The 71,378-nt window shown below is 45.2% G+C and overlaps 4 protein-coding genes and 1 pseudogene across 4 annotated transcripts; 2 read left to right on the top strand and 3 right to left on the bottom strand.

Moving 5' to 3' along the window:
* Positions 1-789: 789 nt before the first annotated feature.
* LOC106739753 (olfactory receptor 10A7-like) lies at positions 790-1,728 on the bottom strand. The gene has a single exon (XM_014604984.1). It carries the CDS (start codon positions 1,726-1,728, stop codon positions 790-792), a length of 939 nt encoding a protein of 312 aa, XP_014460470.1.
* Positions 1,729-13,385: 11,657 nt separating this feature from the next.
* On the top strand, positions 13,386-14,445 carry LOC106739754 (olfactory receptor 11A1-like). Its single transcript, XM_014604985.2, has one exon. It carries the CDS (start codon positions 13,386-13,388, stop codon positions 14,358-14,360), a length of 975 nt encoding a protein of 324 aa, XP_014460471.1. The 3' UTR covers positions 14,361-14,445.
* A 14,048-nt stretch (positions 14,446-28,493) lies between these two features.
* On the top strand, positions 28,494-36,108 carry LOC132251599 (olfactory receptor 6B1-like). Its single transcript, XM_059731535.1, has 3 exons — positions 28,494-28,587; positions 30,296-30,339; positions 33,705-36,108. Exon 3 carries the CDS (start codon positions 33,737-33,739, stop codon positions 34,682-34,684), a length of 948 nt encoding a protein of 315 aa, XP_059587518.1. The 5' UTR covers positions 28,494-28,587; positions 30,296-30,339; positions 33,705-33,736; the 3' UTR covers positions 34,685-36,108.
* A 13,478-nt stretch (positions 36,109-49,586) lies between these two features.
* LOC106739755 (olfactory receptor 14I1-like) lies at positions 49,587-50,582 on the bottom strand. The gene has a single exon (XM_014604986.1). The coding sequence runs from the start codon at positions 50,580-50,582 to the stop codon at positions 49,587-49,589; it is 996 nt and encodes a 331-aa protein (XP_014460472.1).
* Positions 50,583-61,419: 10,837 nt separating this feature from the next.
* Positions 61,420-62,371, bottom strand: LOC102570333 (olfactory receptor 14I1-like; annotated as a pseudogene).
* Between the last annotated feature and the right edge of the window lie 9,007 nt (positions 62,372-71,378).

The following is a 71,378-nucleotide window of genomic DNA, read 5'->3' as shown; positions in this document are numbered from 1 at the left end:
TAACCAGTGCTACTGCACAGTAGCATTAGTGCAATAGCACGGCTTTTGCCGTGACATGCTAATGCAAGGGTGGCCTGCCAGGCCATTCTATCCTGCCCATGGGGCCCCTAAAAAATTTAGAAAATTAATATTTATCTACCCCTGGCTACCTGTCATGTGGCCCTTGATGGCTTTCCAAAACTCAGTAAGCAGCCCTCTGCCCAAAATAATTGCTCGCCCCTGCACTAATGCATAGCAGAATTAGTCTACTGCACGTTTAGTGGCTCGTATAGATGTGCCCACAGAGGACCAGCTTTTAGTCTACCTATTGGTCATATAAGTGGACTTAGGAATCTATATATGATTCTACTTCACCCTATTCAAGCCCTGAAAATTCATTAATGCATCTACTTACCATTGGCATTATCTGGTTTTCAGGGACTTAAGTGGGGAGTAGGGGTGGGAACAGAATCACCCGTAGGTGGCTAAATCCATTTACATGCTTAATAGGTGAAAGAGAATTGTTCCAGAATTACTTGCTGAACACTGGCCACTGGTATCAGTTTTGAGATTCCTGGAAAAAAAATTGCTCCACAGGCTGTGTGAGACCTTTCCTACTCTAGCATAGGGTTATAAGGAGTAACCAAACACCTAATATCACAAACATCTGAAGACTTCATGGCACTTATTTCTCTTCCAGTGGGTATGCTGACTTTAAGACTTTGGATTTTTACTATTGCTTGGAAGACAATCAGCACTGACATCAGAATGGGACACTTTTAGTAGCTGAAGGAGCCACAACATTTACAACTACCAGAAGCTTATTTTCCTGTCCAGTATTCTTCTTAGAGTCCCTTTCATCTCGTTGTTCCTTAGGCTGTAGATAAGGGGGTTTAACATGGGGGTGATAACGGTATAGGAGAGAGACAAGAATCTCTTGGTGTCAGGTGAGTAGCTGGATTTGGGCCGGATATAGATCAAACTGCCTGTACCATACATCAGAGTCACGACTATGAGGTGAGATGAGCAAGTCGAGAAGGCTTTGTGTCGTCCCTCTGCCGACTTCATCTTCATCACAGTGTAGATAATGCAGGTGTAGGATGCAAGGATAAGTACAAAAGGGGACAAGATGATTATAATAGTAGCTGTGAGGGAGTACATCTCAAATAGGTAGGTGTCTGCACACACCAATTCTAACAGTGGGGGGCCATCACAGAAGAAATGGTGCACTTCACTGGGCCCACAGAATGGGAAGCTAAAGAGCCAGGAGATTTGCGTGATGCCCACAGGGATCCCTGAGATCCAAGAGGCCAGTATGATTTGGGTGCACATTCTCCTGTTCATGACAAGGGTGTAACGCAGCGGGTTGTATATAGCAACATAGCGGTCATAGGCCATGGCGGCCAGGAGGAAGCATTCCACAGTGCCAAAGAAGAAGAAGAAGAACATCTGTACCTTGCATCCAGAGAAAGAGATGGATTTATTCTTGGAGAGGAGGTTTGCCAGTAGTTTAGGGACCACAACTGTGGTGAAGCAGATATCCAGAAAAGACAAGTTCCGGAGAAAGAAGTACATGGGGCTGGAAAGCGCAGGGTCCACTATTGTGATAAAGATGATGAGGATATTACCCATCAGGGATATGATGTACATAACTAGAAGCACCAGAAAGATAAGAAGCTGGAGCTGGAGGAGACTGGAGAACCCAAGAAGAATGAACTCTGTGACCACAGTTTGATTTGCTAAAGTCATTCCTCCAGATATTTTAAATCTGGAGTTAAAATGAAAAAGCAGCAGACACATTCAGGTGGTTTTAACCCCTTTGCAGCCTCAGGGATCACAAACATCAAATAGATGCAACTAAGGGGCAAGTCCTACCCTACTAGAAGGACGACACTTCTCTTTGTCTCCCTCTTCTCTCAGGAAATACTCAGCATCCTCCAGTGGATTTCACTCTGTAGACAGGCTGGGTGTTAGCCCACAGATGGATATTTTCCTCCAGTGCACAATCACAATCCTCACCACTTGTCTTTCCCTGTTTAGGTGTCCACTTGTGCACCTTAAAGACACTCAGGAATGATGTCCAAGACTTGATGAAGATGTTCAGCACTTAGGAAAAGGCACCATAATATGAATTCCTTGTTCAATATCCTTGAGCTAGTGCCAGTGGAGTAGATCTCAGGACACTCAAATATCTGTCCTTCAAGGCAGAAACAAAAATAGGTAACATTTGAATTTCGAGATAAATGCTTTTGCAAGTTTTGAGATGGCTAGAAGATCATTCTCCTCCCAACCTCCCTCCCATTATAAAATTTCACATCAATGCATTTCTTCATTTGTTTTCATCAATGTTTTCAGCTGAGACAATTACTTAATATATATATATATATATATATATATATATATATATATATATATATATCACTGAAGAAATGATTTGGTCAACCAAATTCTAATTGCTAGTCTTGGCAAAAACAAACAGACAAACAAAAAAAGCAAAGGAAATGGGGTGGGGAGGTGAACAGCAAACAAAGAAGCAAACCCAAATAACAATGTTGTATTTGTACAGGAGCCTCAGTCTTACAGTATTTTCCCCTGATATCTCCATGATTTGAAGGAGAAAAAGGACCCTACCTTTTCCTTCTTTATGCTTTTTTTCTCTGGGTAAATACCACTGAGGGGGAAAGTCTTATGTCAAGCAGTAGAACTAATAACTGGACCTGAAAATTGACACAATTACATTAAAAGCTATTATAATTTGCGCAGGGCTATAGAGCAAGCCTTTGTTTTTGGTCCAGCAGTTATTTCATTGCTTATATGAAGTGGAGCCTGTGATTCTGGTTATACAGGCCAGGGCTGGTCTAAGAAGGATGGGCAAATTAGGTTCAAATACCTGCTCTGCAACAGATTAGGCACCGGATCTTCCACATTCATGGCTAAAATAGGTGGAAAAAGTAAAATGGACACATTTTGGGAAATATTTTCAGTGCAACAAATTGCTGGTTTTGGAGGTTAAGAAAAGCCGAGCATTTCATTTGAAATATTCTTTCGCTGTGCTCGAAACAAGTTATTCATGTGCCTACATGTTTCCAGCATTGAGAAATCAAATTCTTTAACAAATGTAATGGTGAAATCAAGGCCTCTTTGAAGAAAAAGGTGATTTACTTACATTTTTGATTTCACTCTCTCTCTTTTTCATAAGCAAGCCACAGTTTAAGTTATATGATTATAACCCTCTCTGCTGAATTTCCCCCAAACAAGACTTCATTCCTCAACTAAGCTGTTTTTTGACTGCAAGACAACACACATTCACTCAGTATGTAACCCTAAATTCATTGTGATCATCTTTTATTCGGAGGAAGCAACATACCCACCTATTTCTCGTCACAAAAAGTAAACAGTTCCAACATTCAACAAAATTCAATATTGCCAAAATGCATGAAGGGCCAAGCCCAGTACACAGAACCCATAAGCATTTTCAGCAGCAAAATGCAAAGCCATATACTGTACTACCAATAAATGTGTGATTTGATTTTTCCATCTGCTCTGTCCCAAGGTTAAAAGGTGGCAGCTGGTAAAATAAAAATCCCTGCAACGGTACATATGATGAGTGTTTCTGTTTTCAGAATTAGATGGCACACCTGAACAATCTGACCAAGTCAGAAGAACTTTTCATGACTGTCAATACACACTTAAATTGCAAGAAGCTACCAAGTGGAAGAGAAAAAAGACAACGCCAGCCATTGCTGGAACTACTTCTTTTAAGAAAACCTAAACAAGTGAATGGATAGTGAAAAATAAAAAAGAACAATACCTTCCAAACGAACACTGATGCTATAATTAGATATTATAAGTAGATGGCAGTGTATACTTACAGCAGGGTGGCTGTACCAGGAACTGAGCAGATACTGAAAAAAAGCAGATGAATGCAAGTCAAAGCAACACTGGCCCTTCTCTCTCCCTCTCATTCATCAATGCACCCATCACAATCCCAGTAACAGCTTTGCACCTCAGTCTTGCATTCATATCCAGTGATTCTCATCGCATAATGACATTTCTCACTTTGTCCGAGCCTACAACTCAGTAGATGATTCCAGTTTCCAAGAATCCCAGCTCACAACTTGTTTAAATCAGGAGCACTTAGCCTAACTGACTATGGCAGCTGAATTTAACCCCCTACATGGCGAGTCCCAGCTAACACTTCTACATGCTATATGGTGGTATCTATGCTGAAATGACCCTCTTCTGACAGTAAAGTGAAGATCTATGACGTTTTGCAAGCAATGTACAGAATCGTGCTACCATACAGAGGATCTGAAGGGTCAAGAGCTCTGATATAACCATGCCTCTAATCACAGTTTGCCTAAAACAGCTTCTTCCTTTCTAACTCCTCCTCAATACCTCTGGGTGACAGATTCCACTGCTGACAAACTGCATCACTCTCTCCTGGGATGTAGCTGGGAGACCATGCCACTTGGCTCTGAATGTTCCTATCCTCATACATGGGAGACAGTTATACATATAAACATGACAAAAAACAACTTGCGTTCACCTTCAGCCATATAACATCCTCAGTTTGGCCTTACACCCACATATCTAGCTTCCTGTTGCCTCTCTTTCTCTGTTTATACTGAATTTACTTTCATTGTCTAAGAGCATAGAGGGTCACGAACGGGCAACTTTAACTTGCTTTTCATCAATGTTAGTTATCTGCAAGAAAAGAGAAGTCCTTGTTGTAGAGCTTAGCTCTATTTCAGGTCCTTGTAGTTGTCATATGGCTTTACTCTTGAGACTCCACTGTGGTTAAGAAATTACAATGAATCTAGCTTTTATGTATCAATTCTCATTATTATTCTCATTTTTTGGAGGGTGAAACTACAGAAAGTCTACCTAGGAATGTCAGATTCGCCAAGACAGTTCTCTAATGAACCTTTCTGTTTTCATGTGATTCAAAAGGTGCCTCTCAGTCCAGTGCACTTTGCTAGAGAGGAAAAGTGATTGCGGTTGATTCATAGATCTAGAAGGTGGAATAGAAGCTGTCCTTAAACCTTTGCAAAGAGAAAGCATTAAACTGTAAAAGATCTGGGGGTTACACCAGACAATAAATGGATTATAACTCAAGTGTGCCCTTGTTGCCAAGAAAGCTAACAACATACTGGGCTGCATTAGTAGGTGTGCTGCCAGCAGATCGTGGGAAGTGATTATTCCCGTCTATTCTTTACTGGTGAGACCACATCTGGAGTACTGTGTCCAGTTTTGGGCCCTCTACTACAGAAAGGATGTGGACAAGTTGGAGAGAGTCCAGCAGAGGGCAAAGAGAATGACTTGTGAGGAGAGGATGAGGGAACTGGTCTTATTTGGTCTTCAAAAGAGAAGACTGAGGGGGGAATTGATAACAGCCTTCAGCTCCCTGAAGTGTGGTTTTAAAGAGGATGAAGCTAGACTGTTTTTAGTTGTGGCAAATTAGAGAACAAGAGCAACGGTCTCAGGTTTCACCAAGGGAAGTTTAGGCTGGATATTAGGAAAAACTTTCTTGCTAGGAGGGTGGTGAAACCCTGGAACACGTTACCTAGAGAAGTGGTGGCATCTCCATCCTTGGAGGTTTTAAAGACGCAGCTCAACAAAGCTTTTGCTGGGATGATGTAGTTGGGGATGGTCCTGCTTTGAGCAGTGGGTTGGACTAGATGTGACCTCCTGCTGTCCTTTCCAACCCTCATTTTCTATGAGTCTCTGATCTTGGTTAACCCTTTATGGCTTACCCTGTCTCTAGTCTGGTTTTGACCTTGGCTTTGGCTGTGGCTCCCAGATCCAGTTTTGGCACCAGACCACCTCTGTACCTTCAGTTCTTGGGAAACCAACCTGGACTTCACCCATGCCTTAGGTACCTAACCACTAGACAGCCCACACCCTGCTCCAGAAAGTAGCAATGTTGCCTGGCCAGGACCTAGTGATGCTGAGCAACCCCTACTTGATGAGAAGTCTCAATCTGACAGGATGGAAGAAAGCCATCTCCTTAGTACTGTGCTTAACAGGACCCTGGCATAGTACTAGGTGGAGCACTTTGTCAAGAAGGTGATTGACATTACCTAGAAAGGAAATGCCAAGTGCGCAAGAGGCTTGCAGTCTATCACTGTCATTTCAAATGAGGGGTCTGGACGTGAGATATATGAATATGTGTAACAAGGCCAGATCTGAACCCTGGACCCAGCTGGTCCCAATATGAAGATCATCTGAGCAGCTGCTGCTGTAGAAAGCCCAGAGCGGTGTCCTTGTCCTAGCTGGGCTGCATAAAGCAATCAGGGCAGCCAGTCTCCTGAAGCTACAGGCAACAGGCCTCACCTGCTCCAGCCCATAAAAACCAGACCCAGCCTGCAGTATCCTTGTCTAGGAAAAGGCAAAAATTGTTTTCCTTGACCCTCCATATGCTCTCTTGCTAGGTCTCTGGTTTTGACTCCCGGCTCTGACTCCAGGTTCCAGTTTTGGTAGGGCCCTCGGCATCTCCTTCTGATTGTCTGCTCTTGATTTTGCTTTGACCTCTGGCTGTGGCTTTTGGTTTCTGATCCTGGTTAAGCCTTGCCTTACCCTGTCTCCAGTCTGGCTTTGACCCTGGTCTGTCTTGACTTCAGCTATGGCTCCTAGTTCCAGATTTGGCACTAGATCCCCTCTGTAACCCCAGCTCCTGAGAAACCAATCTGCATTATACTTGTGCTTCAGGTGCCTAACCACTAGGACAGATGAGTCTGTCCCCCCTGCTCCCTAATAATGCATTGAACATGCACATGTGAATTTTAAGTTGCTTTCTGGTGAGTCTGCTAATGGCAATAAATGCATAGTTTGACTTTATGTTTACAATATGATCCATGCTTGCAAGTATTTCCCATGCTTGGGGCTGGGGTGATTTATTTCTGAATGTCCTTGGACAAACACAACAGCTCCCCTCCTAGTGTCCAGGACAGGGCAGAAAGATTTGGATGTATTCATTTAAAAGGCTGTGATTTGCTTGGCAGGACTGGTTGAAGAGCTCCTTAAGGAGTGAAGCCAGCAGGCTAATCAACCTGCTTACAGCCCCTAACACTGTTTCAAGCTCACCTTACTATTCCTATCCCGTTAAGCCCCTAACATGACAGAAGCTGTTAGCAGGGCAACAGCTTACTGAAGAAACGTACCTCCTTGGGTATGCAGCCCAACACTGAACCAGGGTCTGCATCCGCATGTTGTCCCTGACTGCAGCCAGCCACGCTGCCATTACTTGAGCCAGTTTCTCCTTCATCATTTCACATCCACTACAGAAAGGATGGAGAGTCCAGCAGAGGGCAATGAAAATGGTGTGGGGGCTGGGGGACATGACTTCTGAGGATAGGCCAAGGGAACTGGGTTTATTAAGTCTGGAGAAGAGAAGACTTGTAGCAAAACCCCCAGCTTTTTTTTTTGTATTTATTTTTAAAATGCATTCCCTCCCCTTCTCCAACCATTTCTGACCTTTCCTCACCCCCTCTATTCCCTATAGATAAGTATAAGTGAGCTCAGACTTAGGATAAGCTTTAAACATTTTTTATTTTGGTAGCAAGTTTTTGATTTTGGATATCCACTGTTTTATATTGTATTATTATTAGGTTTGTATTGATTCTTACTGTTGTATTATTTGTACTGTTGTATTATTATATTGTATTATATTATTATATTGCATTATATTGTATTATTATATTGTATTGTATTGTATATTATATTGTATTTTTGTATTGATTTTCATTGTTTCAAATGGATATGGTATGGTTTGTATGTGTTTGTAAGCGAACCAAAGTTTTATTTACAATAATTTATTATTTACAATAGTAACTGAGAAGTTAACAGGTTCACTATCATCTAAATAACAACACAATATTTTCAATAAGCTTGATAATAATCTACACTTACAAATAAAAGAAAGTACTTATTATATAGGAAAAAAATAATGATGTTAACAACTTTAACACTCAGGCAACTTCTAACACCTAATCCTGCCAGAACGCCACAGAATCACTCTGCCAGTAGCAAAGTAATGCAAAGTGTGCAATGGCTATAGTTGCACACCAGGTGTAGCTGTGCTGGACCTCGGGTGCTCTGGAGATGGTTTTTTTTTTCCACAGCACAGTCTTTCCTTGGTGCTTGCAAACAATCACACTGTCCCTAAACACTTCCCCAAAGCAGCTCCCCTGTGTTTGGCACCTGGAGTGCCCCTTCTCTGCAGTACTCTATTGAACTCTCTGCTGGAGCTCCCACAAAGCTGCAATTTCCCTTGACTTTCTTTAGCTGTCCCAGAGAACCTTCCCTAGTCCCTGTTTCTCGGATTCCCTCCCAGTGAATCCTTGCACCTTGGGAACGAAAGGGGTGTGTGTGTGTGTGGGGGGGGGGGGGGAAGGCAGATGGGGACAGGGATGGAGACAGTTTGCACAAACCCTGCCCTGTTAGCAAAGGATACCAGGTGATCTTGTGCACTTAGATGCTTACAGCCCCTTCACCCTCTGCAGCAGCTTTCATAGAAGCAGTTCAATCAAGCAGCTCTTCTACCAGCAGAACCTTGGCATCTCTCTTAGAAGCAATCCTTCTAGCAGCAGTTCCCAGCTCCCCTTTTCTCCCCTTTTCCCCATTTTTTTCTCTTCTCAGGTTTCCCACCCCTGATTTACCACTGTCGGGTCATGTGCATGCATTCTGCAGCCTTCAGCTCCAAGTTGGTTATCTAGGCTGCTATATCTGTGTACACAGCAGTGCTGCAAATCTTCTTCCCAACTGTGAGAACCCCTGGCTGGGCTTACAAACCCTGAGCAAACCCTCCAGCACCTTTATTTGTGTTACTTTTAACCTCACCCTCTCCAAATCCCCTGGAAGCACCTGAAGGAGTGGGACCTGCAGGCAGCAGTTGGGCCCTCGGCAGTGCAACGTGCGGCGGGCAGGAGAGGCTCCCCGCTGGGCTCCGGGATCCCTTACGAGAGGCTGTGGCCAGCAGGAGAGGTTCCCCAGCTCCAGCAAGGATCTGAGCAGCGACCTGAGAAGTTCCCAGCTCTGCTTCCAGCTCCTCCAGTCAGAGACCAGGCAGCTCGACGTAAGGCCGGGGCTTCAGGAAGGTCAACACCCCTAGCAGCTTGGAGCAACCCCAGCACTGGTGGCCGTGTGGTAGTTTCTGGCTAACACGTGGGAGATTCCCACTTCAAGTCCCAGCTGGGGTAACTTGGGGTGAATGAAGTAAGAGAGAGAGATTCTTGTTGCAGTGGAACGGGGTCATTGCGTTTTCCCCCTTTCTCCCCCTCCAGGTACCTAGGCTCTATATTCCTTGTTATTTGACATTTTATATTTTGTGCCTCTTATATTTCACCAACCAGTATTTGTTGTTTGTTTTGCTGTTTGTTTCATATTTTGTTAACCCTGTCTTTTGTCAACTGGATGAATATGTCCATGATTGCAAGTGTCTAACCATTGTTGAATCCTGCCCTCTCGAGGCATTGTAGTGTCCCCTATACCCTCCGGTTTATGCCTGTTATGTTCCCAGTACTGTTCCCTCATTAAAAGGTGTATGGTTAAGTCCCTAGTGGTGGTCTGGCTCTGCTCTATAGGAGGAGGAGAGTCCCTACACCTCCCACAGTGCTTGTGCACCTGCTTTGATCCCTTCAATTGGAGAGGGGGTACCTCTTGGAGTACCGCCCGGGTTACATTTAGACACAGAAAGATCCTGCACACACACACACACTGAGCCTCAGTCATCAAAAGCCTTTATAGAGGTAACGTACCCACCCACCATGCCAGGGCTCTTCACATGACCATGAGGTTTGCACTGGGTACCATTTTCCAGTGACTTCCAGGTATTACTATGCTTGCTATTAGTCTATAGGTCAGGAAAGGTTCATCTTCTGATCTACTTAACACCCGTGTGTATGAGGCCATATAGAAGCCATGATTCAGAACCATTTTGGCTCCAACAGCTGAAATAGCTTCATGGTCTGGATGTGGCCTGCAGGCTGAGCATCACTGGTCTCAAGCAGAGTCAAGTGGCTGAGTCCGCGGCAATGGGAGTGCAGACTGCTGGGCTCAGGAAGAGAGTAGGCATAGGAGTTAGTGGTGAGAGGAGTCAGGCTTTGGATTCAAATGCTGTCATATATTCCCCAGGGGAGCACTTGTTTGGGTCTCTGAGCAGTGTCTCTGGAGCCAGTCCACACACAGCTTTTAGAAAGTCTGAACCCCCGGGTCCTTTGACCCTGTGGTTCCCAATCTTCCTGATTATTTGTGGCCTCTGCTTAGAGATCTACCCTTTGGCTGATCCCCTAGAGAGGGTCATTACCTCTTTGAAGGATGGAGTACATTTGAACACGTGCAGCAAAGCAGTCAGCTCTTTATTAAACAATAATAAATAATAAGAATAAAAGAAATTCAAAAGGGTTCTTCTGCCAGGAAGAATCAGCAGCCTCTGCATGAAAACAGCTCTGGCTGTCTTGGTTATATTATTACCAATGTCAGGATGAGGACCCTCCATGGGACCCCAGCTGAAGGGATAGTCCCTTATGGCAAAAATGCCTACCTATGGCTTGAGGCAAGGATTTTGGGGGAGATCATTTTTGCTGGCCCAAATGCACAGTTGGTATACAGTTTGAGAAACTTAAGAATACAAGGCATTCTTCAGCACTTTCAAATGCCTTGCACTTGAAAGCTTGTCTGGCTTTATCCCACTCGGGCAGTTTGGAACCAACTGAACCATCATGGCTACAATATCATGAACCATCATGATATCATCAATAGCCTGAACCATCATGGCTACAATACTGCCTTTGGCTTTATATTGTCCACCTGCTCAGGGGTTTCAAGAGAAGCTTTTCCCCTTTTTCTGGTGGTTACAACCTTACTCACTGGCAGCATTTCCTGTTTTTCAAGTTTAACTAAATTTTTCTCCACATTAGCTTTTTATCAGCTGCTCCCTGCTGAGGTCCCCAGTGCAATGGAGAAGATATTCCCCAGTATGTTTACCTATTGGATGCTATTTAAAAAGGGTCTGCAAGGTATTGCAGAATGGGGAGGGGAAGTGAGTAGTGGTAGGGGAAAAACAACAGGGGAAGATGTGAGCTTCTTTAGCTTCTCTAATGTCCTTGGAAGGTAGCAGAAGGGGAGCGATAATGCATGAGACCTTGTGTGCATCCAGGGTCAGACAGACAACCCAGGAACATGTTCTTCTTCCTACCACATGCAAGGTGAGAACAAGAGATGCTGTGAAGAAGTAGGGGTAGGTCATTCTCTTTGTTAGGCTTTATCCCTGGTATCCCTGCTAAGGCAGAAGACGGGGGAATTGCTGTTGGCCAGGCAGTGTAACCTGCACAACCCAGGACTAAATTGTGACCTGGCTAACTCTTATCCCACAAGAATGATTTCAAGAGACTGTGATTTCTAAGGTCACGATTGAGATGCTCCAGGTTTCTGTGGGTTCTCCTTCACTTGAGATTATTAAAATAAGACCAGATGTCTTCCTAGAAGACACACTACAGAAAGAGCAGGAGTTACAGGTCTGATGCAGGACTCACTGGCTGAGATGCTCTATTCCACAGGAGCTCAGACTATGCAACTGCCATGTCCAGACAATGTTTGCTATCTTCCTTTTGCAGAATCCAAAATCAAGGTGTGGGTTATGGATGTCTGTGGTTCCCTTTCTCTCTCAGGTCCACTGGGCACTATTCAATGTTTGAATCCCTTTCTCCTAATCTGCTCCATGGGAGCTGGAACATCAGAGCTGAAAAGCAGAGAAACGGGAGCGTAGGGTGAGTGAAATGCAATTTCAAAAATGGTGGTGGGGCAGCCATGCAGCATGGACTTGGGAAAGTGTGTTCAGATTTTGCACCATCTCCCCCATATCCCTCCACCCCTGTTAAAGCTGGGCTGCCTCCTACATGAGATTCTCCAGTTCATGTCCAATATCTGTGGTATTTCCCCGGTACCTTCCCCAGCTCTTCTGCTGAGGAGCAGGCATGACTTTTTGCAGGGCCCCATCACAGCCACCAAACTCTTCTCAAGCTACCTCTCTCATAGCTCTGATGATGCTCAGAAATCCCATCATGCAGCCTCCTTGCTATACCAGCCCAGGATACCCTGGGTCCTCATACCTCTCAATTCTGATTTGCAGAAATCATAGCAATGATGCCCTCCAGAAATCATGTAGTCCATCCCCCTGCTCTGAGGCAAAGTCACGTATCACAGAATCATAGGGAAGTATGGCTGGAAAGGACCTCCAGAGGTTATCTAGTCCAACCCCCTGCCTCAGGCAGAATTGTCCCTCTCCAAACCATCCTATACATATCCATAATCTAAACTCTAAAGAGGACTGCTATCAACCCTGACACAACACAGACCTAACACCCTAACCTGCCGTGGGGGGACCACCTATTGTCAGTCTTAACTTACTGCTGAAAAGCTCCAATGACAGCAATCCCTCCCACAGTGTACAAGTCTGTTTTTGTGCTTAAATACCTTTAGAGTTAAAACATTTTTTTTCCCTTAATGTCCAAGTGAACAGGATTTGGTTACAAATTAAGATGATTATTTCCTGCTCTGTTCCCAGTCACTGACAGTCTGTCTGCCTCTGCTCCCCAAATCTTTATGGTTCATGCTGCTGGACTCTTGACTCTCCAATGCATCTAACTCTTTCTAAAACAGTGTAGCCCCAAACTAGACTATTCTTCAGAAATCCCCAACAGAGTGGAATAATTACCACCCATGTCTTTTCATGAACCGCTCTTCTGGTTATATCTGATAATGAGATTTGCCCTGTATACAGGATCATCTCTGTTTGGCTTGGGTTCAGTCTGTAGCACATTGGGACCTTAAAATACTTTTCTGTCCTACTGCTGCCTATCAAGAGCTTCCCCATTTCTTACTTACATATTGGATTTCTCCTTCCTAAGTGCACATGCATTTGTCTTTACCACATTTCGTCTTGCTTATGCTGTAGTCTTTCCAATCTGGCAAGATCATTTTGAATTCTCTTCCTCTTCTTCACATTGCTCACAGCCTGTCTCCAGTTGGCAACGCTGTTGGGATCAGTGCATCTACCGTCCATTCCATTATCAACACCATTAACGAACATATTGAGTAAAACTGGACCTGGGGCAGATCCTGAGGGACCCTGCATGGACTTCCTTGCCTGTGTGACAGTGAACTATTGTTGAAGCTCCATAGATTCATAGATGTTAGGGTCGGAAGGGACCTCAATAGATCATCGAGTCCGACCCCCTGACTCCAGGTTTCAGGGAATTCACAGTAGCTTTCGGGTTGGTAAGACGAGGAAGGAGGGGATATTAGAAGAATAAGCAGAGGAAACTAGATTAATGTTTAATGTTATCTTTTAACATTTGTATTTTAGAGTTTGATGAATAACCCCTGGGGTAGGGGGAGTGAGATTCATGGCAGACCCAGAACAGGGAAATCAAACATTTGTTACTGAATTTATTCTCCTGGGATTTGGTGACCTTCCTGAACTGCAGACTTTTCTTTTCATGCTATTCCTTGTAACCTACATTTTGACCCTGGTTGGGAACATCCTCATTGTTGCCTTGGTTGTGACTGATCAGCAACTCCACACCCCCATGTACTTTTTCCTGGGGAATTTGTCCTGCTTGGAGATCTGCTACACCTCCGCCATCCTGCCCAAGATGCTTCTCAGTTTGCTGACAAAAGAAAATGGAATTTCCCTCTCTGGATGTTTTTTGCAGTTTTATGTCTTTGGTTCCTTGGCATGCTCGGAGTGCTATCTCTTATCTATGATGTCTTATGACCGTTATTTAGCAATATGCAAGCCCCTGCACTATGGAGCCCTCATGAATAGCAAGTTCCGCATCCAACTGGCAGTAGGATCGTGGATATCTGGATTTGTAGCTGATGCCTTCACATCACTGATGGCATCACAGTTGACTTTCTGTGGACCCAACACAATTGACCATTTCTTTTGTGATTATACTCCATTGTTAGTGCTATCCTGCAGTGACACCCATACAACAGAAAGAGTTATGTCCATCATTGGCACCATGTGCACGGTGCCTCCCTTTCTGCTTACCCTGACATCCTATATTTGTATTATTGCCACCATCCTGAAAATACCTTCTACCACCGGGAGGAGAAAAACTTTTTCCACCTGCTCCTCGCACCTTGTTGTGGTTACAATATTCTATGGCAGTTTAATGACAGTCTATCTGTTACCGAAAAATGACATATTAAGAGACCAAAACAAACTGTTTTCTGTTTTTTATGCTATCCTGACTCCTTTATTAAATCCCCTTATATACAGCCTGAGAAATAAGGAGTTTAGGGCCGCCCTGAGAAAGGCAGTAAGTAAATTTGTGCCTTTACTGAGGACTCAAAGAATCCAAGCTCTTTTTTAAATTAAGACAGAAATGAAGCAAGAAAAACTTGTGCTGAGTGTTGAAATGATCTATTACTTTCTAACACCATGTATATCTCCCTGTATTTAATGACTATCATGCTAAGATCTGTGGGTGATCACCTGATGTATCTGCAAGAAAGTTGCATTTAATCAATACTAGCCACAGGTAATGAAGTGGACAATACAGAAATTCAGACCTTCAAGGTCTAGTTCCTACCATGTTGGTCATCCCTGCCTTGGCCCTATTGATGTGGACTGTGGGTAGGACACTGGAAGAAAGGACTTGGTTCTTGTTAAAGGCTGAGCCGTGATGGGCATGAAACATGAAAAGGAAATGACCCTTGCCAGCAGACTGAACAAAGAAAGAGGAGATTCTGGTTTCAGGACATTGGGCAGGACCCAGAGGGGTCTCAGAGATGTGGAAGCAGCAGGGACAGGGGAGTTCTGCATGGAGGCTTGTTATTTTTCTCCTCTGTATCTCATACTTTTTTGTGAATAAAATGTATGTGGCTCAGAAGCTCCACTGCAAAGACTTTGCAATCCATCTGTAATTGTTTAATCCTGCTCAATGTGTATTTCACAACCATAGTTAAAGCGTTTCCTCTACAGCTGCAGAAAAAGCCTGCTTTCGGCTTATGCCAAAGGTTGTGCCTAGGTGTCAGCTGTAAGGGGGCACCTGATCATTTGGTCCTAAGTATTAAAAGGGTCTGGATGTGGAACCAGACTTACGAAGGCTCTGGACTTTGATGCCAGAGACAGATACATTTGTACCTGAATGCTGCTCTTAGATGTTTGCTTGGCTTGGTCAGTACTGGCCGTGGGCCACTGTGAAGCTGAACTTACAGACAGCATGTGGATGCAGCTCAGAGCCAGTAGTTTTGAAAACTTCTGGGGCAGGATGCTAGTTCTCCAGGTAAATGCAGAAGTGGCCTCTAAGTGCCATTTACCTTCTGATGAGTCTAAGCTTGGTTCTCCTTCACTGTTCTTTTTCAAAACAGAAACACATTCATGCATGTGAATGTACTACCTGGCTATGCTGTAGCTGAGTAAACTGCCCATGTGGTCAATGAGCATGCTCAGTAGAGCTAGATGCTGTCTTTGGAGGTGTATAGTAGTGGCCAGCACCCTAAAATGTGCTATTCCATTCCCCTCGCTGTCCACATGTGCATGGGCCACGGGAAGACTCAAAACTGTATGTGATGCAACTAACACGCCCATGTACAGGACTTACTCCTGTTGTGCTTAGCAGCCAGTTCACACCTGGATTGCATATAAGGAACCTAGGGTAGAAAGAGAGATTGCCTGGTGCTGGATTTGTTCTGCAGTAAAAATTTTTGTGGCAGAACAAGCAGGGAGCAAATAGATGTCCCTACTCTTTGTCGCACCACTGTGATAAAAGGTAGTATCAAATAGTGCCTCTTTATTGAGGTGGGCTAATTGCTCTGTGGCAGGAGAGTGTGAGCAGCCTGGAGCTGCCTACGCTCTCCAGCTGTCCATGGAAGGTGTTATGGAGGCCTGTGGGGCCTCATCCCATGTTCCCTAGGAAATCCCACTCAGGATCAGACCCCTCAAGTCCTGGGAGCACCTGCCTGGCCTTCCCCACATACAGTGACCAGCTCTGGGATCTGTAAGTGCACATCTCTGTAAGTGAGAAAGCCCATGTGGGTCCCAATGGCAATAGAGGTTGGGTGCTGGCCAGGGGATTTGAGCTTGATACGGGGTCTGTAGAGAAGAGACAGTATGAGAAGGTTGAGGTTAAAGGTCATAGGTATGGGGTTGACACCGTGCCTGCAAGTCCCCATTGCAATGCATGGGGTTGACCTGGGGCCCAAAAGTCCCCATAGGCTTCCATGGGGTCGACATTGTGCCAGAAAGGCATGGGACAACAGGTGAGGTGTTTCATCCAATAAAGCAGATCAGCTGTAGCAGGATGTGTCCTACCACTGATCCACTTCATTTGGAACATCTGTTTTTACCTCTAGTGAATCACACATACCTGCAGGGAGATAGGTAGGCAGCCAGGTAGTTGGACACTGATGACTGGGCTGGGGGAAATCCAGATACAGGTTATGCAGGATAGCTGGATATAAAGGGGTGTGGGGGAGAAGTAGGCAGATTAGGGACTAAAGGGGACCAGGGAGGATTTGCAATATACAGGGACAGGCTAGGAACAGATAAGTAGCCAGCCAGTGACAGAGACCTTGGCAGACAGGGCAGAGAGGCTAGGTGAGGAGAGCAGACCACAAGCAGACTCTTCTCTTCATGGTGCTGGTCATCTAGTGACAACATGACACACAGGAGGAGCCCCAGCCTTGGGGCTGGGTGCAGGGACAGTCAGCCCCTCACCGTGGACCCAGGCCTGGCCCCGGTCCTAGGGAAGCAGTCAAATTGACTCATAGAAGAGCTATACAGACATCCCCAGACCCATCCATAGCACCTATCACAGCACCACAATTATCAGCCTCATCAGATCGTCAAGAGACTGCATGGCTGGGGCTGCATAAAGTGCTACCACCTCACGGCAGGTGCCATATATCACCTTTGTGGCATGCTATGGGGTAGCCTGGAGGCCTGCTGTCCCATAACGAGTAGTATAATTGGGGGAAGGGCAAGTGGGGCCCCAGCCCCAGGTGCTGAATATAAGGGGGAAACAGCGTCCCACCGCTGGAGTCTTTACCACAGTAGGGGTAGCCCTGCACTGCTTGGTGACAGAATTTGAGCAACCCCGCAACTCGCAGTACATCTGGGGGATAAGCCTGCCCCTCCTCAGTGAATTCCCAAAGCAGGAGCAGTGCTGCAGCCAGAGGTGCCATGGGCTCTCTTGCCACTGCTGCTTCCTTGGTTCTCTACACAGGGAAGGCAGACACTACTGTGATTGCTGCTGCTACTGCTGCTGTACCAGCATCAGATACAGCAGCAAGAGTCACAGTAGCAGCTGCATCCCCTGTACAGACTTCCCTTGCAGTATACACAGGTCAGCATGCCACCTCTCCCCACACCCCAACTGAGCTTCTATATGAGCTCACTATACCTCATGGTGGATGGGGAGAGGGGGAAGTGGCAAATCAGAGTGGCTCCCGTTCTGATTCCAGCAACTCAGCCTGGACTGGAAATGGTGCATGGTTGGACCTGAGCTCTATTAAAGTGGCCCCTGGTACAATATGTTGCGGGCCCCTGGTCTAAACTTAGGAATCTACATGATCGGTGAAGTCCCAAAAATGGCACTCAAGCAATTTGGCTCTGTGGACGCTGACAGATGTGCAGCTCTCTGCTGTAACTCATGGTGTTTCACTGAAAGTGCCACGAGTTACAGAGACCACCCCCTACCCCCACCCAACAGACATTTGCTGTTTGGGTGGTGGTGGTAGGGTTATCAAGATCCACTTTGGAGCTAATCCAGTGGAGAGAGGCTGCCTATCTCTTCCCTAGCCCTGTCCCTACTCCAGATCCAGTGCTGTCTTCAGGATGGGAGCAGGAAGAAGGGAGGGGAGGGAGCTCCATCTGGGGTTTGCCCAGCGTGCACTGGAGGGTGGAGCGGGTGGATTGGAGTCCTCCCTGAGGTGAAAGCTCATGTATTTCCAGGTGTGGGAACATGTGCTAGCTGCTAAAAAAATCTACATCAGTGGAGTGGAAACTCCAGTCACTTGAGAATTCTCTCTCTCAACAACCCACTGGTTCCCCAGTCTGAAGTTTTGGGTAACACCACCACTGGACTCCTTGCTGCCACCAGAGCACCCACCACTGCCACAACAGTGGCCACAGAGCCCCCCGCCCCCTGTGTTTCTTGCTGGATGCAGCCCACAAAGAGGCCCACTATCCAGATCCAACCCAGTACCATAGGTGAATCTGACCCCCCTATCCCAGTTTAACATCCTGGAGAACACAGGAGAATTTCACTCAGTCCTCCTGCATCCAGTTTAGGACTTCTTGGTACTAAACTGTACTTAGTGTTTAGTACTTCTTTGATACTTCTTTAGTAGCTGTCCTGTTCTTGTTTTTTTCCCCAATTGGTTCCCTTAGTCTTAAGGGCAACTCTTCTGGACTCAGCTTCTTCCCAAATTCCCTCCCCCATGTCAACAGTCTGGTCCTAGTCATTAGTTCCAGGATAAAAAGACCAAAGCATGGCTGGGATGATCTAGTTGGAGATGGTCCTGCTTTGAGTATGGGGTTGGATTAGATGACCGCCTGAGGTTTCTTCAGCCCTAATTTTCTACCTCCCAGTGCTAACATTACATGGCATCTCATGGCCATGGCACCCTGACTGAGAATCACTACCCTAGACCAAGGTCTGCTACAGTCTCAGCTTCCCGGATACCCTCACAGGCATGCCCATCCAGATGTCAGACCATTTTAGGTTGGCCATTGGTTCTGTTTTATACCAGATCATCCCGTTTTCAAACCCTTTGTCCCCTCTCCATTTCTAAATGAGGATCGGACTGCAAAAAGTCCTGTTTTTTCAGTGAATTGGTGGAAATATATGTCAATAATTTGTCTTTGTGGCTCTGTTGGCTGTGGTTAGAGGTAGGTACGCAGCCAGGAGGAGAAGGGTCCCAAGCCAGCCAGGGAGGGAGGGAGAGAGGGAGGGAAGTGGCCTTTTTGTGGTGGCCCTGCAACCTTGCTGCTGATTGGCCAAGGGACACAGTGGCCCCACCCCTCACTGCAGATGGGTTGGGCTGCTGCCTTGGCCACTCACCACTGATTGGCTGGGGGCGGGCAGTGGTTCCCCCCTCACCCCAAGGGCATGTCTTGTATTCTGAGGATGCGTCTGTGGCCACCCTAGACCCTTCAGACATTTCTATTTGGATCACAAAATCCACCAACTCCAAGTTTCCCACAGGCACATCTCGTAATGTCCCAGGCACTCTCTGGCATTCCCAGCAGAGCCCCTTCCCCATAATACCTCACTGATACACTGAGATTGACTCCAGAAACTCTACACCGGGGTGCTAAACCTCCAGCCTGCAGCCCAGATGTGGCTCGCAGAACTCCCCAGAGGTTGGGATATTTGGAGGTGGCGGAGCAGTGGCAATACCATTGCCCTCCCCAATTCCAAATTCCCAAGCCACCCCACAGTGAGTTGGAACTGGGCCATGCCTCTCCCCTCCACATAGCCAGATTGGGGACGTGCCACACCCCCCCCCACCCCTATGTGGGGCAGGGCCATGTCCTCTGCTCCCTGTACATTGTGGGGTCAGGGTTGGGCTGCTTCCTGGCCCCCTTTCACATGGCTAGATGGGGCCTCCCGTGCCCTTTCTGCTCACCTATTTCAAGGCTGCTACTAGTCTCTCAAGATTTCCAAGTCTTGGTAAAATGCCCACCAGAGCAGGGTCTTGGTCATGATCTAGAGCTCACAGGAGGTACTACTGTGCAAGTGAACAGTTGCCATGATTTCCTGTTAAATTCCCATTTCTTGTTACATTCCCATGCCCAGCGAAGCTCTGCACCTAGTTCTCTTACAGACTCTATTCCAGCATCCCTGGGGCTTTCCTAGCAGATGTAAATTGAAAATATTGCAAATGACTGAGTTCTACTCACATTTCAAGCAATTCACAAGGCGATTGTGGTTTGATGCTTAATTCAATTAACAGTTCTGGCCAACCTAAGCAAGACTCCCAGGTAGCACGATGGGATCTGAAATGCCCAACAAGGGGAGTATCAATCACTGAGGTTAGAAGCACACCAAAGATGCACAAGCTTTGTCTTTGCAATCCTCAGCTGGAGCTAACATGGCTGAGCCCCTCTAATGATCCCCCCCAAAGATCAGGCAGGGCTGCATTACTTCCCTCTCTCAGCTTCTTTCTGAACTGGAGACAGGACGAGCAGGTTTTAACAAGTCCCCAGAGCTTCTCAGAGAGCAACGAGCCAGCATTAACATGTCGTTGCAGCCAGAAAAGTGTTAGTGGCGTCATTAAACTCATAACTAAAGAGAAAATTATCCCCGATGGTTTCTGATGCCTCTATATTACAGGCTTGTCCCCAAGTACAAAGACCAGAACGAAAATGTTATCATTTAAAAGCTCCCCTTTATTTTTTATTTAAAATCGTGAGTGTCACGAGTCCATCAGGTTGTCTGTGGCTCTGAAGAGAAGAGCTGCTCACAACATTATTGTAATTCATTTTTTTTTTTGCCATGGTGGTAAACACTGATAGATTTCTTTTTTTGCTTGTGTGTACACACACACACACATTCCTGAAAATATTTTTGAGGTTAGGGTTGGTTTTTTTAATAAGAACAACAAGCATAAAGAGCAGCATAAAAGAGACATTTTTGCCCCAGAAATATGTTTTGATTGTGGCAAACAACAATTTCTGGTGAGTAAAGGTTTAGATGGGGTATTAATCACATGCAGTGCTGCAGGCGGCTTGTAAACACTGTACAGCTGTTGTGAGCTCGTGCTCTGGGATCCCAAGATGCATCTGATCAGGAACGTTCCCTCTCATTTCCCATCGCAACCTGCTCGCCGCCATACTACCCAAATTAGCCATTACCCAGGCCCTTCTCCAACGCTCCTTTTGAATCTGGTCCCTGGGCTGCAAAGAAAGAGATCTATGAAGCCAGGGAGAAGAGGCCTGGCTAGAAAGCAGGTGGCTTAGGCATATAGGTGGTGTGCTGTATGGGAGGAGGCCCCAAATTGTACCTGAAACCTTGTTCCCAAAGTAGCAGAAAATACTAGGAAAAGCTAGGAATCTCTGCCTCCTCTACTCAGCTTCCTGCTTTTTCCTTAGACTTATGCTCAGGTATGTACACATGAATGAGCCTTGTTGGTAGCCTACTGGTACATGCTCAGTCTACACCTGCAGGCTTAAATGGCTGGAGAACTGCCTTTTGGGCACACAAAGGGAAATATAAATTCCTTCCTAAAAGTAATTCTACACTTCCCTGTTTGAGTCCCTGAAAAAACATTAATGCTCTGCTTTTGGAAGGTGCCTTTATCTTACCCTTAAACTGAGTCACAAAAGTGCAGTGAGGAGGAGAACCTATCCACATTTTGTACTCGCAGACTTTTAGGGGCTTGATCAGGGTGAAATAGGATCAAACTGAGGTAGCTACAGGCACCTAATAGATGGAATAGGATCAGGCCTTAGCTGCCTAGAGATTTTGAAGTCAAAGAGCAGGAAAACCCCCAGGATAGATAGACACCTTTCGGTTTAGAAAGCAACTGACTGGGATTTATTTTGGATTGTGGATTTGGCCTGAGAAGTCTTACAGGCTGTGTTGGGTAGGAGGTCAGAGCAGCTGATTATAATATCTCCTGGCCTTAGATCTGTGAACCTATGATTTTTAATCCTATTGGGAGTGTTTGAAGAGACCAGCAGCTGGAAGCTGAAGCTATAGGGCAGGCATGATTTTCACAGTGAATGGAAGTAGCCCCTGGAAGGTGGTGGATATTTCAATGCTTTGAGCCTTTCAATCCAAGCTGGACATCTCTTTCTAACTCAGTGAGGGGCTGTAGGATGGATGCTGGAAGAATTGGGTGCATGTCTTTTGTCTGTGCACTGTGCAAAGTCAAGATTAGAGGAAAAGAATGTTTTTTTCTGGCCTTAAAAACCATAAGCCTCTAAGTTTTCTTTCCCTAGGGACAGCCCTGTTGGTAGAGAGCAGGTTTGTGTGCAGGTGGTGTGTGAAACAGGGATCCTTTTTTGCTTCTGGCTCAGATGAGCTGACAAGGACTCAACGCTCATTGTCAAAGAAAGAGACTACTTCCCCTTTCTAAGCTGGAGAGTGCAAGTGCATCGGTACCAAAAAGTAACAAGTGGACAAGGAGAAAACCTTTTTTTAGACTGCATTTAGGGCTTCTGAAGGTTTACATCGACAGTTGTACAAAGTCAGCAATGTTCATGCTCCCTGCAGTGGCATCCTAATATTTTTAGTCAAGAAAAGAAAAGAAAAACACATTTTTAAATTGATTTTAATCAGTTCCCATCTAAGACTGGGAAAAGTGATCCCCCCACCCCGCAAGATAAAAATGATTCTGAGGTTTTCTTTCTGCCTCCCTGCCTTTTGGATCAAAAATGAACATTTCTCTCAAGAGCAATAAGCTTTAATAATTCCATCTATTCAAATATATTGTGTATACAGAAGCCCTCCAACAGGGTAACCTCAACACAGCACCATTAAGAAGGAACATTCGGTTGATCTTTATTCCATTCAACTCTCAACATTTTATGAAGGCCATATCTTGCTAAAGGTTTTTCTCAAGGCATCCTTCACCTCTCTGTTTCTCAGGCTGTAAATGAAAGGATTGGCCATGGGAGTGAGGACAGCATAGAAGACTGAGAACACTTTGTTCAGATCCCCCCCAAATGAGCTGGCATTTGGGGACAAATAGACAGTTATGATAGTGCCATAGAAAATTGTCACCATAAGAAGGTGAGAGGAACAGGTGGAAAATGCCTTTTTCTTCCCACTGCTCGAAGGGATTGTCAAGATGGCAACTATGATGCAAACATAGGAGGTCATGGTTAACAGGAATGGGAAAATTTCCACAAGAAAGGAGACAACAGTACTCACCAAAGTGATCACACTGGTGTCACTGCAGGAGTGCTCTAGTATTGGGGTGAGATCACAAAAGAAGTGGTCAATGACATTATGGCCACAGAAAGTTAGCTGTGCTGTAAAATACAGAATAGTTGAAGCAAGCAGAACTCCGCCTATCCATGACCCAGCTGCTAGCCAGCGACAAACCCTGCCATTCATAAGCATTGGATAGAGCAGGGGTTTGCATATTGCTAAATACCGATCATAAGACATCACAAGTAGGAGATAACATTCTATAGCTCCCAGACAATCAAATATATAAAACTGTGCAATGCAGCCCCTAACCGAAATGGTCTTGTCCCCGCTTAGAAAGCTGACCAGCATCCTGGGCAGGATGGTGGAGATGTAGAAGGTCTCCAAGCAGGACAAATTCCCCAGGAAGAAGTACATGGGAGTGCGAAGGCGCTGATCAACTGCAACCAGAACAATGATGAGCACGTTCCCAGACACTGTCACCATGTAGATCACTAGAAATAGCAGGAAGAGAAGTACACGATATTGATGGACATTCCCAAATCCCAGGAGGATGAATTCCATGATGAACGTTTGATTGTTCTCCTCTTCTTTCTCCATGAGGTACAGCTCATTTTCCCCTTTCACCTCTCCTGGTAAGGCATTTTAAAATAGATAAAGAATAACTCATTTGACAGAGTTGACTGCAAATTAGACAAGGTAGATGGATAGCTATCTGAATCTATCAGTTTTCAAGAAGAAAGACTAGATATTACTTTCTCTGGCAGAACAGAAAATTAGTCAATCCCACACCTTGTCTAGGGATGCCAAAATATGTTGGACCTAAAGCATAGCTATAAGAGTCTGTCTAATTTGCAGTTCAAGGTACAACTTTGACATCCACGTTAGCTTTATATTGGAGACCTGGGGTACTGCATCGAACTCAGGACTGATGGAGAAAAAAAAAAAGACAGAGATCAAGGTTAAACAGCTTGTCCTGAGCTCTGTTCTTTCCTGGCTACACCACTATCACCACCCAAAGCTGCTAATGTAAAGTGGACTCAGGTACATCCAGATGAGGCTCACTCCCATCTTTGGCTGCAGTCAAGACAAACCCAAAGAAAATTAGAGACTTTCTCCCCCTTTCACCTCACAAAAGCCATGTGAGGGAAGGCAGCACTTCCTTACTAAAGGAGCTGCAAGGAGGAAACAGCTCAAGTTGACTTTGACCAACTCCTGTAATTCTCATTCTGAAGCAACTTCCCAGAAGATGCTACACTTGCTTTGCTTTATTTGAGAGTACTCATTAAATGTTGACTCTTAAAAAATGGAAGCTATCTATTGGTTTCAGTTGTTGACCATTAGCTTTTAATAATGATAAGAGAGAGCACTGGAATGAAGGCTGCATTGTGCTATATACAAATACATCTTAAAGGGGATGGCTCTGAAGAGCCAAATTTGCAGCCGTTTTGGCTCTTTTTGGCGTCTGAGTACATCAGGATTGCTACTGCAGGAGAAGTCAGAGCTTCATCCTGTTGTGAAAGAGGTGGGGAGATCTCAGCCTTAGCAAGAAGGCTACATTGCCCCAGGTGCCATGCACACAGACAACAAAGAGACAGCCTGCCCATGGGACAGTGATTCTTAACCTAAGCAGCTAAAGGAAACACAGACTAGATGAAAGTACTGTAAAGGTGAATACATAGTTGGTTCGATTATTGTACTCAGTGAGTAGTAATCAATGGCTCCAAGTCTAGTTGGGAAGAGGTTTTAAGTGGGGCCCCCCAGGGCTCTGTCCTGGCTCTGGTATTGTTTAATATCTTCATTAATGGTTTGGATGGTGAGATGAAGTGCATGCTTAGCAAATCTGCAGATGACACCAAGTTGGGAGAAATTTCAGGTACTGTGGAGGGCAGGGCTAGGATCCAGAATGATCTGGGTAGACTGGAAGAGAAGGGGTCCACAATCAATCAGGCCGCCTTGTTGAAGTGCAAGTTGAAACTTCTGCTCTTGGATGCAATAACCCCCCTGCCCCCCCGAAACCGCCCCCCCAAGCAACCCCCCCCCCCCCAAATAAAACAAACCAACCCAACAACAAAAAAACCCCCAAACCAATGCAAAATACAAACCGAGGAATGATTTGCTAAGCTACAGGGCTGCACAGAAGGACCTGTGGGTTATGGTAGACCATGAGTTGAATAAAACAACAGTATGCTCTTGTTCAAAACAAGCCAACAGCAGACTCTGTTATATTAACAGCAGTGTCGTTTGGAAAAAAAACGAAACAAGGGAAGTGATCCTTTTACTCTACTCAAGACAGGAGAGACCTCACGTGGAGGTATCCAGTTTTGGGCCCCACGCTTCATGGATGTGGACAGTTTGGAAAGAGCCTGGCCCAAGGCAACAAAAATGATTAGGGGACTGCGGTGAGGCTTATAAGGGACAGCAGAAAGAACTAGGGTTATTTAGCTGAGAGAAGAGAAGACTAAGGGTGGATTTGATAATAGCCTGCAAATATCTGAAGGCTGAATATAGAAAGCATGGAGATGAGCTTTTCTCTGTGGACCATAGGGGTCAGGACTAGGAACAATGGCCTCAGGCTTCAGGAGGGGAAATTTGGGTTGGAGATCGGGAGGAGCTTTCCAACTAAGAGGGCTACCCAACTAACAGGCTACCCGGAGAAGTTGTTGAGCCTCCATCCTTGGAAGTTTTCAAGAGCAGGTTGGACACACTTAGCTGGCATGGTTTAGTCATCCCTGACTCAGCCCTGAGCATGGGGCTGGACTAGGTGACCTTGTGACGTCCCTCCCTGTCCTACCTCGCTATGATCCTATGAACCTTTTTATAGCTGCAGGGCACCCCTCATTAGGCTCAAGGCACCTCTTGGAAAATGCCAGCTCTTTAAATAAGAGAGTGACAATTTAAGTACAGAAAGAATACTGCAAATCTTCTGTTTCAAAGAAAAACCACAAGAGGTTAGAATCGTTTTAATGCTGCAAAATCCTATTTGAAATCTCCGGGTTTATCTTGTAAATTGTGGTTGGACATGTAACAGCACTAACGTTGTGTGGCACCGACCCCGAAAGGACCAAGGCACCCCAGGAGGCCGTGGCATCCTGACTGAGAAGCACTGCCATGAGAGTGCAGTTGTCCGAACAGAACCAAGAGACACTAAGTAGATTCAGAGAGATGGAGAGCTCAAAGAAACCGAGACAAATTAATAGGCGCACCAGGCACAGTAGATATCAAGTAGAGGAGTGGTTTCAGCACAGCTGTTACTGGAAGAGAAAAAAAAGGAAAAGAGAGACACACGGACATTGACTGCATCAGCAGGGAATTAACTGCCTCTAGTCCTGCCCAGGGACTGAGTCGCTGTCCCTCAATGCTCTCCAGGGTGCCAGAACAGTAATACTGGGAGATGCAATGAGACACACCGAGGGTAGCATGGGAAGTGAGATCAAACAGAAAACATCCAGTGCTTTAAAGGCAGCTCAGGCTGTTCTGCCTCCCACCAAAATGAGTCTCTCTCCCTTGGTCATGTCTATGTGGGGTTTGCTACAATAAAACACCTGACACTTACCTTTAATCATGGAGAACAGCAAGCCGTCTACCAAGGGCACCTACATGTGTGGAGAAAGTGCCCGTTTGCACTTTGCTCATCTCACTATCTTTTGAATAAATGATACTTCTCTTTGCAGACATCTAACATGTTGCTGGGCTGGGCAAGTCTTCCTTATTGCTACCTCCTCTGAAGCCCCAAAGAGTTTGTATGGGAAAGCAACCTCATGCTGGCTCACAGTGATGCATCTCCCCGGGGAGTGCACCTTTAAATTGACCTCATGGGGGTTTTTAATATTACGCTGCATCGCAAGCACATGCAGACATCCAGGTCATTGCATTCCTCATTTGAGTCTCAAGGGGAAGCTCCCTGTGTTTTATGAAGTGTATGCCTCTGTGACAGGTGCCCAAGTGGCTGAGTTGTATGCATCTATCACTAACAATTGCTCTTGGTACTTACAGGAATTCTAGGTCATAACTTTGAAAGTATTCCAAAGAGAGATGCTGAAATGCAGAAAAGTATTGTGATTAGCCCCAAACCAAGTAGCAAGTCAGTAACAGAGCCCTGAAAGTCATCCCGTTTTCCTGCCCATAAACCACAGTTTTTACTCCCCATGTGACGATTTGATTTTTACCATCTGCTGGTATCATAAAAAACAGTAGACAAAAAACCCCCCAACCAAAACCAAACCTGTCACACAAAGCCACAATATGGATTTTGATTATTCAACCACGATCCATAAACATCACAGGGCAACATTTCTACAGCATTTTGTTTTCTTGTTATCAAATGATTTCAGAGCATCTTAGGAGACAGATGGTGGCACAAACCCATCTCTGTGATGAGTGCAGATACACAAGATACCTCTTTTCCATTTAGCCCACAGCACACCTGCAGGGGTAAAAGAAACCCTAACCCATCCACCCTTTAAAACTTGTACCCAGTTAGTGAGTGCAGGCTAGAATAATCAAGGGGAAGCCGCAGTTAATGACAACTGGATATGTGGATTGACAGTTGTTTTCCTTTCTAAAAGAAGACTTGCATTTCTCTCGAGAGAAAGGAATTTGTCCATGCATCCAAGGCTAGGAAGAGACATCACTACATGAAATGAGTCAGCTGTGCTGGGACATGTCCCCAGTTTTCCTGCTTATAGAGGGTCATTGCATTGTGGAGACCCCAGGGGAACAGCACTGGAAGTAGGGAAGTCTGGATTTTTTCTGCTTACAGACACTCCCCAGGATTTCCTGAAGACCTCTAGTCAGAGGAAGTTGGCAGGTTCTCCCAGGGCTTGAACGGACCAACTACATGTGGGAATTCCCAGGTTGCGCAGAAGCTGGTTTCATGCTGCCTGCACTCTCCTGCCATCGAGGAAACAGATGTCTGCTGCTAAGTAGCGGCATAAAGTTAAACAACATCTTTGTTGTGGCCAGAGCATTTTGAGCATCTGTGGTGTGACCAGAGGCATACTCTGCTTGCTTGGCCTTTTTACTGCCATTATATATTTTGGGGCAATGAAAGGCAACATCTGTTGCCCGCTACAGACTTTCATGCCAACTGTCCTGCTATGAGTACCTGTGAAGCGTGCCAGATAAGATGTACCAACGCTTTTTCCTGGGGCAATGCTTAATTCACTTAGCCCTTCTAACTTGCATTGCTGTTCTTCTGCCAACAGGCTCGTCTGCCAGGGAGAAGAGACAGCCTGACAGGCTTGTCCCTGGAATTAATTGCAATTAAGTTAAATAAGCTCCAGTTAGCTTACCAAGCACAGGGCATTGCCCCAGGAAAAAGCATTGGTACATCTTATCTGGCATGCTTCACAGGTACTCATAGCAGGACAGTTGGCATGAAAGTCTATAGTGGGCATCAGATGTTGCCTTTCATTGCCCCAAAATATATAATGGCAGTAAAAAGGCCAAGCAAGCAGAGTATGCCTCTGGTCACACCACAGATGCTCAAAATGCTCTGGCCACAACAAAGATGTTGTTTAACTTTATGCTGCTTGTGGCAGTGCACTGTGTGTGCCTGCCACTTTAAGGGCCTGGACCTGGCAGCCTCCAGGTGCCTGATTAGGGCAGCCATTTTGGAGGCAAGGGCTGCCTATATAAGCAGGGCAGTTTGGCTGCTGGAGGTCAGATAGCAACATTGCCTGGTTGAAGGGCTGTTGAGGATGCTCCAGAGGTAAGGGGGAGTTGCAAGGAGGGTCCGGGTCCGGGTCCGGGTCCGGGTCCGGGTCCGGGTCCGGGTCCGGGTCCGGGTCCGGGTCCGGGTCCGGGTCCTGCACCCTGCTGGTAGTGGGTGGCCTGGTGGGGCTCTCAGTGGTGTGGGAGCCCCCAGGAAATGCCAGGCCAGTTCCTACCCTGGTGGAAGGTGGGTTGGGGTGCCTTAACCCCTTGCCCCCACCACTGGGTGGGTAACCCCATGTGTTGTTTGAGGGGCCCAGGGGGCCAGTGTTGAGAGGCCCAGAAGGCAGACCCTGAGAGAGAGGGGCTAGAGACCTGGCCTGAATGAGATAGTACCCTTGACTGGCCCAAGCTGGGGCCAGGACCAGGATGGTCAAAAGGGCCAGGGGCCCACTGTGAGGGATGCCCAAGAGCCAGGGGCCTGGCCTCCTGACTGGCCTGGAGGTGGGCCAGGGCTAGTTAGCTGAAGGTCCTGGGGGGACCACACCTGAGAGGGGAAAATGGCTTTGGGGGGCTAGTAGCCTGGATGAAGGCAGAGAGGCCACCTGATCAGGAGGGATCATAGAGGGGTCCTGTGTAGAAGATTCTGGAGCCTAGTGTGGGGGCTGGAAGAGATGAACACCTAGATGCCATTTGCAAAGCTTGGGCTGCAGTATTGGGGAGGTAGGAGCTGCAGAGAGTGCCCCCTGGCATTGGGGCACTAGATGGGCAGCCTCCTGCTTAATTGACATCTTAATGGAACCAATTATCATCAAAGGCATGGCGGGTGAGATAGGTGGGCTGTGCTGATCAGCCCCGGGAGGCCCCCTGTCACACTGCTACTTGGCAGCAGACATCTGTTTCTTTGATGGCAGGAGAGTGCAGGCAGCATGAAACCAGCTTCTGCGCAACCTGGGAATTCCCACATGTAGTTGGTCCGTTCAAGCCCTGGGAGAACCTGCCAACTTCCTCTGACTAGAGGTCTTCAGGAAATCCTGGGGAGTGTCTGTAAGCAGAAAAAATCCAGACTTCCCTACTTCCAGTGCTGTTCCCCTGGGGTCTCCACAATGCAATGACCCTCTATAAGCAGGAAAACTGGGGACATGTCCCAGCACAGCTGACTCATTTCATGTAGTGATGTCTCTTCCTAGCCTTGGATGCATGGACAAATTCCTTTCTCTCGAGAGAAATGCAAGTCTTAGTTTAGAAAGGAAAACAACTGTCAATCCACATATCCAGTTGTCATTAACTGTGGCTTCCCCTTGATTATTCTAGCCTGCACTCACTAACTGGGTACAAGTTTTAAAGGGTGGATGGGTTAGGGTTTCTTTTACCCCTGCAGGTGTGCTGTGGGCTAAATGGAAAAGAGGTATCTTGTATATCTGCACTCATCACAGAGATGGGTTTGTGCCACCATCTGTCTCCTAAGATGCTCTCAAATCATTTGATAACAAGAAAACAAAATGCTGTAGAAATGTTGTCCTGTGATGTTTATGGATCATGGCTGAATAATCAAAATCCATATTGTGGCTGTGTGACAGGTTGGGTTTTGGTTGGGGGTTTTTTGTCTACTGTTTTTTATGATACCAGCAGATGGTAAAAATCAAATCGTCACATGGGGAGTAAAAATTGTGGTTTATGGGCAGGAAAATGGGATGACTTTCAGGGCTCTGTTACTGACTTGCTACTTGGTTTGGGGCTAATCACAATACTTTTCTGCATTTCAGCATCTCTCTTTGGAATACTTTCAAAGTTATGACCTAGAATTCCTGTAAGTACCAAGAGCAATTGTTAGTGATAGATGCATACAACTCAGCCACTTGGGCACCTGTCACAGAGGCATACACTTCATAAAACACAGGGAGCTTCCCCTTGAGACTCAAATGAGGAATGCAATGACCTGGATGTCTGCATGTGTTTGAGAGTCACCATAATATTAATTCCCCCCCATGAGGTCAATTTAAAGGTGCACTCCCCGGGGAGATGCATCACTGTGAGCCAGCATGAGGTTGCTTTCCCATACAAACTCTTTGGGGCTTCAGAGGAGGTAGCAATAAGGAAGACTTGCCCAGCCCAGCAACATGTTAGATGTCTGCAAAGAGAAGTATCACTTATCCAAAAGATAGTGAGAAGAGCAAAGTGCAAACGGGCACTTTCTCCACACATGTAGGTGCCCTTGGTAGACGGCTTGCTGTTCTCCATGATTAAAGGTAAGTGTCAGGTGTTTTATTGTAGCAAACCCCACATAGACATGACCAAGGGAGAGAGACTCATTTTGGTGGGAGGCAGAACAGCCTGAGCTGCCTTCAAAGCACTGGATGTTTTCTGTTTGATCTCACTTCCCATGCTACCCTCGATGTGTCTCATTGCATCTCCCAGTATTACTGTTCTGGCACCCTGGAGAGCATTGAGGGACAGCGACTCAGTCCCTGGGCAGGACTACAGGCAGTTAATTCCCTGCTGATGCAGTCAATGTCCGTGTGTCTCTCTTCCTTTTTTTTCTCTTCCAGTAACAGCTGTGCTGAAACCACTCCTCTACTTGATATCTACTGTGCCTGGTGCGCCTATTAATTTGTCTCGGGTTTCTTTGAGCTCTCCATCTCTCTGAATCTACTTAGTGTCTCTTGGTTCTGTTCGGACAACTCCACTCTCATGGCAGTGCTTCTCAGTCAGGATGCCACGGCCTCCTGGGGTGCCTTGGTCCTTTCGGGGTCGGTGCCACACAACGTTAGTGCTGTTACATGTCCAACCACAATTTACAAGATAAACCCGGAGATTTCAAATAGGATTTTGCAGCATTAAAACGATTCTAACCTCTTGTGGTTTTTCTTTGAAACAGAAGATTTGCAGTATTCTTTCTGTACTTAAATTGTCACTCTCTTATTTAAAGAGCTGGCATTTTCCAAGAGGTGCCTTGAGCCTAATGAGGGGTGCCCTGCAGCTATAAAAAGGTTCATAGGATCATAGCGAGGTAGGACAGGGAGGGATGTCACAAGGTCACCTAGTCCAGCCCCATGCTCAGGGCTGAGTCAGGGATGACTAAACCATGCCAGCTAAGTGTGTCCAACCTGCTCTTGAAAACTTCCAAGGATGGAGGCTCAACAACTTCTCTGGGTAGCCTGTTAGTTGGGTAGCCCTCTTAGTTGGAAAGCTCCTCCCAATCTCCAACCCAAATTTCCCCTCCTGAAGCCTGAGGCCATTGTTCCTAGTCCTGACCCCTATGGTCCACAGAGAAAAGCTCATCTCCATGCTTTCTATATTCAGCCTTCAGATATTTGCAGGCTATTATCAAATCCACCCTTAGTCTTCTCTTCTCTCAGCTAAATAACCCTAGTTCTTTCTGCTGTCCCTTATAAGCCTCACCGCAGTCCCCTAATCATTTTTGTTGCCTTGGGCCAGGCTCTTTCCAAACTGTCCACATCCATGAAGCGTGGGGCCCAAAACTGGATACCTCCACGTAAGGTCTCTCCTGTCTTGAGTAGAGTAAAAGGATCACTTCCCTTGTTTCGTTTTTTTTCCAAACGACACTGCTGTTAATATAACAGAGTCTGCTGTTGGCTTGTTTTGAACAAGAGCATACTGTTGTTTTATTCAACTCATGGTCTACCATAACCCACAGGTCCTTCTGTGCAGCCCTGTAGCTTAGCAAATCATTCCTCGGTTTGTATTTTGCATTGGTTTAGGGGGTTTTTTGTTTTTGGGTTGGTTTGTTTTATTTGGGGGGGGGAGGGTTCGGGGGGGCAGGGGGGTTATTGCATCCAAGAGCAGAAATTTCAACTTGCACTTCAACAAGGCTGCCTGATTGATTGTGGACCCCTTCTCTTCCAGTCTACCCAGATCATTCTGGATCCTAGCCCTGCCCTCCAGAGTACCTGAAATTTCTCCCAACTTGGTGTCATCTGCAGATTTGCTAAGCATGCACTTCATCTCACCATCCAAACCATTAATGAAGATATTAAACAATACCAGAGCCAGGACAGAGCCCTGGGGGGCCCCACTTAAAACCTCTTCCCAACTAGACTTGGAGCCATTGATTACTACTCACTGAGTACAATAATCGAACCAACTATGTATTCACCTTTACAGTACATTCATCTAGTCTGTGTTTCCTTTAGCTGCTTAGGTTAAGAATCACTGTCCCATGGGCAGGCTGTCTCTTTTTGTTGTCTGTGTGCATGGCACCTGGGGCAATGTAGCCTTCTTGCTAAGGCTGAGATCTCCCCACCTCTTTCACAACAGGATGCAACTCTGACTCCTCCTGCAGTAGCAATCCTGATGTACTCAGATGCCAAAAAGAGCCAAAACGGCTGCAAATTTGGCTCTTCAGAGCCATCCCCTTTAAGATGTATCTGTATATAGCACAATGCAGCCTTCATTTCAGTTTTCTGTCTCCCAGAAGCAGATATTGAAGAATTCATCATTATTAAAAGCTAATGGTCAGCAACTGAAACCAATAGATAGTTTCCATATTTTAAGGGTCAGCATTTAATGAGTACTCTCAAATAAAGCAAAGCAAGCGTAGCATTTTCTGGGAAGTTGCTTCAGAATGAGAATTACAGGAGTTGGTCAAAGTCAACTTGAGCTGTTTCCTCCTTGCAGCTCCTTTAGTAAGGAAGTGCTGCCTTCCCTCACATGGCTTTTGTGAGGTGAAAGGGGGAGAAAGTCTCTAATTTTCTTTGGGTTTGTCTTGACTGCAGCCAAAGATGGGAGTGAGCCTCATCTGGATGTACCTGAGTCCACTTTACATTAGCAGCTTTGGGTGGTGATAGTGGTGTAGCCAGGAAAAAACAGAGCTCAGGACAAGCTTTTTATCCTCGATCTCTGTGTTTTTCTCCATCAGTCCTGAGTTCGATGCAGTACCCCAGGTCTCCAATATAAAGCTAACGTGGATGTCAAAGTTGTACCTTGAACTGCAAATTAGACAGACTCTTATAGCTATGCGTTAGGTCCAACATACTTTGGCATCTCTAGACAAGGTGTGGGATTGACTAATTTTCTGTTCTGCCAGAGAAAGTAATATCTAGTCTGTCTTCTTGAAAACTGATAGATTCAGATAGCTATCCATCTACCTTGTCTAATTTGCAGTCAACTCTGTCAAATGAGTTATTCTTTATCTATTTTAAAATGCCTTACCAGGAGAGGTGAAAGGGGAAAATGAGCTGTACCTCATGGAGAAAGAAGAGGAGAACAATCAAACGTTCATCATGGAATTCATCCTCCTGGGATTTGGGAATGTCCATCAATATCGTGTACTTCTCTTCCTGCTATTTCTAGTGATCTACATGGTGACAGTGTCTGGGAACGTGCTCATCATTGTTCTGGTTGCAGTTGATCAGCGCCTTCGCACTCCCATGTACTTCTTCCTGGGGAATTTGTCCTGCTTGGAGACCTTCTACATCTCCACCATCCTGCCCAGGATGCTGGCCAGCTTCCTCAGCGGGGACAAGACCATTTCGGTTAGGGGCTGCATTGCACAGTTCTATATATTTGATTGTCTAGCAGCTACAGAATGCTATCTCCTACTTGTGATGTCTTATGATCGGTATTTAGCAATATGCAAACCCCTGCTCTATCCAATGCTTATGAATGGCAGGGTTTGTCACTGGCTAGCAGCTGGGTCATGGATAGGAGGAGTTCTGCTTGCTTCGGCCATTATGTATTTTACAGCACAGCTAACTTTCTGTGGCCATAATGTCATTGACCACTTCTTTTGTGATCTCACCCCAATACTAGAGCACTCCTGCAGTGACACCAGTATGGCTACTTTGGTGAGTTCTGTTGTCTCCTTTCTTGTGGAAATTTCCCCATTCCTGTTAACCATGACCTCCTATGTTTGCATCATAGTTGCCATCTTGAGAATCCCTTCCAGCAGTGGGAAGAAGAAGGCATTTTCCACCTGTTCCTCTCACCTTCTTATGGTGACAATTTTCTATGGCACCCTCATAACTGTCTATTTGTCCCCAAATGCCAGCTCAGTTGGGGGGAATCTGAACAAAGTGTTCTCAGTTTTCTATACTGTCCTCACTCCCATGGCCAATCCTTTCATTTACAGCCTGAGAAACAGAGAGGTGAAGGATGCCTTGAGAAAAACCTTTAGCAAGATATGGCCTTCATAAAATGTTGAGAGTTGAATGGAATAAAGATCAACCGAATGTTCCTTCTTAATGGTGCTGTGTTGAGGTTACCCTGTTGGAGGGCTTCTGTATACACAATATATTTGAATAGATGGAATTATTAAAGCTTATTGCTCTGGAGAGAAATGTTCATTTTTGATCCAAAAAGCAGGGAGGCGGAAAGGAAATCTCAGAATCATTTTTATCTTGGGGGTTGAGGGAATCACTTTTCCTAATCTTAGATAGGAACTGATTAAAATCATTTAAAAAATGTACAGCCCCTCACTGAGTTAGAAAGAGATATCCAGCTTGCATTGAAATATCCCCTGCTTTCCAGGGGCTACTTCCATTTACTGTGAAAATCATGCCTGCCCTATAGCTTCAGCTTCCAGCTGCTGGTCTCTTCAAACACTCCCAATAGGATTAAAAATCATAGGTTCACAGATCTAAGGCCAGGAGATATTATAATCAGCTGCTCAGACCTCCTACCCAACACAGCCTGTAAGACTTCTCAGGCCAAATCCACAATCCAAAACAAATCCCAATCGGTTGCTTTCTAAACCAGGTGTCTATCTATCCTGGGGGTTTTCCTGTTCTTTGCCTTCAAAATTCTCTAGGCAGCTAAGGCCTGATCCTATTCCATCTATTAGGTGCCTGTAGCTACCTCAGTTTGATCCTATTTCACCCTGATCAAGCCCCTAAAAGTCTGCGAGTACAAAATGTGGCTAGGTTCTCCTCCTCACTGCACTTTTGTGACTCAGTTTAAGGGTAAGATAAAGGCACCTTCCAAAAGCAGAGCATTAATGTTTTTTCAGGGACTCAAACAGGGAAGTGTAGAATTACTTTTAGGAAGGAATTTATATTTCCCTTTGTGTGCCCAAAAGGCAGTTCTCCAGCCATTTAAGCCTGCAGGTGTAGACTGAGCATGTACCAGTAGGCTACCAACAAGGCTCATTCATGTGTACATACCTGAGCATAAGTCTAAGGAAAAAGCAGGAAGCTGAGTAGAGGAGGCAGAGATTCCTAGCTTTTCCTAGTATTTTCTGCTACTTTGGGAACAAGGTTTCAGGTACAATTTGGGGCCTCCTCCCATACAGCACACCACCTATATGCCTAAGCCACCTGCTTTCTAGCCAGGCCTCTTCTCCCTGGCTTCATAGATCTCTTTCTTTGCAGCCCAGGGACCAGATTCAAAAGGAGCATTGGAGAAGGGCCTGGGTAATGACTAATTTGGGTAGTATGGCGGCGAGCAGGTTGCGATGGGAAATGAGAAAGGGAACGTTCCTGATCAGATGCATCTTGGGATCCCAGAGCACGAGCTCACAACAGCTGTACAGTGTTTACAAGCTGCCTGCAGCACTGCATGTGATTAATACCCCATCTAAACCTTTACTCACCAGAAACTGTTGTTTGCCACAATCAAAACATATTTCTGGGGCAAAAATGTCTCTTTTATGCTGCTCTTTATGCTTGTTGTTCTCATTAAAAAAAACAACCCTAACCTCAAAAATATTTTCAGGAATGTGTGTGTGTGTGTGTGTGTGTGTGTGTGTGTGTGTGTGTGTGTACACACAAGCAAAAAAAGAAATCTATCAGTGTTTACCACCATGGCAAAAAAAAATGAATTACAATAATGTTGTGAGCAGCTCTTCTCTTCAGAGCCACAGACAACCCGATGGACTCGTGACACTCACGATTTTAAATAAAAAATAAAGGGGAGCTTTTAAATGATAACATTTTCGTTCTGGTCTTTGTACTTGGGGACAAGCCTGTAATATAGAGGCATCAGAAACCATCGGGGTTAATTTTCTCTTTAGTTATGAGTTTAATGACGCCACTAACACTTTTCTGGCTGCAAAGACATGTTAATGCTGGCTCGTTGCTCTCTGAGAAGCTCTGGGGACTTGTTAAAACCTGCTCGTCCTGCCTCCAGTTCAGAAAGAAGCTGAGAGAGGGAAGTAATGCAGCCCTGCTTGATCTTTGGGGGGGATCATTAGAGGGGCTCAGCCATGTTAGCTCCAGCTGAGGATTGCAAAGACAAAGCTTGTGCATCTTTGGTGTGCTTCTAACCTCAGTGATTGATACTCCCCTTGTTGGGCATTTCAGATCCCATCGTGCTACCTGGGAGTCTTGCTTAGGTTGGCCAGAACTGTTAATTGAATTAAGCATCAAACCACAATTGCCTTGTGAATTGCTTGAAATGTGAGTAGAACTCAGTCATTTGCAATATTTTCAATTTACATCTGCTAGGAAAGCCCCAGGGATGCTGGAATAGAGTCTGTAAGAGAACTAGGTGCAGAGCTTCACTGGGCATGGGAATGTAACAAGAAATGGGAATTTAACAGGAAATCATGGCAACTGTTCACTTGCACAGTAGTACCTCCTGTGAGCTCTAGATCATGACCAAGACCCTGCTCTGGTGGGCATTTTACCAAGACTTGGAAATCTTGAGAGACTAGTAGCAGCCTAGCAATGGGTGAGCAGAAAGGGCACGGGAGGCCCCATCTAGCCATGTGAAAGGGGGCCAGGAAGCAGCCCAACCCTGACCCCACAATGTACAGGGAGAAGAGGACATAGCCCTGCCCCACATAGGGGTGAGGGGTGTGACACGTCCCCAATCTGGCTATGTGGAGGGGAGAGGCATGGCCCAGTTCCAACTCACTGTGGGGTGGCTTGGGAATTTGGAATTGGGGAGGGCAATGGTATTGCCACTGCTCCGCCACCTTCAAATATCCCAACCTCTGGGGAGTTCTGCGAGCCACATCTGGGCTGCAGGCTGGAGGTTTAGCACCCCGGTGTAGAGTTTCTGGAGTCAATCTCAGTGTATCAGTGAGGTATTATGGGGAAGGGGCTCTGCTGGGAATGCCAGAGAGTGCCTGGGACATTACGAGATGTGCCTGTGGGAAACGTGGAGTTGGTGGATTTTGTGATCCAAATAGAAATGTCTGAAGGGTCTAGGGTGGCCACAGACGCATCCTCAGAATACAAGACATACCCTTGGGGTGAGGGGGGAACCACTGCCCGCCCCCAGCCAATCAGTGGTGAGTGGCCAAGGCAGCAGCCCAACCCATCTGCAGTGAGGGGTGGGGCCACTGTGTCCCTTGGCCAAACAGCAGCAAGGTTGCAGGGCCACCACAAAAAGGCCACTTCCCTCCCTCTCTCCCTCCCTCCCTGGCTGGCTTGGGACCCTTCTCCTCCTGGCTGCGTACCTACCTCTAACCACAGCCAACAGAGCCACAAAGACAAATTATTGACATATATTTCCACCAATTAACTGAAAAAACAGGACTTTTTGCAGTCCGATCCTCATTTAGAAATGGAGAGGGGACAAAGGGTTTGAAAACGGGATGATCTGGTATAAAACAGAACCAATGGCCAACCTAAAATGGTCTGACATCTGGATGGGCATGCCTGTGAGGGTATCCGGGTAGCTGAGACTGTAGCAGACCTTGGTCTAGGGTAGTGATTCTCAGTCAGGGTGCCATGGCCATGAGATGCCATGTAATGTTAGCACTGGGAGGTAGAAAATTAGGGCTGAAGAAACCTCAGGCGGTCATCTAATCCAACCCCATACTCAAAGCAGGACCATCTCCAACTAGATCATCCCAGCCATGCTTTGGACTTTTTATCCTGGAACTAATGACTAGGACCAGACTGTTGACATGGGAGAGGGAATTTTGGAAGAAGCTGAGTCCAGAAGAGTTGCCCTTAAGATTAAGGGAACCAATTGGGGAAAAAAACAAGAACAGGACAGCTACTAAAGAAGTACCAAAGAAGTACGAAACACTAAGTACAGTTTAGTACCAAGAAGTCCTAAACTGGATGCAGGAGGACTGAGTGACATTCTCCTGTGTTCTCCAGGAAGTTAAACTGGTATAGGGGGGTTAGATTCACCTATGGTACTGGGTTGGATCTGGATAGTGGGCCTCTTTGTGGGCTGCATCCAGCAAGGGACACGGTGGGGTGGGTGACACGGTGGGGTGGGGGGCTCTGTGGCCACTATTGTGGCAGTGGTGGGTGCTCTGGTGGCAGCAAGGAGTCCAGTGGTGGTGTTACCCAATACCTCAGACTGGGGAACCAGTGGGTTGTTGAGAGAGAGAATTCTTAAGTGACAGGAGTTTCTCTTCTAAATTGGGGAGCTTCTCTAAATTGTATAATTCTTATCACTGCATAAGGTACAACCAGCTCTCATGCATTCCTCTTGCCCCTGAGACTTGACTCTGAGGGTATCCTGCCCACCAGTTTCATGGGTTTGTTAAAGCTGGTTTTTCTGAAATCTAGTGTATTTATTCTGCTGGCCTCCTTCATCCCACAGGATCTTGAACTCTGTTTCATGGTTGCTATTGTCCATTACCTTCCAAATTCATATTTTTTAACCAATTTCTTTCTGGTTTTGTGCAGCAAATCTGAAAGAGCTTGCTGCCCATGCCCCCAGCTGGTCTCTCCATCACTCCTACTGACAGGTCATCCGTGACAGGGTCTGAAAACTTTCATAGATTTCATAGACATTAGGGCTGGAAGGGACTCGGAAGATCATCGAGTCCAGCCCCCTGCCCAAAGGGCCGGAAGTCAGCTTGGGTCACAAGATCCCAGCAAGATAAGCATCCAAATTTCTCTTGAAGGCATTCAATGTAGGCGCTTGAACCACCGCCAGTGGCAGGCTATTCCAGACCTTGGGGGCTCGGACAGTAAAGAAATTCTTCCTTATGTCCAGCCTGAAACGGTCTTGTAGTAGTTTATGACCACTCGACCTAGTCATCATCCCTTGGGGCACTCTGGTGAACAAACGTTCCCCCAGATACTGGTGGTCACCCCTGATAAACTTATAGGTGGCCATCAGATCACCCCTGAACCTGCGCTTTTCCAGGCTAAAGAGCCCCAGGGCTCTCAGTCTGTCATTGTAGGGTCTGCTTCCCTGACCTCTGATCATGCGCGTGGCTCCTCTCTGGACTCTCTCGAGCTTCTCCACATCCTTTTTGAATTGTGGAGCCCAAAACTGGACGCAGTACTCCAGCTGCGGCCTCACTAAGGCCGAGTACAGGGGGAGAATGACGTCCCGGGATTTGCTTGAGAACCATCTATGGATGCAAGCCAGCGTTTTGGTCGCTTTACTAGCCGCAGCATCGCATTGCAGGCTCATGTTCATCTTGTGGTCAATGATGACTCCCAAGTCTCTTTCTTCCATAGTGCTAGCCAACATAGCACTGCCGAGCCTATAAGGATGCTGCAGGTTTTTTTTCCCAAGGTGGAGAACCTTGCATTTATCGGCGTTGAACACCATCAGATTCTCATCCGCCCACTTGCTGAGCCTGTCCGGGTCAGCCTGGATCATCCGCCTGTCTTCTGGTGTGGATGCTTTGCCCCAAAGTTTGGTGTCATCGGCGAACTTGGCCAGTCCGCTTCTGACTCCAGTGTCCACATCGTTAATGAAGATGTTGAACAGTATGGGTCCAAGGACAGAGCCCTGGGGGACCCCACTGGTCACAGGACACCACGATGAGTGACTATCATCAATTACTACCCTCTGGGTCTGACCACGGAGCCAATTTTCCAGCCAGTGGATCGTGGTGGACCCAAGGTGATGATTGGCCAGTTTCACCAAGAGGTGATCATGGGATACCAGATCGAAGGCTTTTTTGAAGTCAAGATATATGACATCAATCTCTTCTCCCTTGTCCAGGTGATAGGTCACCTGGTCATAGAAGGAAATGAGATTGGTCAAGCAAGACCTACCCGCAACAAACCCGTGCTGGCTATCCCTTAAGATGTTGGCGTCAGCCAGTCCATTAAGGATGGCCTCCTTAATAAACTTTTCTAAGATCTTCCCCGGGATAGAAGTCAGGCTGATGGGCCTATAGTTAGCCGGATCCACTTTCCTCCCTTTCTTGAAGATAGGCACCACGTTGGCCTTCTTCCAGTCTTCGGGCACTACACCAGAGCGCCAAGAGTTTTCAAAGATCCGCGCTAGAGGCTGGGCTATGATGCTCGCCAGCTCCTTGAGTACCCTGGGGTGAAGATTGTCAGGGCCGGCTGACTTGAAGGTATCCAGCTTCTCAAGATGTTCCTTCATGAAGTCAGCATCAATGGAGGGCAGGGGATCACCCTCATCCGGACTTCCCTGTCCCGTAGCGGGCATGGGCGTCCCGTGGGACTGATGAAAGACCGACACAAAGTACCAATTTAATAGGTTGACTTTTTCCTGGGGGTCAGTTGCCCCATCTGGTTCAGCAGGGGTCCAATGTTGCCCCTGCTTTTCCTCCGGCTCCCCACATATCTGAAAAAGGACTTTTTATTGTCCTTGATGCTCGAAGCTAGTTGGAGTTCAGTTGCAGGACTTGTTGGACTGCCTGTGCACTGCTGTTTTTCCCTCCCAGCAAATGTCACAGTATTAAATGCCCCAGGAGAACCAAGCCCTGTGATTTGGAAACTTCAGTTAGATGTTTAAAAACAAGCCTTGTCTACTTCTTCCTGGCCCATTGCCAATAGAGTGGTGCTCAACCTCTGGCCTTTGGGCCAGGAGTAGCCCTCCAAGCTGGTGTGAATGGCCTGATGTGAGTGATAAGGTTGAGGGTAAGAGTGGAAGCATTGATAACCTGAGCTGATACACACATGAGCTCAAACCTTTCATCAAGCTCTGGAGCCCAGGAGCTAAGCCTAGTTCAGAAACTGCTGCTTGGTTGCTCTTTTTCCTGTTACGAAATTCAGACATATTTCAAAAAATGCCCACAGCTCTGGGTATTCTGCCACCACATTTCCAAAACACATGGCTCTTCCTTCAGGCGACAGTGATAGGGTATTGGCAAGCAGAGGAAATTGAAATAAGGTACAGTGCTGCCAGCTGGGCAATCTCCATCTGTCATCTGAAAGACAATTTTTGGTAATCTTGTGTAATATCATAGTTGGGTCTTTAAACTTTAATTATTTTCCGTAATGATTCTAATTTTATGAGACTTAAAATAATACTACAGGATACTGAACTCTTTGCATTCTATTAATAAACCTAGAATTCCTAAAGTTTTTTTTTTTTTTTGAAAAGTTACTGTTTAATATTAAATATTAGGCTTATATAATGCTCTTCTATGCAGCCCTTGGCCCATTTCTGATTTTTAAGGTTTACCTGTGTGTTTTGGAGTTGAATATTAGTGGCCTACAGCAGTGGTTGGTGCTTAACAAATACGTATCCATCTGTCTGTCTCCAAACATAAGCATTCTTCCATTTGCCAAGCCCCATATACACTCATTTATCTATCTGCCTATTTAGTTATCTGTCCCTGCATTAAAACCATTTCTTTTCATTTTGCCCTGTCTCATACATGCTTCTCTTTGTCTATTCCCATCAGTCTATCATTCTAGCCCTTCTACATACATGCAGCCTTCTCTCCATCTAGCTATATTGTTTTCCACACCCCAATTCATCCAGGCATCTATCCAGTCTTATACCCGTCTCTTGCCCTCTTTCTATATATTTCAAGTCCTTATGTTCTCCCAAACTGACAGTACATTATATCCTATTTCCAGTAACTCTCTTGTTAAATGGTTCTTAGCTGCACCCATTCCCCTATTGGTTTCTAAGGAAGAAGTCCCAGATTATGGTTCTGTTGGGAAACCATAGGTTTTTGAGGTGTCTAGAGCACTTCTCAACAAGAGGCTACACATTTGGGGCTGACCTTTGAGTCTGTGCTGTACATCAGGGTTATAATGGTCAGGTTCCAGAACATGGTTTTGGGTACCTGATGTACAGTGTGGCCCCAAGGCAAATCACTGAGCGTTACCTCGTCCAGCTTCAGAAGCTATCCTCATACTCAGTGGACACAATCTGTATTATTCAGGGGAAAGCAGATGTTCAGTGTAATGTATGCGGGTGATTTGGTTTCTTTAGGCCTAGCTGCCTCATCTCCAGGGATCCAGGTTTTCCGTTTCCCATGGAAAAACAGAAAAAAACCATGGATTTCTCCTTTTAGCACAAAAACCCACAGATTCCTTGCGTGTGAATGCAGCAAATCTGCAGACAATCAATGCCAAGCTGAAGACACTTTGAGGGGCAGGATTAGTGTTCAGGTCTTGAAAACCTCCGAAGATGGAAAGTCCACAAATCCTCTCTGGGTAGCCTGTTCCAGTGCTTTACTATCTTCCTAGTGAAAGAGGTGTTCCTTATATCTAACCTAAACTTCCCTTGATGCAACTTAAGACCATTGGTTCTTGTTCTGTCACCTGCCACCACTGAGAACAGATCTTGATAAACTGAGGAAATGGTCCAAAATGAATTGCTTGAAATTCAATAAGGAGAAACCCTGAACATGGGAGAGAACAGCTGCATGCACAACTATAGACTGTGAAACGACTGGGTAGGCTGCAGAAAAGGACCTAGGGGTCAGAGTAGACTATAAGATGATATGAGAAATTACTGTTCTTTTGGCAAAATAAATAAAAGGTTCAGCAGAGAGGGAAAAATGATTAGAAGTGTGGAAGCCATGGCTTATGAGGAAAAGCTAAAGGAACTAGGGTTCTTTAGTCTGGAGAAGAGAGAGTGATACGAGATGGGGTGGTATGCGTGTGATACCAGTCTGCAAATACTTGAAGGGCAATCAGAAAGAGTATGGAGATTGTCCTGTCCCCTACAGCCACAGAGAAAAGGCTAGGAGCAATATGGCCTCAAGATGCAGCAGAGGAAATTTAGGCTGGAGATTAGGAGGAACTTGCTGACTATGAGGATGATCCAGAAGATCTCATGAATTTTCTTCCAGCCCCACTTTCCTGTTACCCTATGGTCCTATGAACATTGTGGTCTCAAGTAAAGGGAAATGATCATCATGACAGGATATAAAACCCTTTTAAGAAGCCAGAAAGCACAGCTAGATACAGGTGTAGGGAATCTGGCTCTTGGGTGAATTCCCAGCTGGCTGCAAGAGGGGACTACAAGGAACTTTGGTAAACCTAGGATGTCTCTTTAGCCTGGAGAAAGGCACCATTTGCTTTACAGACCTAGGGAAGGCATTGATTTCCATAGATTTCATAAATGTTAGGGTTGGAAGGGACCTCAAAGATCAACAAGTCCAGCCCCCTGCCCCAGGGCCAGGAAGTCAGCTAGGGTCAAAGGATCCCAGCAAGATAAACATCCAAACGTTTTTTGAATGAGTCCAGAGTAGGTGCCTGCACCACTTCTGGAGGGAGTCTATTCCAGGTCTTGGGGGCTCAGACAGTAAAGACATTTTTCTTGTGTCCAGCCTAAAATGGTCTTGGAGGAGTTCATGACCATTGGTCCTTGTTTTTCCTTGGGGTGCTCTGCTGAACAGACGTTCTCCCAGATCCTGATGCACACCCTTTATGTACTTATAAGCAGCTACCAGGTCCCCCCTGAGCCTGCACTTTTCCAGACTAAAGAGTTCCCTAGTTCTGCTTGATTTACTCTTTGCAAGAAAATCTCTTTGCATTGGAACAAGTTACCAAGAAAGATTGTGGAATCTCCATCCTTGGAAGTTTTCAAGAGCAGATTAAATTGACATATTCTAGGATGGTTTAGATAGGGATGATCCTCTGTTGAGCAGGGAGTTGGACTATATAGCTTCCAGAGGTCCCTTCAGCCCAGCTTTTTATGATTCTGCTTGGACTTTAGGAAGGATTTTGAGAGGTCAACAGAAACTTCTCATAAACAAACTGGAGAAATGTAGGCTAGATAAATAATTACAGTTACAAGTTGAGTAAATAATTGACTGAAATGCAAATACAGTGTAATTATAAATGTGTATCATATACATAAACACACATGCATGTGTGTGTGTGTGTAATCATACATATACATAAATATAAAAAACATACACATGCTGTCCAGTGCCTGGCAGATAGTGCTGGGTAGGGAGGCCCAGCCCACTCTGGAGGACTCAGTACCAACGATTGCTGCTGTGCTCCAGGGGCTCTGCCACCAATGCCAGCCCAAAGTGGCAAGGGCTGGATAAGGAGGTCCACTTCAGAGCTGCCACCATCCCACTGCTGTGGCTTGCTGCTCTGCTACCCAGGTTTGCTACCCTTCCAGCACAGGTCACCACCATGTCTCTTTGATCTGTGACCTTCTCAACTGCAGGCTTAGAAACGTCAGCCCTTTTTTTTAGCTATAGTAAGTATTGGACTTCTACCTAAGCCACTATAGGAATTTGTGGACACAAATATAGGCATAGACTTCAGAAGGATCTTGTTTAGGAAGACAACAGTATGAAATTCAGTTCAGAGAAATGTAAGGTGCTATACCCAAGAAGCACTATTACAGAGTGGAGGATAACTGCAATTTTGGACTGCCTCAACAAGAGTCTTAGGTAGTTATAATGACACTCATGAAGTCTTCAAATATCTTAAAGACTGCCAAAAAGAAGAGGGAGAACAACTCTTTTCCTTTGGCTGCAGAGGGCAGGATGCAAAGCAATGGCTTCAAATTGCAGCAAAGTAGATTCAATGTCAGGAAAAACTTCCTTACTGTTGGAAAAGGCAGGCAGTGGAATAGACAGCCCAGGGAAGCCGTAAGTCTCTTTCATTGAAGGTCCTCAAGGAGAGGCTGGAGAAGCATGGGACACGCTGCCTACCCATTTGACTATTCAAATGCAAGCACAGCATTATGTAGGGGTATGACAGGTACTGGATACTCCTGTCACATTAGGAAGGCTGAAGTGCCTGGGTGTGGGCAGACAGTGACAGTGGCCTGAACCCGGGAGGGGGCAGAGAAGGTAGGTCTGAGATATCAAGAGATGGATAACATCTGTGAGAAATGGGTGTGGTGTAAGGGGCAGATGGAGCCACGTAATAAGCCCTTAAGGCACTGAGTAGTGACACCTGAAATGCAACATGGGATCTGGGATCCCCAGCGTAGCATGATCTTATGTCCATAATCTTCTCTGTTTAAAATATAACCAGTTTTCCTGGACTCCTTTTTCCATCAGATTAGCTTTCATTGGGTCCTGCTTACCAGTTCCCTACATTTGTTATAATTTGATTTTCTGAAACAGTATATGCTGCTGCTTTTTCTTTTTCCTTTCCTTAGGGCCCTGAACACTGAGTAGACTGTAAAACTGCTCTGTAGGCCTTGGGTAGAGTTGAAATGATGTAGCCTTGATGGTCCAGGAAATATGAGAGGAAAGACTTTTTGTGGCTGACATCTTTTATTGGAACAACTGAATGGTTTGGATAGACTTAGACAAGCTTTAAGGTATGACAGTACCCTTCGTCTTACAATTTTTTTTGAGAAATGTGACAGTTTAACTTCAGATTAGATCTCACCCCTAGTGTTACAAGAAAGGAAGTTAAAATAGAAGGCCGGGGGACACGGTAGAGATCCCTGCATATTAAGGATGGCATAATCTCAAGTGTCTAAGACAGCTAAGTGCTAAATTCCCTGTGGCAAGTCAAAGGGACTTGGCATTTAGTTCCATTCAGACACAAATCCTACTGTGGAGCAAGAAGACCCAGGGGTGCTCTATTCTCTGTAAAATGAACAAAAAAGTTTGTTTATGCAAAAGTTGTCCAAGGTGCTTCCAAGTCTGTTTCAGGTCCTTTTGGAGGGTCAATCTAGTCCCTGGTTCTGTTTTATAGAAATTGATTATTTGTGTATGGGATTATTTTAGACCAGTCTTTTTGAGCTGTTTACTACTCAGTCTTCTGTTAAATCTCCCTGGAATAATCAGAGTTTTCCTAGGGGATTCCTTATGCAATCTGAGAGCTGTGGTTGCTGTTGCGACCTGATTGTTGGACTGATATCATGATATGCATTGCACATCCTACAGAAACTTAACATTGGGAAAAGAATTGGGAACAGACTGAGAGGTCTGTAGGGTATCCTGAGACAGCAAAATAGTTTCTGCCCTTAACCCCCATGACATGTTATCAAGCAGTTGAGTTTTCCATTCAAACTGCATTTCCATGGGAACATAATAGTCAGCTCTGAGCTAGAGAAGAGTAGCCATCACTGGAGATAGAACATGAGGCAGATATTTTAATTCTTTTATATTCAAATTCTGCCTGAGAGATTAGTGGTCAAGGACTAAAATCTCTTTTACTTTGCACTTCACACATCACACACAACTTAATTTCTTGGCACTTGAAGAGCTTGGGATCCATAACTTTTATATGCCATTTCAGAAATTGGTTCGTATTATTAGGGATGAGTATTAGAGAATAGCATGGGCAAGCAGGAACAAAACCAGAAAGGGCAGAGCATAAACAGAACGTGGAAAGGAGAGTGCTACCATTTGGACTCAGATTTCCCAGTTGCATCAGCCTCATGTGTCAGAGAAATTCACAGCATTGCTTGAGATTCACATACTGGACATACATTGAGGCTAACTTCTCTCTCCAGCTGCCACAGTTAGGAGTAACTCCATTGGTTTCAGAGGGGTTAAGTTGTCTCAGACTCATCCCATGTGAATCAATATACTTACAATGGAGTTAGTCTCGTGATTCCAGCCCCTCTGGCCCCAAATCCTCTCCACAGCCTCAGAGCATCCTCATGGAGTATAGGCCCTGTGACAAAACATGTCCACAGCTGCTACCCCTCTTCTCTCATTGTCCTGTACTCCACCCACCAGAATCTCTCAGCCACTATTCCTTTAGCCTTCACAGCCCAGAGTTTCCAACTAGAGTTGCTGATTCAGCTGAAACCAACTTGTTTTTTGCCCTAGTTTCCCTCCTTTCCTCAATCCCTCTTCCATGATACACTGTTGAGCCCCAGATTCCAGTTCCCCAGACCTGCTCCCCTCCTATTCTCTTTCCAAACACCAACTCATTCTCTCCTGCTCTCCAGTTTGAAGCCCAGGCAGAACTGCCTTTCGACCCTGCTTCCTTCCTCCTGTTCCCTTACGGTGTTCAAAAGGGCAGCTGCCCAGCACAGAGCTCACTACTGCAAGATCAAAGTAATGTAGGTTCAAAATAATTTGTTTAATGGAAAAAAAAATTCTGAGATTGTGAGTTTTGTTGCAATCCTGGGACAGATATTGAAATATTGCAATTTCCTGTGTGATTGAAATATTGGTTTCCAACCTGTTCTGTTCAGAAAAGAGAATATATCCTAAAGGGCCTAAATCTTCAGTCTGCAGATCTCTGAAATTATGGGTAAGCCTTCCTGAGGCAGTGGTTACTGCAGACTTATCCATTATGGGACTACTTAGATGTTCCTCCAGAACAGCTGGTGCTTCTTCCTTTAGGGATCCAGCTGTGAAGCAGGGCAGTTCCCATGGCCCTCTGCAAAAAAAGTCACATTTTTGTCATACCAGCTTCTCCTGACCATCAAGGTTTCACACAGACAATGCAGGGACATACACTGAGGCTCCTCTCCCTGCCACTACCCTCCAAATGAAGTGACAGCAGTGGAGCATGCCTCCCAGAGAAGCTGGGACACAGGCATAGACCCCCTTCTCTCTTTCCGGGGAGTCTGCAAGGGGCAAACCTCTTGGGAACAGTAAAATACCCACAGAAATAAGAGGCATTAGGATGAAGACACCAAATCAGAAGTAAATACAGTACTAGTGATACTGGGGGGTGGGCTGGTAGATGCTAAGGACCAGGACATAGGACAGTTCACCTCCCACATCTGCCTGTAACACCTCCTCCATATTCTGAGTTATCCATTAATGGGTGAGAGGTAGGCCAGAAGAGGTAAGAGTTCCCAAGGCCCCCAAGTTTTATTTAGGGACAAATGACCATTGCAGGGTAGGTTTTGGCAGGGACATCTGTGCCATGGACGGGCTAACCGTTAGAGAAGATCGTGATGGCATCATTCAGACATTTTTACTTGACAACAGAAGTGCCATAAAGGTGCAGACCAATGGTCTGTCTAGCCCAGTATCCTGTTTCTGAATGTAGCAAGTAGTAGAGGCTTTAGCCAGAGAGTATCTGTGTAGGGCATGTCTGGAGTAATCCAAACTCTCATACCTTTCTTGGCATAAACCATCGTTGGCTTTGGGATGTCAGAGGATATATCCCTGACTGTTTATTTAGTAGCTCCCAATGAACCTGTTCTCCAAAACCATGTCTAATCAAGAACATAATAGAGTAAATGACATATGAAGACAACTGGAGTACCACTGGATTAAGGCCCCAGCACCAGAAGTCTTCCTGTTGTCTCTGCACCCAAGAGTAACACCATAAAAGCCCCAGTGTAAGAGAGGGTGTTGGTTAGAGCTGTAAGGACTTTTACCCAGAGAACCTTGTCTGCCCAGTGTGAGACAAGTGTTAAAGTGGTATAGTGCCAGGAGACAGCTCCTCACGGAAAGCGTAATAAGGTAAACTGCCGCCCAACACTGGATTCGGTGCTCGACTGCCCAGAAATCCCATTGCATGAATAACAAAAGATTTCTTTCTTTATTTAACATGTTAAAAAGGATCCTTAGTCAAGGTTATACATGGACACACTCAGTTTAATAACTCAGTAATACTGGCAGCATTAAAATATTCATTTCAACAAGAGCTCAGCAAAGCTGACACTTTCTGCTTATCTTTTCCACTTTTCATCATTGTAGAAAGAGAGCCCTCCCTCCCCCACACTCTTGGGATTCCCCATTTAAAAAGAAAACAATGATATGAGGAAATTACAACTGTGAATTCATGCACCAGTGCAAGTAGCATCACATCTAGCCACCTTTGACAGTGAATGACTATTTACCAAGTACATGCTTGTAGATGGATTGAATTGGGGGGGACAGTAGCACAAAAGCACAGCAAGATTTCATCTTAAGTCAGTGGAGCTATACCAAGACATCTTGAACACTTTGTCACCATGCTCCTTTGAGATGAGCAAGAGGGTAGTATAAAGAAAAAAAAAAAAAGTCTAATAGCAATTAAGATGATTTAAATATAGGGGAACTTTACTTACTACAGATGAGTTGGTCTGTATTGCACACTATCTTACTGTGGTGGACATATCTACAAGTTACTTATATCTATGAACACAAAGATAACAGATTGATAGTAATGAGAAAAAGATGGATGCTATCTTCCCAGTGAATAATTTCCAGCCAATACATTTCCTCAGGGCTGCTTTGATCTCCTTGTTCCTCATGCTGTAGATGATAGGATTGATCATTGGTGGCAATATGGCATACAGAACAGCCACCACGAGATCCAGACGTGAGGGGGAGTTGAATATGGGAATCGTATATGTAATGATGCCAGTGAAAATAAGCAAGGAGACCACAATAAGGTGAGGAATGCAGGTGGAGAAGGCTTTATGCTGGCCCTGCTTTGAGGGGATTCTCAGTACCACATTGAAGATCTGAACATATGAAACAACGATGAAACCAAAACAGATCAAAAATAAACATGCACTAAGGACAATAATCCCAACTTCAGTGAGAGAGGAGTCAGAGCAGGAGAGTTGGAGCAGCTGGGGGACATCACGGAAAAACTGGTTGATGATGTTGGAGTTGCAGAAAGGTAACCGAAAAGTGTTACCAGTGTTCAGTGCAGAGTAGGGAATGGCACTGACCCATGCACTGACTGCCATCTGGACACAAGCTCTCCTGTTCATGATGGTCTCATAGTGCAGTGGTTTGCAGATGGCAATGCATCGATCGTATGCCATGATGGTGAGGAAGGCAAAATTGGCTGTAGCAAAGGAGAAGAAAAAGAAAACTTGGGCAACACATCCAGCATAGGAAATCAACCTGGTGTTCCACAGGGAATTAGCTATGGATTTGGGGACGGTGGTGGAGATGGTTCCCAGGTCTAGGATGGACAAATTCAGGAGGAAGAAGTACATGGGAGTGTGAAGCTGGTGGTCGAGGGCTACCACCATGATAACGAGGAGATTCCCTATCAGAGCTGCCAGGTACGCTGCTAGAAAGATGGCAAAGTGTAAGAGCTGCAGCTCCCGGCTGTCGGAAAATTCCTGGAGGAGGAACTCGGTTACAGTGGTTTGGTTGGACATTGCCTTTTTCAGTCCATTGGGGGATGCCTGTGGTGGAAAGAACAAGGGCAGTGGTCAGGATCAGAAAAACAAAACTCAAAGGCTCTGATTCTCCTGTCAAAACAATCTCACACACTCACTCCCAAAAACACACAGCATCTGACTGGTGCCAAATTTTCAGCCAAAAATCTTTTTTATTGAAATTTTGGTTTTTACAGCACTGACTTTTTCCATGGGAAGTGTTTGCTTTTGATGGGATATTTTGATTTTTATACAGAACTGGAAAAGTCTTATACACCAGGCAGTGCTAGACCTATCACATTATTGCTATCAACTAGGTAGTGTAAACTCTCCACACCTTTCAATATAAATGCCGTAGTCAGGTGCATTATTAAGCTACTGCATATCACCAACTTGTATGTAATAAATCCACAGCTGAGGTCTGACTGCCACTTGGTTGCACACTAACATATGGTGCTGCATACCAGCTAGATTGTCATTTCTGTGTGAAAAGGGGATACTACTATCTCTATATTACTTTGGTTTTGCATAACCAATGCCCATCACATTGCCACCTGGACTGAGAGCAGTGTTTGGGAAGGTGTCTGCCTTACTAAGAAGTACTAACTTCAATGATCTACTCATATGTCAATGGCATGTGGATTTAGCTTACAGCAACATGGCCAAAAACAGATGATTCCAATCTCATTGACTTTCCTTATGCCCTTAGCTTCTCATTCATTGTATTCAGACTTGAAGCAACTCACCGTGCTGGTCTTTGTGGGGGTTTTCCTCAAGCTTATGTTGCATTTGATCCTCTAGTGCCAGGATTTGTTGCTCACTACCCAACTTTCAATCTATCTAGTCTCTCTTGCCTCTGTCACTGTAATTTCTAGATGATAAAGACACTGATGATTTGATTCAAGTCTACAATGAACAGGCTGTAGTTGCCTCTGATCACCCCTGGTATGAAAGAGCAGAAGCTGCAGTAAGGTGATTTATCTGTGTCCCTCTTTTAAGGCTTGTGGGACTCATTCCCTAGAGCTTTGCATAGCTTAGAAGCAGAGGCCCAGAGGCAAACACTGGATTAATGGTTTTTAAAGACAAAGGGACCATTGTGGATCTCTAGTTCGCCCTACTATAAGGCACAGGTCATGTGTTTCCCTGCTTCTAGTTCTGGGCAACCTGTGGGACTGACTAACAATCATTTTTAGGCACACACAGATTCAGACTGATGCTCAGTTGAATTTAGAAAACTCCATGAACTGGTTGGCTAGGTCTCTTTGCTTTGGTGCTGTTTTAAATCTCACTACCTGCTTACCTAAATCTTTAGGCATCTCAAGCCTATGGAAACCTGGTCCTTAATCTTTCATCATTCCTACCTTCTCTCAATAAGTGTTCAAGTGTCCTGAGTCAGGTTGCACCTACCATAGGGCAAGACCATGCACACAAGTAGTTATCACAAAGTAGCAAGTCATCCTTTTCATTTAATTCTGGGTGACTTATTTATTTTCCCATGCCTTTAGGCTCCTTGAAAATCATAGTATAACTTGATAGAAGGAACAGCCAAGCATCAGCTTCTGTGCATGCTCAGAAAAGTGCCTGTTTCATTTCTAGGTTTCACTGTAAACCAAATTAGTGCTGGTGAGGTGCCTAGTTCTTTGGAAGGACCCCATCCTGTAGGTGCCTTCAAAGCCTGGCTAAGTCACATTGACAGCTCTGAGCTTAGCACACCCACTTTTTTGGCACAAAATGTTAGTGGTTGGGCCACTCGCCCACAAAGTGGGAGACCTGAGTGACAGGGTGGTCTTTAGTGATGTCTGCTGAGTTTGCAGAGGGCTGGAATCAATTGTTTTGAGACACAGGAACTGAGGAAAGGAAGGAAGGAAAGTAACTGAGTAGACAGACTTGGACTCCCCCAGGGAACTGATGGGCAGGATCCCTTGGGAAGCCAGTCTGAGGGGGAAACATGTCCAGAAGAGCTGGTTGTATTTTAAAGAAATCTTACTGAGGGTGCAAGAATGAACTATTCTGATGCACAGGAAGACTGGCAGGTATGGCAGAAGACCAGCTTGGCTTATTGGAGAACTCTTCAGTGAGTTGAAACACAAAAAGGAAGCTTACAAGGAGTGGAAACTTGGAGAAACAACTAGGGAGGAGTATGAGCGTAGGGGTACTAACAGTACTGCCATGGCTGACTCGGGGCCCTTCCTTCCCTACACCCTGTCCACTCACTAACTATGGATGTTGGCACCTCACTGACCTCACTTATTGCTTCCGCCCTCTGGCCTCCGCTTCCCTTATGCTGGCCATAGATCCGCCATCCGGCCCACCCTCGGCTGTTTATTCGGGTAGCATGGGTATTCCCGATGTCTTCGCCAGCCCCTTTCTGGGGTCAGATTTTTGGGCTCTCCCCTGCCAGGAAGTGGCACTCCCTACTTGACCCAGAGGGTCTCAATGAACCAAAGAAATAAGCAATAAAACAGAAGAAAAAGAACAGATCCTATAGAAAACAGAATGCCTGCCAGTATAGCAGGCTGCCTCCCTTCTGGCTCTTCCCTTCTGGAGGAGGAAAAGAGGGGGAAGGTAATTGGACAAGGGGACCCCTGCTTTCCCCTGTCCCAGCTAGGTGGGTGCCATACTTTTCTGACACTCTGTGGCATCTGTGCAGCTGAGAAAATCAGCAACAACATTGTCCTTGCTGGGTCGGTGAACTACCGAGAATTTAAATGGCTGTAGGGTCAGCAGCCAGCAGGGGTTGTGGGCATTATCTATGTGGGCTCGCACCAGCCCCCATAGTGGGGTGAGTCCTGTAATAACTAAGAACTCCTGCCCTAATAAATAATATCAGAAATAGTCCACTGCCAAGTGTATTGCTAGACAGTCTTTTTTCTATTGTTGCATACCTGCCCTCTGCAGCATTGAATTTGCGACTTGCAAATGCGACTGGATGTTCCTCACCAGTTCATTGTTGTAGTAAGATGGCTCCCAGAGCTTTGTGGGACATATCTGTCTGTAAAATAAAGGGTGCTGAGAAATCAGGTGTGTGGATTAGCACATCTTAGCACAAGGTGGTCTTTAATTTCTTAAAACTTTTGACCATGTGTGGTGGAGCACCTTTGGGGTGCTCACCATGTGGCAGGGGCTGCAGTAGGTTGGGACAAAGCCAGAAAAGCAGGCAGCCAAGCAAAACCCCTGAATGTCAATTTTAAGGGAGGAGGTGTGTGGCGGAGCACCTTTGGGGGGTGCTTGCCACTTGTGGGCTTTTGCGGGCTCTGAGGGGAGCCTGCTTTGGAGGAGCAGCAGTGGAAACCTCTCCCAGGAACTATTTTAAGGGGGAAGGTGTGTGGCAGGGCACTGTTGGTGCCTGCCACTTTAAGAGCGGAGCCAAGCAGCCAGCAGGTGCTTGATTGTGGTGGCCATTTTAGATCTCTGGCCACCTATATAAACAGGGCAGTTTGCTGCTGGCAGGGCAGGTAGTAACATTGCCTGGCTGCAAGGCTCCATGCAACATCCTGGAGGTAAGGGCAGGAATTGTAGGGGATGGTTTGGAGGCTCCTGGTCCTGGGCATGACTTAAAACAGCACCCTGCTGTGATTGGGTGGCCTGGTGGGGCTCCCAGTGGTGCAGGAGCCCCCAGGAAACATCAAGCCAGTTACCACCCTGGTGAAAGGTGGGTAGGGGTGCCTGCCCTTGCTTTTGGGTGGGGCAGGTAACATTGGAGCTAGTTAGGGCCAGGCATGGCTGGAGCCACCTGAGCCCTGTGGGGTGCAAGACCCTGAGGAGCAAGAGTTGGGCCAGGTATGGCTGTGGCCACCTGAGCCCTGTGGGGTGTAGACCCTGAAGGAAGGTAGTTGGGGCCAGACATGGCTATGGCTACCTGAGCCTACTGGGGAGGAAGCCCTGTGGCCCCAGTGAGGGGATGGTGTGATAGTTGAAGTAGAGCCTTAGCATCCCATCGGATTGGCCACGGGGACTACTGGGCTCTGCCACAGGCTTTGTGAAGGTCAGATAATGCCTTGTGCCAGCCTTTTTCCTAGTTCAGTGTGTGCTGTGTGGTGAAGATGTTGTGGGAACAAACTATTCTGACGCTCAGGAAGACTAGCAAGTATGGCAGAAGACCAGCTTGGCTTTGCAGGGAACACTTCAGTAATCTAAATCACAAGATGGTCAGCCAGCATCACATGAGGTACCAACTTCAGAGTGCTCAGCACCAGCACACTTACAGTGGTATATGCTCCAGCAGAATATTGTGCTCGTGTATGGTCCAGATGTTGCCACCCTAAAAACCTCAACCCTCTACTTAACAGTGGGCTGAGTCTCAAAAAATACTGTATAACTTACATGCATTCTTACAACTTGTAGACCAAGTGATACAAGAAAATAGACCCTAACATCACTACTGGCAACAAAGGCAAGAAATGTTGAGAATCACTTGCTCCATCAACTGTTAACTGAAGACTGGAAGAGTTGGAGGCTGATGAGGCTTAAAAGTCATACACCATTTATACATGAAGCCCACAAGCTGCTGGAAATGATTGCAGATGCTGAACCAAACCTCTGGGCAGCAGTGGAGTGGGCCAACCACTGGGAAAGGTCACATCTATTCCTACAGTGTTTTACACCAACAGCAAACACATCCCCCACTGGGCAGGCATAACCCTTGACAGAGAAATATAAGTCAAACTGAACAGAGCGGGATTATAGACACTGCAAAACAACACTTTACAAGATGAACATTTTGGACAGCCCCCTGTGCGCATGCAGTGGGCAACAAAAAGCAAAGCATTTAATTGAAAGCTGCAATTTTTACGGATGCCTGGCCAAGGCGGCTGGAATCCAAACAATGAGCAATAGTACCAAACAGTGACTCATAGATCTGGAAGTGGATATCTGTCACTGTATGAAAGAAAAGAAGCCTTAAAGCTGTCGTCTTTTTCATAATTTGGTTGCAATGCTGAAAATCCTCTCTCAGCAGGTTTGGCATTGAAATTTCTGTACCATACTTAGTAGCTGTTGTTCAGCATTTACCCACTAGAAGGGAAGAAGAGCCACACTGAGGTAGCCAGGGTTATGTGCACCTGCTTTCTGTGTATATTTTTGAGTGGGAGAGAGTAGAGAAGTTGTATTAAGCGTGGGAGGAAAAGAAAGGGAGCTGTAACATAGTAAATGGCACGGATATTTTGCAAATCTCTCTGAGGACCTGCTCTCTTGCATATGGAGCTGATTGCAATAGAGCACACATACAAGCATCAAACAAAGTTATTAATGAGTTACAGACCCTCTCCTCCCCTACTCTGAGCCCACCTATGAAGGACATCAGTCTATCGAAGTATTGATATAATGGTATATCTGGGTCGGTCCCAGTGTCCAGCACTGTGCTCTTTAGCTTTGGGGTTCTGGGTTCACTTCCTGTTGTCACTAAAGCTAAACATGGGAGGTAACAAGAGGTCTGGGAGAGACGTGTTGCAAAATCAGTTGTGTTGGGTGTTGAAATCTCTTCCCTTCTGCATCATCCACTCCCTTAATCAGCAGGGCAAGAAACTCGCAACACATTATGTACATATCCCTGAGAGGTGTTTATGATAGAACTAGGTAGAGATGGGAAGATCGGTTATGTTTTATATCATTGAAGTACAAAAAGTGCATCAAGTTCTCCACCAGATGTCAACACCATGTGAAACCACTTGTTCTTGGGGTAAAAACATATAGGAAGGCAGATGGGCTTCCTATATATTAGGGCTGTGCAAAATTTCACTGCCAGTTTTGTTTCAATGCTGTTTTGACCTGTTTCGAGGGTGGAACAGAATGCGTATAGTTGAAACGGCCTCAAAACCAAACGAGGCAAGTTGAAACGTTTCACCGTTTTGACGCTGTTTCGACATTTTGCCAATAAGCTACAATAGGGAAGGTTGAAACAGCCTGTAACTTTGTCGTTTATGGCCTGATTTGGATGAGACTTGCAGGAATGAAACTTGCAGCCTGCTAGCTGTCGAGGAGATCAGTGCAGGGCTTCTGGGTTCTGGGGCCCTGCACCTCTAGCTGCTGACGGGCAAAACTCGTGTCGTGGGTGCTTGTGGGATTGTGTTTGTCTTGGGGCACTGGGAGGGTGGAACTACTGCAGGCTTGGCTGTTAGGCCTTGCTGTGGCCACAAAGCCTGCCAGGTGTCAGAGAGATAGGTGCAGGAAGGTTTTGGGGCCTGGAAGAACTGTTTCAAAGCCATAGCTCCTAAGACTTAGGCTCCAGCCACTCATAGATTCATAGATTGTAAGACTGAAAGGGACCTTGGAAGATCATCGGGTCCAGCCCCCTGCCCCAGGCTGGAAAGACAACTGGGGGTCAGGTGACTCGAGCAAGGTGACTGTCTAGCTTGTTCTTGAAGATTTCCAAGGTACGTGATCGCACCACCTCTGGAGGGATCTTATTCCAGTCTGAAAACCCTAGTTGTGACGTAGTTTTTCCTGATGTTGAGCCTGAAACGATCTTGCAGGAGTTTGTGACCATTACTCCTGGTTTTCCCCAAGGGTGCCCTGGTGAACAGTTGTTCACTGAGCCCAAATATGCTTCTGATGTAGCGGTAAGCTGCTACCAAGTCCTCTCTCACCTTCTCTTTTTCAGGCTGAAGAGTCCCAGGTCGCTCAGCCTTTCCTTGTATGGCTTGCCATGCAAATACCTAATTATATGGGTAGCCCTTCTCTGGACTCTCTCAAGCTTTACCAAGTCCTTGTTAAAGTGCGGAGCCTTCTCTTATTTCAAGTTTTGAGTTCATTTTCATCAGCCCTAGGTTCACCACCTCAGACTCACGCTTGGCCAGGTTATCCTTGAAAATATTTTGGAACAATGGTTCCTGCCTCTCTCTTTCTCTAAATTGACCATCACCTATGATTTGGTCTAAGTTTAGCTCTCCATTATCTAATCTTTCAAGTTCCCCTTCTTTAGGCTTTGTACTGTAAAGAACTCTGCCTTGGTGGGTGAATAGGGAATAGAGGGGGAGAGAGAAAGTCAGAAATGGTTGGGGAAGGGGAAGAAATGCATTTTAAAATAAAAAAAAGAAAGAAAAACTGGGGATTTTGCTACAGGGGCTTGGACAGTAAAGAAATGTATTCTTACGTCCAGCTTGAAATGGTTTTGGAGGAGTTTATGACCATTGGTCCTTGTTTTACCTTGGGGCACTCTGGTAAATAGATGTCCTCCCACATCCTGATATATACCTCTTTTGTACTTATAAGCAGCCACCAAGTCCCCCCTAAGCTTGTGCTTTTCCAGGCTGAAGAGTCCCATGGCTCTCAGCCTCTCTTCATAAGGACTACTCTCTTGCCCTTTGATCATGTGCGTGGCTCTCCTCTGGACTCTCTCAAGTTTCTCCACATCCTTCTTGAATTGAGGAGCCCAGAATTGGATGCAGTACTCCAGCTGTGGCCTCACCAAGGCTGAGTATAGTGGGAGGATGAGATTTACTTGAGAAGCATCTATGGATACAAGCCAGAGTTTGGTTAGCTTTACTAGCTGCAACATTGCATTGGTGGCTCATGTTCATCTTGTGGTCAGTCGTGACCCCCAAGTCTCTTTCAGCAGTGGTGCTAGCAAGCATAGCACTGCCAAGCCTATAAGTATGCTGAGGATTTTTTTTCCCCCAAGATGAAGTACCTTACATTTATCAGTATTGAATGCCATCAGGTTTGTATCCGCCCACTTACTAAGTTTATCCAAGTCATCCTGGATCACTAGCCTGTCCTCAGGTGTGGACGCTATGCCCCAAAGTTTAGTGTCATCAGCAAACTTAGCCAGTGCGCTTCTGACACCAATGTCCACATCGCTGATAAAGATGTTTAAAGAGAACTGGTCCAAAGACAGAGCCTTGGTGAACGCCACTGGTCATGGAGCGCCATAATGATTCGCTACCATCGACCACTACTCTCTGGGTCCAACCTCGGAGCCAATTTCCCAGTCATCGGACTGTGGTGTAGCCGAGGCCACAGTTGGCCAATTTTTCCATGAGGAGGTCATGGGACACTAGATCAAAGGCTTTTTTTTAAGTCCAGATATATGATGTCAATCTCTTCTCCCTTGTCCAGGTGATAGGTCACCTGGTCATAGAAGGAGATGAGATTGGTCAAGCAAGACCTACCCGTGACAAACGCGTGCTGGCTATCCCTCAGGATGTTACTCTCAGCCAGCTTATCCAGCAGGGTCTCTTTAATAATTTTCTCCAGAATCTTACCGGGGATTGGGGTCAAGCTGATTGGCCTGTAATTCCTGGGATCTATTTTCCACCCTTTCTTGAAGATGGGTACCAAATTGGCAGTCTTCAGGTACTTTACTTGAGTGCCATGAGTTTTCAAATATTTTTGCCAATGATTGGGCTATGATACCTGCCAGCTCCTTGAGTACTCTAGGGTGTAATCTGTCAGGACCAGCTACTTGAAGGTGCCCAGCCTTTTAAGGTCATCCTTTACTAGATCAATACTATAAATATGCTGTCAAATTGATTCACTACTTGTAAGGAGGAACATTCATGTTTCAAATAACAGTGGAATAAATACATTCCCCTGCTGTTTTCAGAGGTATTACAGATCACTGAATAGCTATTGTCCCAAAGCAAAAGAAACAGAAACAAGTGATAAACATTTTTTTTTCTGACATGGATAGTATTAAAGATGCTTTTTAAAAAAAAAAATTATTCCCTTCCTTTCCACACCACCCTCTCCCACAGTTGGCAGGGCAAGAAACTCACGACATATTATCTACCTTTCCCTGAGAAAGCACATCTTCCCAGCTCTACCATAAACCTATGTTTTATATCATGGAGGTATCAATAATGCATCTGGTTCTACATCAGATAGAGGTTATGTAGATTGTCAGCCAGTGCAAGAACTAGCAGGACTGGGTTGACCCTTTAGTGGGCCATAGGCAAACAAACCTGTGAGCCCCAGGCTGGTGGAGATCCCTCTCCCTTCTCCAGAGATGCTGCTGATGGGAAACAGGGCTTAGAGCTGCTGCCAGGGAGGTGAGGTCAGCAGAGAGGAGGGCAAAGGAATGGATGCAGATGGGGCCATTTGTACTGCTGCTGCAAAGGGAAGAATTGGGTCCCCCTGCAGCTCTGGGCACTGGGCATGTGCCTAGTTTGCCTATGTGTTAATCCAGCCCTGGGAATTGGAAAGCGTGGTCTCAAAGTTTGAAAAACCATGTGTTCACCTCTCTAGAAGCTACCCCAGGGCTTTGTTTCAAGCAGAGAAATCATGTTCAAGTTGTGTAGTCTCAAGAGTGAGCCCCTCTGGGGAAGGCATAATAGGATGGACTGCTGCTCAGCAGTGGAGCCTGTGCTCAACTGTCCCAAAATTCAATTGCATGAATAATACATGGTTTCTTTCTTGTGAAGTGATTATTCCCTTCTATTCAGCACCAACGAGAGCACATCTGGAGCACTGTGTTCAGTTTTGGGGCCCCCCGCTGCAGAAAGGATGTGGACAATTTGGAGAGAGTCCAACAGAGGTCAACAAAAATGGGCAGGAGGCTGGGGCAAATGACTTGTGAGGAGAGACTGAGGGCACTGGGCTTATTTTGTTTGGAGAAGAGAACATTATTAGCAGCTTTACTAGCATTACTAGCAGCTTTTCACTGCCTGAAGCAGGGTTCGAAAGAGGATGGAGCTGGACCGTTCTCAGTGGTGGCAGATGACAGGACAAGGAGCAATGGTCTCTAGTTGGAGCAAGGGAAGTTTAGGTTAGATATTAGGAAGAACTTTCTCACTAGGAGGGTACTAAAACACTGGAACAGGTTATCCAGAGAGGTTGTACAGCCTCCATACTTGGTTGTTTCCTAGACCCAGCTAGTCAAAGCTTTGGCTGGGATGATCTAGTTGGGGATAGTCCTGCTTTGATGACCTCCAGAGGTCCCTTCCAACCCTAATTTTCTATGATTCTTTCTTTATCTAACATGATAAAAAGGGCCCTTAGTCGAAGGTTACATGTGGACACACTCATTTTAATAACCCAATAATACTGGCAGCATTAAAATAATCATTTCAACAACAGCTCAGATTTGCTGACATTTTCCAGTTGTCTTTTTTTACTCTTCATCATTGTGGAGAGAGAGCCCGTCTCTTTTGAGATCCCCCCCTTTTAAGAATACAGTGATGTGAGGAAATAATAGCTGAGGAATCATGCACAAGTTCATCTAAGCAAACATTCCCCATTTCCTGCCCCCCCCCCCATGCATCCATCTTCCCAAGCACTCCCAAATATGTGTCCTGAAGAAAAAAAAGCCCACTGACTAACTGATGGGGGTATGGATTTAAGACCCAAAGATGAGTTCTCATCCCACAGCATGCCAGAGATTCTGCAATCCGCTGAGAACGTTATTCTGCTATGGATTTTACAAGGAAAATGCTAAATTGGCACAGCGATGGTGTTTAAGGATTTATGAGCTAGTAATTCTAGGGGATAGCATGGTTAAGCTACACCCATTTCTGCAGCCAATAGCACATTAGGAAAATATGTGACTAGTATCACATCCAACAACTTTTGACTGTGAAGGACTTTTTACCAAGGACATGCTTACAAGTGGATAGAATTAGGTGGGACATTAGCACCAAGGCAAAGCAAGGTTAATCTTAACTGATTGGAGATATGCCAAGGTATCTTGAGCACTTTGTCACAATTCTCCTTTGAGATGGGAAAGAGTATAGTATAAACTTGTAAGGAAAGACAGTCTAATTGTATTTGAGATGAATTAAATCTTTCAGGACGTTACTTACTTCAGTGGTGTTGGTCTGGATTGCACACTGCCATACTGTGGTGGGCATATCTGCCCAGTTATCTATATCTATGCACAAAAAAGATAATTAAATGATAATTATTAGAAACAGATGGACACTGTTTTCCCATTGAATAATTCCCAGCCAATATATTTCTCAAGGGCAGCTTTGATTTCCTTGTTCCTCATGCTGTAGATGATTGGATTAACTATTGGTGGCACTATGGCATAGAGAACAGTCACCATGAGATCCAGACCTGATGAGGAGTTGGATGTGGGCTTCATGTATGCAACTGTGCCAGTGAAAATAAGCAAGGAGACCACAATAAGGTGAGGAATACAGGTGGAGAAGGTTTTATGCCGGCCCTGCTTTGAGGGGATTCTCAGTACCACACTGAAGATCTGAGCATATGATACAATGATGAAACCAAAACAGATCAAAAATAAGCACCCACTAAACACAATAATCCCAATTTCACTGAGATAGGAGTCAGAGCAGGAGAGCTTGAGCAGCTGGGGGACATCACAGAAAAACTTGTTGATGATGTTGGAGTGGCAGAAAGGTAACCGAAAAGTGTTACCAGTGTGCAGCGCAGAGTTGGGGATGGCACTGACCCATGCACTGACTGCCATCTGGACACAAGCTCTCCTCTTCATGATGGTCTCAGTGCAGTGGTTTGCAGATGGCAATGTATCGATCATATGCCATGATGGTGAGGAAGGCAAAATTGGCTGGAACGAAGAAGAAGAAGAGGAAAACTTGGGCAACACATCCAGCATAGGAAATCAACCTGGTGTTCCACAGGGAATTAGCCATGGATTTGGGGACAATGACAGAGATGCTTCCCAGGTCTAGGATGGACAAATTCATGAGGAAGAAGTACATGGGAGTGTGAAGGTGGTGGTCGAGGGCTACCACCATGATAACGAGGAGATTCCCTATCAGAGCTGCCAGGTACGCTGCTAGAAAGATGGCAAAGTGTAAAAGCTGCAGCTCCCGGACGTTAGAAAATTCCTGGAGGAGGAACTCGGTTACAGTGGTTTGGTTGGACATTGCCTCTTTCAGTCCACTGAGGGATGCCTGTGGTGGAAAGAACAAGGGCAGTGGTCAGGATCCGAAAAATAAAGCTCAAAGGCTCTGATTCTCCTGTCAGAAACATCTCACAAACTCACTATCATATACATGTCTGACTCAAAAATCAAAAATCTTTTTGATTGAAATTTTGGTTTTATAATGAACGATTTATTATATGGGAAGTGTTTTCTGTTGAAGCCCTGAAGGATATTTTGATTTTTATGCAAAAATGCACAGCAGTATTATTCAGCAGGCACTATTAGACAGATCCTATTATTGCTATCAGTTAGGTGGTGTAAAAATCTCCGCACCTTTGAAAATAAGCACCATATTCAGGATCTTTATTACTTGGTGGAACTTCTGTACAGTTCACAGGGCTGAGCCAATTACCAAATGTGTCCCAAAACTAGAGGAAATAGAGGGAAATACAGCCTTTACTTTTATAGTTGTACAAAAGAGGTCCCAACCCCACTGTGAAAAATGTATTTACAGCTTGTGCCAGGAACTAACACTAATATTTTAACATGGCATCCTTCCTTCTTCCAGGGGACTTACCACATAGTACCTCCTAGTAGGTAATAAATCCATACCCAAGGTCTGCATACAGACTGACTGCCACCTGGTTGTGAACTAACATATGGTGCTGCATACCAGCTGGATTGTCATCTCTATGTGAAAAAGGGATACTACTATCTCTCTGTTACTTATGCACTGTGGAAACCAAGCTCTGGCACACTGCCACCTGAACCAAAAGCTGAATTTGAGAGGGAGTCTGCCGTGCTACTTCAATGCTTTGCTCATATATCCCCAGCATTTGGATTTAGCCTGCAGCAACATAGCCAAAACCACAGAATTCCCATCTCACTGACTTCCTTTCTGTCTTTAGCTTCCTATTCTATATATTCAGACTTGAAGCAATCTACTGTTCTGTCCTATGTGGGTTTTTCTACGAGCTTCTGCTGCATTTGATCCTCCAGTGCCAGGACTCTCTGTTTGTTCCCGACTCTCAGTCTAGCTAATCTCTCTTGCCTCTGCCACTGTAGTTTTTAGATGACAAAGACACCAATGAGTTGATTCAAGCCTCTTCCTGTCTGCAGATGAACGGGCTGGCTGTAGCTGCGTCTGAGCCTCCCTGGTATGAGAAAGCAGAAGCTGCAGTAAGGTGAGTTATCTGTGTCCCTCTTCCAAGGGCTTGTGGGACTCATTCCCTAGAGCTCTGCATAGCTCAAGCAGAGGCCCAGAAGTAAACACACTTGAATTAATAGTTTTTAAAGTGAAGGGGACAATTGTGGATCTGTCATTGTCCCTGCTGTAAGGGACAGGGCAAAAGATTCACCCAGGGTTCCCTGCTTCTAGTTCTGTGTAATGTGTGGGACAGTCTGACAGGTTCTTAGGCACCGACAGTTGCAGATAGATGCTGAGTTGAATTTAGAAAGCTGGTTAGCTAGTTCCTTTTGCTTAGATGATGCTTTCTTATATCTTTATGCAACTCAGTGAGCACGTCTACACAAGATGCTTAATTTTGAATTAATATAGTTTACTGCAAAGTAAGCATGTACATCTACACTGGAGAAAGCCTGAAGAAAATAGAGGCAAATACAATAAAAGCTTTGTTATCCAGCACCCATGGGGAATGAAAGGTGCCGGATAACAAAATATGCCGGATAACTGAGCAGCCCAAACAGGAGTCTTTGCCTGTTCGGGCCGTTGCCTGTGTCGCCGCATCTGGGGTGTCGCTGGCCTTCCCACCGTGTTGCCGCCCCTCCCGCTACATTGCTACCCATCCTGCAGGCCCCGTTGGCCCCGAGGGACCTGTGCAGGCTGCTATATCCCAGGCCGTGGAGGCTTGGCAGCGCAGGCTGCTTTCCCCTGGGCCGTGGGGGCTCCGCAAAACTGGAAGTGCCACAGCGGGCACTTCCAGTTTCACTTTTCTCTTACAAGTCAGCATGCCAGTTAACAGAGCATGCTGGCTTGTAAAGTGCTGGATGACTCAGCTGTTACTGTACAACCTTTAGTTTTATAGTTATAGAAAAGAGGTCCCAGCCCCACTGTGAAAGACATACTTAAGCTTGTGCAGGAATCTGTAGCACTAATATTTCAAAATGGCATCCCTCTTCCTTCCAAGAGACCTACGGCATAGTACCGGCTTGCATGTTATAATTCCCCTCTGCAAGGTTTGCACACACACTGACTGCCACCTGGTTGTTAACTTTGTATTAGCATAGTTTACTGCAAAGTAGACATGTGCGTCTACATGTGCACATACTTACTTCTTAGCAGGAAGTCTCCCTAATCTCGAGTAAATTTGCTATGTGAAAATGCAGGGAACAAATTGACTCAGGATTAGTAATGGCACCATATCACTCGCTGCATTGCCCATACTGGGCAAATTATAGGACAAGGCACAGGGTTAGAAAGGCTGTAGCAGACTTGGGAGTTGTTGTTCAGCATTTACCCACTAGAAGGGAAGAGGAGCCACACTGCCGTAGCCAGGGCTATGTGCACCTGCCTTCTGTGTATATTTATGAGCGGGAGAGACTACAGATTTTGTGTAAAGAATGGGAGGAAAAGAGGGAGGATAAAAGGGAGCTGTAACAGTAAATGGCATTGTTTCTTGCACCTCTCTGTGAGGGCCTGCCCTCCTCTGCAATGGAGCTGACTCCAGTACATCCCACACACAAGCACCACACAAAGGTCTTTGAGTTTCAGGTCCTCTCCTCCCTTCCTCTGAGCCCAACTATAAAGAATATTAATTTGTTACAGTACTGACATAAACGTGTACCTGGTTCAGTCGCAGTATCTAGCACTCTGCTTTTTAGCTTTGAGGTCCTAGGTTCACCACACATTTGGTTAACAAAATTAAATATGGGAGGTAATGAGAGGTCTGGGGGAGAAGTGCTGCACAGTCAGTTGTGTTGTGTAGTGAAATCTCTTATAGGTCCTTTGGGCCCAGAGTAGCTGCTGACTGCTATGCCTTTCATTATTCTCAGGGATCCCTCTGAAGGCCTGTCAATTTAGGAAGAGTCCTGTTCTTTCCTGAAATGATCCATATTGAGCCCCATCTTCTCTCTTTTCTTCTCCATTGGGTACCTGAAGGACTGCACTTATGGAAATCATGAAGCTTCTGTATTTGTACCCTTAGTTGCGCTTCTAAATTTAGAGGAGAGGCAAACTGCCTTTGCTGGCATAGGGGGAAAAAAAAACTTTTTGCAAGACACCATTCAAGCCTTCATTTCTACCATATTGATATGAGCTGGAGGGATTACTTTGTATTTGCAAAGTGAAGGAACATTTTGCAGAAAGGTATCAATGTACTGAGCTGGGAATCGGGGTCCAGGGTGTCATGGGCTGTCAAACTGAGTCATGGCTTGTATGGAGGAACATTCATTTTTCAAATATCAGTGGACTCAATATCTCTCATTCATGTTCTTAGAGCTATTAAAATTCATTTAATAGCTATTGTCACAAAACCAAAGACACCGACGCAAGTGAGAAACATTCTTTTTTTGACATCAACAGTATTAAAGATGCTCTTTTTGCCTTTATTCCATTTCTCTCTGTATTATCTTCTCCCAGAATCAGCAGGGGAAGAAACTCATAATCAGAGTTGTGGGGTGGAAAATTTTCCAGTGCTTTATTTTTCCATTGCTAACAATTCATTGTTTCGTTAGTAACAATGAATGGATGCCAATACAATATTAGGCAAGGTTGACAGTTTCAAAGTTGTAATTAATGTTTTCAGGTGATTATCCCTAGGAAGTGCGTGAGAGTACATATATGTTTTATTGATTTGTAAACAGGAGGGTAAATACACCCACGTAATAATCCAAACCAAAAATCAGGTTATGAATTCACCTAATTGGCTGTGCAGGTCAAATCAAAACCAAAGCTAAAATTCTTATTTCATCTCAGACTGCAAGTGAAAGCAAAACCAAAACTAAAACTGTGATTCATTGTTGTTTCACTTGCAGTTCAGCAAACACACAGAGCAGCGTCTCATTTCGTTTCTTGAGTTGGGCAAGTTGGAAGTGTTTCCATAAGATCTGTTAGTTTTTTAGTACTTTTGGCTCGAAGTAGTCATAATCATGCCTAATCAGAAAAAAACCCGAGTGTGTGGCATCATTATAGTGACGTTCAAGCCACTGAAGGAAGGAAGAAATTTGGGAGATGTAAATACTGCTGGCAGGAGCATGCTATTGCAAACAATGCAACAAAAATGAAGAAATATTTATTAACATGTAGAAACTGTCCTGAGAGAGTACAAGCTATATAGAGAAAGCTAATATAACGAAGTGGTGGACCAACATTATCTGAGAAAAGTCTACTTCAGGAATCCTATGCAAGTAAACAAATTAATATGTTAAACAGCACACAGTATAGACTCACATCTATATTGTTTTAAAACATTATAATTTTAAAAGTTGTTAATGCAACTCTGGCCTATTATTTATTTAAAATATTTGTATCCTGCTTTTCTGCTTGCACTAAGCACCCAAAGTGGCTTAGGCTTAACAACATTAAAAAAAATGCACAACAACTTAATAAATAGTTAACTATTTCAATGCAGCAGAGTGAACTTAGTCCTCTGGCTGATGGCAGAGGCCAGACTATACTTCCCTTTGGCTCTGCAGTCCCAGGGCAACTGAGAAGCAAGTTGAGCAGCAGAGAGCTCCTCCTTCTCCTTCTCCTTCTCCTTCTGATAGATGAGGCCAGACTAGAATAGGCTAAAATAAAAATATTTCCCCCCGTTTTGTTGCAAGAACTTGGTAGCTCAAGTGAAATAGCAGATTTGCAAAAAAAATGGAAAATGAAAATGTTGAGCTGCCAGGTCTGGGGGAAGAAGCAGCAGGATCCTGGCTTTCAAGATCACTGTCAACAGATATGCAATCCACCATGAGTAGCTGTTCAAGACGGTCAAGCTTTTTATCAAGCTTTGTGGACAAAATGTCAAAAGAAGATCAATAAAAAGCAGATGAGACATTACCTCAAGCTATATTTGCAATGGCACATCTCTTTCCATAACTGAAAATCAATACTGGAAGGAACATTACAAGCTAATTCGCCTATCATATAAGTGACCATCATGTTATTGCTTATCTCATTCTCTCTAAGATAGCGAGTATGACAGAGTTCAAACAATGGTTATTCAAAGGATTGGTCAAGCAGAATCACTGACTCTGATGTCAGATGGATGGACTGATATACAAGAAAATCCTTTATTGAACATTAAGTTAGCAACACCTGAACCAATATTCCTGAAAGCAATTGCTACTAAAGCTTCTCATCATACAGGTGAATACATAGCCAAATTACTGAGTGAAGAGACTGAAAGTGCAGGTCCCTCCAGGGTACAAACCCTTATAACTGATCACGCGAGTAACATGAAAGTTGCATGGCAACTATCAAAAGCAAAGTATCCTCATTTAATAGTATTTGGCAGTCTTGCTCATGGGTTGAATCTTCTGGCAAAGGACGTAGTAAGTGTGAATACAATGAAGACATTATTGGCAAACTGCAAAGTGATTGTGAAGGTATTCAACAATCACCACGTTGCTACCCAGACTTTGTAGCTGAGCCCCATGTAGTTTCTCCTGGCAATTTCTTCCCCTACTTCTCATTTCTTCAAAGTGTTTACATAGTTTACTGTGCACAAAGAACTGCTAGCAGTGTGCTTCAATAGGTGACGCAGTATCCCAGATTATTCCCATGAACATTCGGAAGCAGATTCTCGACGACAATGCGTTTGGGCTCGAGTTCAAGGAGCATTCAGTTTGCTACTACCAGTTTCAGTGGCTATCAAGAAACTTGAAGGAGAATACACCAAGCCTTTCAAATATTCCAGAAATATTCAGACAACTGAATGAAAATCTAATTGAGCTTTTGCCGCCTTCATCTCTATCCAAAAAAGTAGTAGTAGTAGAAAAACAAATGTTTACTAAGAGATTTGAGTTTTGCCCTCATCTAGTTCATTTAGCAGCAAACTCATTTAGTTCATCTGGCATTGTCCGACCTCAGCGCTCTTTCCCGCCCAGGGCAGGGAGTCAGACTCAATGACCTACTGAGGTCCGTTCCAACCCTAACATCTATGAATCAAACCTTTTGGATCCTCAACACAGAGGACATTTATCAGAAGATGAATTATCTACTGCTCTCAATACAATTATGGAAGTAGCTAAGAGTGTCTCCAACATGGATGAAATAGCCGGGATGGCAGACATTGCTGAGTACCGCACAAAAGAAAAACTTTGGAGCAAAGACATCATTTGACGGGCAGCAGAGACTGTCTCCTCTGATATGGTGGAAGGGATACTGTAACACCCGACTGTTTCCAGGATTGCTCTAAGGATCCCAAGTAGTCCACCCACAGCAGCTTCTTGGGAATGGAGCTGGAAGGCTTTCAGCTCAATTAAGACAAAGAAGAGGAATAGACTAATGAATGAATGCACTGCTAAGCTTGTTTCTGTTTCTCAAAATCTCTTGTTTCTGGAGAATCAGTCAGAAGCAGAATTAGTGAACAAGATGGAGCATGATGATAAGTTGCCCTTCCCCATAAACCCATTGGTAAAACGATCCTTTAGCAAAAGAGAATGTGGTTCAAGTCGTTTTGAATCAGATTTGCCTCAATCTGATTCAGAAGGGGAACTAATAAGCGGTGCAGGTGATTCTCCAGATAGTGACAGTGAAACTGGAGGTGCCGCAATGACCTCAGCGGAAGAGAATTAAACTCTCTTGAAGTAGATGAGAGGACAACCACGGCATATCATGCACAGTTGTGTGGGTGTGCTAAAATTAGGGTGTCAACAGGTTTCAGTGCCTTCATTATTTTACTTAAATTTAAACAAACTATAAGGGAAGTACATGCTATTGTGAGGGAAGTACATGCTATGTAAAGGAAGTACATGCTATTGTGTGTTGTCTTTATATTTTTACAAGTATTCCAATAAAAATAATTTCTTTCCACATAAAGCTTTGCATTTGTTTGAATATAACAGTTAAACCACATTCAGTGTGCTGTATTTAATTTTAATCAGATATTTCAGTTCAAAAACTTGAGGCTATTGGGACATAAAATTAACATGGGGGTATTTTTTTAGGTTTCCCCCCCCTAAATATAAGTCAAATAAACATGTTAAATCAGATCATGTTCTATTTAGGGCATTGGAAATTTTTTTGGAAAAAAAATTTGGGGGGGGGAAATTTCCAATTCCAAAAAAATTTTTTTTTTGGAAAAAGTTTTCCAGTTCAAAATTTTCCAGAAAACCTACATTTCTGCTCACAATGCATTATCTGCATTTTCCTGAGAGAGGTTCATGGTACGGCTGGGTAAAGCTGGGAAGATGTGTTATGTTTAATATCATTGAGGTATCAAAAATGCATCTAGTGCTACACCAAAGCCTAGTCAAAGTTTGAAAAACCACGTGTCACCTCTCTAGAAGCTACACCTGGGTTGGTTTCAAGCAGTACATAGAGAAAGCATGGTGAAGTTATGTGGTCTCAAGAGTGCCCATCTGGGGAAGGCATAATAGGGTGAACTGCAGCTCAGCAGTGGAGTCTGTGCCCAGCTGTCCAAAAATGCCATTGCATGAATAACCCAACATTTCTTTCTTTTTTTAACTTGATAAAATAACCCCTTAGTCAAGGTTATATATGGAGCCACATTTAGTTTTAATAACTTTATTATACCAGAGTATAATGCACTATATTCTACTATACTCTATATAGCATTACATTATTCATTTCAACAAGAGCTCAGCAATAAAGACACTTTCTAGTTGACTTTGACACACTACATCTTTGTGGAGAGAAATCCCCCACCTCTCTCTTGGATTCCTCATTTAAGAACAAAAACAATGACGTGAGGAAATTATAGCTGAGAAATCATGCACAAGTCCATCTAAGCAAATATTCCCCCCCGCCCCCCCCCCCCCCCCAATGTACCATCTTCATAAGCACTCCAAAATACCTGTTTTGGAGGAAAAAACCCACTGACTGATGGGGGGGGGGGAGCATTGCATTTAAGACCCACAGATGAGGTCTCTGTCCACAGAATAGCAGAGATTCCCAGAAATCCACCACCAAGGAGTTGGCTCTGGTATTGATTGTATAAGGAAGGTGGTTAATGAGCGGTGATAGTTTTGAAGTCTTCATGATCTATTAGTTCCAGGGGTTAGCAGGGTTAGGCTGCACCAGTTTCTGGAAGCAATAACACATTAGGAAAATGTGTGACTAGCAACCCATCCAGCCACCTTTGGTTGTGGAGGAGTATTTACCAATTACACACTTATAGGTGGATTGATAGGGGAGAAGATGAACAGCCCTCAGTGATGAAAGAACAAGTCAGGGACTGCTTAGAAAAGCTGGACGTGTACAAGTCCATGGGGCTGGATGCAATGCATCTGAGGGTGCCGAGGGAGTTGGCTGAAGCGACTGCAGAGCTGCTGGCCATTATCTTTGAAAACTCATGGCAATCAGGGGAGGTCCTAGACAATTGGAAAAAGGCAAATATAGTGCCCATCTTCATGAAAAGGAAGAAGGAGGATCCAGAGGACTACAGACCAGTCAGCCTCACCTCAGTCTCCAAATGATCATGGAGCAGATCCTCAAAGAATCCGTTTCTAAGTACTTGGAGGAGAAGAAGGTGATTAGGATTTGCCAAGGGCAAGTCATGCCTGACCAACCTGATTGGCTTCTATGATGAGATAACTGGCTCCATGGATGTGGAGAAAGCAGCGGACATAACATACCTTGAATTTAGCAAGGCTTTTGGTACCATCTCCCATAGCATTCTTGCAAGCAAGCTGAAGAAGTATGGGTTGGATGAATGGACTGTGAGGTGGATAGAAAGCTGGCTTGAATGTTGGGCTTAGCAGGTAGTAATGAATGGCTCAATGTCTAGCTGGCAGCTGGTATCAAGCGCAGTTCCCCAGGGGTTGGTCCTGGGGCTGGTTTTGTTTAACGTGTTCATCAATGACCTGGAAGATGGCAT

This window comes from Alligator mississippiensis, chromosome 7 (assembly GCF_030867095.1).
Source record: "Alligator mississippiensis isolate rAllMis1 chromosome 7, rAllMis1, whole genome shotgun sequence".
Classification (NCBI taxonomy): domain Eukaryota; kingdom Metazoa; phylum Chordata; order Crocodylia; family Alligatoridae; genus Alligator; species Alligator mississippiensis.
This window is presented reverse-complemented; position numbering and strand designations above follow the sequence as displayed.

What these genes read in the sequence shown, in the direction of transcription:
- LOC106739753 (XM_014604984.1), bottom strand. Translation starts at nt 1,728, where the DNA reads ATGACTTTAGCAAATCAAACTGTGGTCACAGAGTTCATTCTTCTTGGG.
- LOC106739754 (XM_014604985.2), top strand. Translation starts at nt 13,386, where the DNA reads ATGGCAGACCCAGAACAGGGAAATCAAACATTTGTTACTGAATTTATT.
- LOC132251599 (XM_059731535.1), top strand. Translation starts at nt 33,737, where the DNA reads ATGGAGAAAGAAGAGGAGAACAATCAAACGTTCATCATGGAATTCATC.
- LOC106739755 (XM_014604986.1), bottom strand. Translation starts at nt 50,582, where the DNA reads ATGTCCAACCAAACCACTGTAACCGAGTTCCTCCTCCAGGAATTTTCC.